The sequence below is a fragment of the Macaca mulatta genome, chromosome 13 (assembly GCF_049350105.2).
Source record: "Macaca mulatta isolate MMU2019108-1 chromosome 13, T2T-MMU8v2.0, whole genome shotgun sequence".
Classification (NCBI taxonomy): Eukaryota; Metazoa; Chordata; class Mammalia; order Primates; family Cercopithecidae; genus Macaca; species Macaca mulatta.
The window spans coordinates 17,731,216-17,803,304 of NC_133418.1; the positions used below are offsets into that span (position 1 = coordinate 17,731,216).

The 72,089-nt window shown below is 42.1% G+C and overlaps 2 protein-coding genes across 2 annotated transcripts; both read left to right on the forward strand.

The window, feature by feature from the left end:
• Nucleotides 1–14,220: 14,220 nt before the first annotated feature.
• Nucleotides 14,221–17,262, forward strand: LOC144333690 (protein FAM90A5-like). The gene is made up of 4 exons (XM_077958963.1): nt 14,221–14,398; nt 14,886–15,085; nt 15,545–15,653; nt 16,300–17,262. Exons 1-4 carry the CDS (start codon nt 14,279–14,281, stop codon nt 17,260–17,262), a joined length of 1,392 nt encoding a protein of 463 aa, XP_077815089.1. The 5' UTR covers nt 14,221–14,278.
• Nucleotides 17,263–29,854: 12,592 nt separating this feature from the next.
• On the forward strand, nt 29,855–35,100 carry LOC144333939 (beta-defensin 109-like). Its single transcript, XM_077960200.1, has 2 exons — nt 29,855–29,912; nt 34,895–35,100. Exons 1-2 carry the CDS (start codon nt 29,855–29,857, stop codon nt 35,098–35,100), a joined length of 264 nt encoding a protein of 87 aa, XP_077816326.1.
• Nucleotides 35,101–72,089: the final 36,989 nt, after the last annotated feature.

Consider the following 72,089-nt stretch of genomic DNA (forward strand, 5'->3'; position numbering starts at 1 on the left):
GATTAAAACTCTAATAGTTTAGAATCTGCAAGAATATTTTCAGTTTTCACATTTACTTGAAAAGTCATGTGAAAACTCCCATGGGAAAGAAGTTCTATAAGTGAAGCTTTTCTAATTTGGAAAGCCTGATGCAAATTAATTATCGTGCAGTGTTTGAAAAAAATGTATGAAATATTACACAAGTTACAAGTATACTGTTTTTATCAGTGGCTCATTCTTAAAGAGTCTTGAGAATGCATTTCACGTTGTTTTGCAGGGAAACCTTGAGGTGAGAGTTCTGTAAATTCTCTTTAAGCAGTAGTACTTGAGTTTCATAGATAATGATATTGTTTGTTGGTAGAATTCTTGTCTGTTGATTTGATAATGTTCTGGATTCATGGTTGAATTTTGATGTTTTTCTAATATGCAGGTAAGTTTAATTTTTTTATTTCATTATTATCTTTTTTTGAGACGGAGTCTCACTCTGTTGCCCAGGCTGGAGTGCAGTGGTGCGATCTGGGCTCACTGCAACCTCCACCTCCTGGGTTTAAGCGATTCTCCTGCCTCAGCCTCCCGAGTACCTGGGACTACAAGCGCCCACCACTACGTCCAGCTAATTCTTCGTATTTTTAGTAGAGACAGGGTTTCGCCATGTTGGCTAGGCTGGTCTTGAACTCCTGACCTCATGATTTGCCTGCCTCGGCCTCCCAACGTGCTGGGATTACAGGCATGAGCCACCACACCCGGCCAGGTAAGTTTCATTTGTATGTATTGCCTTGTGATAAATGGACCAGTGAATAATGATTGTGAATTGTCGGGATAGTCTTACTAGCCTCATTTGGCAAATTTTGATTATCCCTTGTCCATTATACACATTTCACCTTTCTTCATTAAAGGAAAAACTACTCTTGATGTAAAGATGTTTATTTTTTGCTAATACTGAGTTGGTATTAATTCCTAAGTACATAAACTTTACCATAGAGTATCATCTCGTGAGTTCTTTGCATCTGTTGCCCTTTATTCTTTATTATTTCTGTCTGTTATTTGGATCGTTCACTTTGAATGAAGGAGAGAGGACTGTGATAGGACGATACGTTGTAACCAATCTGAGGGAGGAAGCATTCAGTCTCTCTGTCACATATGATAACATTGGGCTTTTCATCGATGTCTTTGGTATTGTAGTAGATCGTATTACACCATTATGGTATGATAGTTTATATATTGTATTTTAGAATATTACAGTCTTACGAGTCAGTGTCTCATGATTCAGTTCCCTGCCAGCCAACAGACAAACCAATCACATTCTCCTGTGGGAACAAAGGAACATCTTCGGCCTGGCGCGGTGGCTCACGCCAGTAATCCCAGCACTTAGGGAGGCCGAGGCGGGTGAATCACGAGGTCAGGAGATCGAGACCATCCTGGCTAACACGGTGAAACCCCGTCTCTACTGAAAATACAAAAAATTAGCCGTGCGTGGTGGTGGGCGCCTGTAGTCCCAGCTTCTAGCGAGGCCGAGGCAGGAGAAGGACATGAACCCGGGAGACAGAGCTTGCAGTGAGCCGAGATCACACCACTGTGCTCCAGCAAGGGTGACAGAGCGAGATTCTGTCTCAAAAAAAAAAAAAAAAAAAGAACATCCTTACTTTTTTAATGCTATACCACTCTCTGCTCCCAAGTTAATCCCTGTTTGGGCCTGTGGGAACTTACACCTTTCTGCTATATGTAATTAATAACTGATGTTTGGTTTATCTGTTTAGTAATAGATGTTATGTTTAACGGTGTTTAATGGTGCCCGTAAACGTAGGGTGCGAATTCCTTCCTCACCAGTGGGGTGCATGAGACGCTATTGAAACAATTGACAACACAAATGGAATGGACCAGCCCTCATGCAGGACACCTGCTCAACTTGACCTACCTGCTGTCGGCTGATGGTTCCGTAACACATCAGCAGTCACCTGAGTCAGAACCCTGAGCTGACGATGGGCCTTCCCTTTGTTCTGCACAGTGTTTTGTGGTCTTCAGGTGTTGTCATCTTCTCCCACACTAAAATGCTCTCATCTCCTAGACATGAATGTTTAATTGCACCCCAGCATGACATTTGGCCTGTGCTTAGCAGGCAGTTTGGAGGCCCTGGCTTATGAATGCACAGAAGTGCAGCACATAAGCCGACACTTAAGTCCTAATTAGCAAGAATCAGGCTGTATCTCTGTAGTCCCTGCATCTACTCTGGTCACCATCTCTGTATGCTGAGGGCAGCCATTGAACATTATTAATTATTGTACACTCCAAGACAATAGTTATTATGTAGGCAGAAGTAGTGGCCTTGTTTGTTTCTTGTGCTACTGTTTCCCTTGCCACTGTCCCCTACACCCTCCTGATGAGGTGTACATCTATGGTGCCTCATGGTTCAGGCACTGATGAGTAAAGAAAATGGGAAGAAAGAGTTTGATATTAGCCCCTACCGAAGAATATGAAGAAGCGTCTCAGCTGCTTGCATTGAAAAATTCCTAGCCAGTGTGTGGGCTTTTCTTATCACTGCTGCTTATCAGCATGTCAAAAGTCTCATCTTCGGACTGCAAGTCTTGATGGCCTTAGACATAATGGCCTTACTGAATGTGGAGCTAACCCCAGGAAGATGGAGTGGCACTCTCTGGAGGATTAGGTGGTCTCCTGCAATGTGGGTTGATGGGCTCCTGAACTCTTTCTTGTAACCATGCAGAGAGTGTACACTGCCAGCGATCATGTGCCTCAACTCTGTAGATGTAGAAACTCAAAATATTCAAAATATTCTGAAACAGTTTCCATTGAAAGGAAAGAGAAAAGAGATCAGCTGCCATGCTCTGGTCAAGAGAACTAGTAGATGGCTCAGAAGAACACTCTGTCGCTACTGTCTGTGCCTCTGTCACAACAAATATCCTGATCCTTCAGTTTTAAGGGTGCAGGGCCATTTTCCTCCCTTTCTTACTGGTAATTCTCAAGATAACTGTATGATATGCTGGGAAGGCAATATCCTGATAATCAGGTGACATTAGTCAGAACAGCTCAGGCTCTGTTAGAGTCCCTGCTCGAAACAGAACGGCCTTTAACGCTTGTGTCCAGCAACCACATCGTGGGAGAAAACCCAAGGTGGGCTGCTTTCTGGGGTCCCTCAGTTGTAGTGCAAGTGAAGTGTTTACAGTCAAAACTCCATCCATCTGCTCTGGGTAGCCTTCCTGATCTTGTGGTAGCGGTTCATATTGAATCCTAGGCTTCTGTTGTCTTTTGTTTGCTATTTGTAAGTAATAAATTCACTTCATGGAATTTATGTATGAATGTGTTTGGTCTCATTGTACTCAGAAAAGTTGGTAGCCATTGCACAGTGAACCCGCTTCATAATTGGTGAAAACACCTATGCCCCCCTTGTGCCACAGGAAGAAGGTTCATTCAGCCAAACATAAACTTCATGTTCGAAAAACCCTGTAGCACAATTATTACCATGTGGGAGGCCTTTAACAATGGTGATGCTGATTTGAAGTACTCTGAAGGAAGAAATTTACACAAATGGGTTGGGTACACGGGAGTCCCTCCTAACTTAAAGCAACCCTTACTCCCCTCCGTTTAAAAAGAGTGGAGAGGCGAGGCACAGTGGCTCAGGCCTGTAATCTGATCACTCTGGGAGGCCGAGGTGGGCAGATCACAAGGTCAGGGGTTCAAGACCATCCTGACCAACATGGGGAAGCCACATCTCTACTAAAAATACAAAAATTAGGCGGGCGTGGTGGTGGGCACCTGTAATCCCAGCTACTTGGGAGGCTGAGGCAGGAGAATTGCTTGAACCTGGGAGGCGGAGATTTAAGTGAGTCAAGACCATGCCACTGCACTGCAGCCTGGGTGACAGGGCAAGACTCTGTCTCAGGAAAAAAAAAAAAAAAAAAAAAAAAAAAAAGGTGGATAAGAACTGAAACAGGTTTAAAATTTCACCTAATTGGAAATGCAAAGTTTACAAAAATAATATTTAAAGTAAAAGGTTGAGTGTTCACTGAATTTTATGCCTCCACAAAGTAGGTTGTGAATTAACTTCCACATCTGTTGAAAGCCACCAAATTTGGGAAGCCTCCGTGTCTGAAATTCACATGTGGCTCAAATAAGAATTATACCTGGGGATACCCCAAAGTTTAAATATGGTATCCCCTGTGATATTATGAGGAATTACTGTACATAAAACAGGTTGCCTTCCTTTAACTCTGTAAATCATATTATCTTGCCTAAATTCTCCAAAACGCATCGCTCTGCAGTATCCTATAGAAGACATAGGTTTCCTGACCAATGAGCAGTAAAAGTAAGTGTGTGCGACTCACCTATGTTCTTATCAAAATGGAAATCCCCGAATCCCACCAGTTAGAATAACATGACAGAATGTCAGATTTTTGGAATATATAGGTTTTCTGTAAGGTTATTAGGTATTGATTCCATTTTTAAAATAGATATCAATATATTCAGATTACCTATTTCTCCTATGTTTTAGTGTTAATAGATTGTGTCTTTTAATTCATCCAGTTGGTCTAAGTTACCAAGTTTGTGACTTATGGAGATTGTAATATTCTTTATTATTTTATCATCCATGGGCTCTCTAATGTAAAGGCCTCTTTTAGTTCTTCTATTATTAGGTTGGTGTCAAAGTAACTGTGGTTTTGGACCATGAATTTTAAATTTTTATAACTAGGCTACAACACATCTTTATTAATCAAAATAGAATCCATTACAATGGACTGGGCACAGTGGCTTACGCCTGTAATCCCAGCACTTTGGGAGGCTGTGGCAGGTGAATCAGGAAGTCAGGAGTTTGAGACCAGCCTGACCAACATGGTGAAATACCATCTCTACTAAAAATATAAAAAGTAGCCGGGTGTGGTGGCAAGTGCCTGTAATCCCAGCTACTCAAGAGGCTGAGGCAGGAGAATCTCTTGAACCCAGGAGGCAGAGGTTACAGTGAGCCGAGATTGCACCTTTGCACTCTGGCCTAGGCGACAGTGAGACTGTCTTTAAAAAAAAAAAAAAAAAAAAAAGAAACCATTACATTGAACACATTTTTGCCAATGAGAAATAAACTTGTTTATTCCATGCTTTCAGGGTTCGAAGAACTCTTGGAAAGCATTTTCCGCATCCTGCTGGATGTGTAAGTGTTTTCCCTGCAAAAAGTTGTCAAGATGCTTAAAGAAGTGGTAGTTGGTTGGCGAGAGGTCAGATGAATATGGCAGATGAGGCAAAACTTCATAGCCCAGTTTATTCAACTTTTGAATCCCTGGTTGTATGACATGTGGTCAGGCGTTGTGGAGAACTGGGCCCTTCCTGTTGACCAGTGCCAGCTCCAGGTGCTGCAGTGTTCCGTGCATCTCATCGAATGGCGTGGCATACTTCTCAGATGTAATGATTTCACCAGGATTCAAAAAGTGTAGTGGATCAGAAGACCGGCAGCTGACCACCAAACAGTGACCATGACCTTTTTTTGGTACAAGTTTGACTTTGGGAAGTGGTTTGGAACTTCTTCTCAGTGCAACCAGTGAGCTGGCTGTTGTATGAAATCCACTTTTTGTGGCATGTCACAATCTGATCAAGAAATGGTTCATTGCTGTTTCATAGAATAAGAGAAGATGACACTTCAAAAGGATGATTTTTAAAATATTTGGTCAGCTCATGAGGCACCCATTTATCAAGACTTTTCAGCTTTCCAATTGGCTTCAAATGCCAGATGGCCATAGAATGGTCTACATTCAGTTCTTCACCAACTTCTCGTGGAACTGTAAGAGGATCGAATTCAGTGGTTGCTCTCGGCCCAGAGCCTGGGGCTGAGGCTGCCATGACCACCCTGTTCTCTTCCTTCTGGCATCCCCAGGAAGCTCCAAGGACTGAATGATCCCCACAAAATACAGTGGCCAGGATGGGAGGGCTGGAGGTCAACTCCCCCCCGCCCCTACCACCATGACCAAGAGGCCCACATGGAGGTTGGCCCTGAGCTGTGGGTCCCTGTGGGACGCAGGCTCCCATGGAAACTTCAGGGGATGAGAATGGGTCCTCCTGGCTGACAGAGCCTAGTGGGCACTGGGTGTGTGGGGCCTGTGTAGGTAGGTTGGACAGCACTGGGCCTAGCCAGGGAACCGGGGACTGGTGTGGCCAAAGTGGGCAGCAATATGTTGCCAGAACCAAAACTACAGTGCAACCAGCCCAGCTGGTAGGGAGAAGGAGGCCTGCCTAGCAGGACCATCCACCCCTGTCCTGGCCCCAAGCCCAGACTGCCTGCCTGTACTGGACATTGCCTGATCCAGGAGGCCTGGGCATGATGGTCAGGTGGTGTGTCCCTGGGTTCCAGGTCTTGGTAGTCCCTTGGGAGCTGAGCATCCTCTCGGCAGGAGGAGGGCCCGAGGTCCACTGTTTGCATCTGCCCCTGGGGGTGTGCCCCCACCCCAGCTTCTCAGCGCACACGGGGACATGGCCAGGACTCCTCACCTGCTCTGTGGCTCCAGCTCTGAACAGCTCACTGGGTGACTCTGACAGCTTCCTCCCTAAAACTTGGGTCCTCATCTGTGGGAATGGGGTGTCCCAGGCCCCCTGCAGGCAGGAACCCACCCCCAGCTCCTCTGGTGGGCCCTCCTGGGCTTTTTTACCTACTGGCTTGTGAGACCCGGTTGGCCAAACTTGGTGTCCTATTTTTATTTTGGCCTTTTTCTTAGTGTGTGTTTTCTGTAACTACTGCTGTGTAGATCTTCTATATGAGTTTTAGGTAGAGAATCTTGCCCACCCAGAGGTTCCGCACCCCAGAGAGCCTCCACTTCGACCCCCCGGGCTGGTGCTTCCTGTGCTTCACTTGGTGTGAATGTTGAGTGTGATGGATCCACATGGCTGCTCGATCCTGCATCTCCTTCCTTCTTGTTGCCGAGGCCAGTTCTGTTCTTTCTTTCTCCACCTGAACTGCACTTGAAGCCAAGACGAAGGATGAGAAGTGGTTGCTAAGAAGGACCCTCCTGCAGTGAATCCGCTGTGAGGAGGCTGCGCTGGCCCAGCCGGTCATTTCCTTCTCTAAGTTCATTCCAGAGGTCGGCCAGGGACAGCCTGTCCCTGCCTGCTCTTGTGGCCCGTGAATCAAGAATGGATTTTACATTTCCAAAAGGTTGAACAAATAAAAAACTAACACTTCATGACACTGAGAAGCTTCTATGTCCATAAGTAAAGTTTGATGGGGGGTGCAGTCATGTCCATCTCTTCACAGGCCACCTGCAGAAGGCTGCTGTCGTGCACGTGCAGCCATGGCAGAGTTGCATCCTTGAGGCAAAGATCAGTTGGCAAAGCTGAAAATACTGACTCCTGGCTCTTTAGGGAAACAGTTTCCAGTCCCTGGTTTAAGGGCTGTGTGGCAGAACCTCAGGATCTTGGTCAGCTTGTTCCTCACTCAGCGCCTGCTGTGGCCTTCGCTAGTATGTCTGCAAAGTTTGCGTGCTATGGTGCCTGTCATGGGGCGTTGAGCTCTGTCGTGCTAGATTTCAGGGTATCTGACTCATGGTCATCTGTCTCACCAACAGAGACCCTGTGGCCAGATTCAAACTAGCAGGAACAGTTGGTCTTTGGCAGCATGGAAACCTTTGAGCTGAACTGCCACCCACCCTGAGGTAGTCCCATGACACCCACTGTCTCAGTCAAGGTTGGGACAGAACTGGTGTCCTGAAGTGCCCTGCGATGTGGATCATAATAGCCAGGGGGGAGAGGGGGTTGTTATTACTCCCCATATCGCGGGGAGTGTCTCACGCCCTGCGATGTGGATCGTAATAGCCAATAACTCCCCCCTGCAATGTGTGTCTATTATTAGCAGTGTCTTTTGTTCAGGATATTAGGAGCAATTTCCCATGTTGTGTGTAAACAGCCTGCGATCGGAGAACGAATACCATCCTCTGCAGCTCCGGATATTAGGAACCATATCACACAATGGGTGTACACTTTTTGGGACATTTGGGTTAATTTCATCCCGTGTTTCCCTGAATATTCGGAGAAATATCACAGGGTGGCTGTACACCCACTACTCTCTTGGCAGGAACATCATACTTTACCTACTGGAAATTAGGAGCAATATCACAGACTGGGTGCCAAGCCAGTGTCATATTGGAAGTAATATCATGCTTTCCCCCACAAGTTACAGGAACAATATCACAGGGGGGTGTGTACCTTCTCCAGTAGTGGGAGTAGTATCATCATCTCTTCCTTTAGATGACAAGAACAATATCACGGTGGATGTACAATCCGTGTGTTTTTGGGCAATGTCATTCTCTCTTCTTCTAGGTTTTATGACTCATATCACAGGTGGGGTGTACACCCCTTGTTATATTGGATGGAATCTCATCCTCTTTCCACATGTATCTTTAGAACAATATCCCATGGGGGCTGTCCATCCCTTCAATATTGGTACTAATACCATCTTCTCCTTTCCTGGATATGAGAAACAATATCACAGGAGGGGTGTACACCCCTTGCAATATTGGTAGTAATGTCACCAATCCTCTGTGGTTATTAAGGAAAAAATCCCAGGGTGGCTGTACGGTTCCTACTTTATTGGGAGTAATATCATCCTCTCACCCCCTGGATAAGAGGAACCATATCACTGAAGAGGTGTCCACCCCCTTCGATATTGTCAGCCATGTCATCTTCTTCCCGCCTGGATATTAGGAATGATACCCTGGGGTTGGGGGCGGTGTACACCCACTGCAATATCGAAAGTAAAATCAGCCTCTTTCCCGCTAGATATTAGGAACTACATCACAGGCGTGTGTGCACCTTCTGGGATATTGGGAGTACTATCAGCTTCCATGCCGCTGCGTATTAGGAGCAATATACAGGGAACAGGGTGGTTACACCCCCTGCGATATTGAGAGCAATATTCTTCTCTTTCCCCTGTACATTAGGAACTACATCACAGGGGTCTGTACGCCTTCTGTGATATTGGGATTAATGTTATCCTCTCCCCCACTGAACGTCAAAAACAGTATCACAGAAGGTTGTACACCCGCTGCGATATGGCCAGTAACATCATCGTCTCTATCTTTGGATACTAGGAACAACATCTAAGAGGGTGTGTACACTCCCCTGCGATATTGGGCATAATGTTATCCTCTCTTCCCCTGGATATTAGAAACGATATCCCTGGAGGACAGAGGTGGAGTACATTAAGAACAATATCACCGGGTGAATGTACACCCCCTGCGATATTGGGTGTAGTGTCATCCTCTCTTGCCTAGGATATTAAAAACAATTACACAGGAGGGGTGTACAGCCACAGCCCCTGCGTTATTGGGAGTAATAACATCTTCTCCCCCTCTCGATATAAGGAACAATATCCCAAGGTGGATGTACATCCCCTGCGATATTGGGTGTAATGTCATCGTCTCCCAAAGTGGATATTGAACATAGCGTCACAGGGGGTTATACATCTTCTTCGATATTGGGAGTAATATCATCCTCTCCCCTCAGGATCTTAGGCAAAATATCGAAGGGGTTTTACAACTCGTGCGATATGGGCAGTAATATCATCCTCTTCCCACCTAGATGTTAGGAACTATATTACAGGCGGTAGTACACTTCTTGTGATATTGGGAGTCATATCAACCTCTCCCACTCAGGATATAAGGAACGAAATGACCGAAGGGATGGACACCCACTGCGATAGTTTCAATAATGTCATCCTCTACCCCCTGACTATTAGAAATAATATCACAGAGGGATGTACACTTTCTTCGATATTGGGAGTAATATCATCCTCTCCCCGTCGGATATCAGGAACAAGTCTGTTAATTATTAATATTAATAAATACAATAAAAATTGATAGCAATCATCAATATTAATAATCACAATAAAGACAGTATAAATTAATACTGGTAAAAAATGTTAACGATTAGTATAACAATTAATCATAATATCACTATTAATAAAATAATGATATCAGCAATTAATGTTACTGAAATCAATACTAAGTGATGTTGGTAATAAAATAATTATTAATATTAAGAACTAATAATATTGTTAAATGACATTAATATTACTAATTATTCTCAAGAGTACATAATCATATATTTAAAATAATTATCCATAGCTAATAATGGTATCCTATTAATTGTGTCATTGATAATTATTAAAATCGACCAAAGATGTTTAATAATTAATCATATTATTACTCCTAATACCACAGGGGGTGTACACCTACCTGTGATGTTGTTCCTAATATCCAGGGACGGAGAGCATGATTTTAGTTTTAATATCGCAGTAGGTGTGCACTCACCCTGTGCAGTGATGCTAATATCTAGGGGGTAGAGTATGACATGACTTCCAACATAGCAATGAATGGACAGCCGCCCAGTGATATTGCTCCTAATATTCACGGAAGAAGCGTATAATATCTCTCCCAATATCGCAGGGAGGGTACAACTCATCTGTGATATGGTTCCTAGTATCCAGAGGGGGAGAGGATGATAATAATTCCAGTATCGCAGGCTGTGTTCACCTGCCCTGTGATATTGTTATTTATATCATAGAAGGGAGAGGATGATATTACTCCCCGTAGAGCAGGAGGCATACACCCAGTCTGGGATATTGTTCCTAATATCCATGGGGGGGAGAGGCTAATGTTACTTCCAATATGACAGGGGGTATACATCCACCCTGTGATACTCTTCTTAATATTCCTAGGCCGAGAGGTTGATATTACTCCCAGTATCACAGACACTGTACATCCCCGTGTGATATTCCTCCTGATATCCGGAACAGGAGAAGATGGTTTTAATCCCCATATCGAAGGAGGTGAACACCCACTCTGTGATATCTTTCCTAATATGCAGGGGGAGAGAGGATAATATTATTCCCAATATTGCAGAAGATGTACACATGCCCCCGTGATATTATCCTTAATAATCCAAGGCACAGAAGATAATGTTACTCCCAATATCGCAGAAAGTGTACACCCCCACAGTGATGTTGTTCCCATGATCCAGGAGGGAAGAGGATGATATTACTTTCAATATCGCAGGGTGTGTACACGCCCCCGGTGATACTGTTCCCAATTTCCACCCAAGAGAGGATGATACTACTCCGAATATCGCAGGGATTAAAAACACGGGGGTGTACAGTGTCTGTGATACTAGGAGTAATATCAACCTCTAGGCCTTGGAATATAAAGAATATCACAGGGTGGATGTACACCCCCTGCCACATTGGGAGTAATATCCTCTCCCTTTGAAGATATTAATAACAATGTCACAGGGTCGGTGAACACAGCCTACGACACTGGGATTATTATCATCCTCTCCTCCTCTGGATATTAGAAATCATAACACAGAAGACCTGTACCCTCCCTGCGATATTGGGACTAATATCATACTCATCTTCCGTGAATATAAGGAGCCATATCACCGGGTGGCTGTCTATTCATTGCTATGTTGGGAGTCATGTCATACTCTACCACACTGGATATTAGGATTTGTGTCACAGGGTGAGTGTGCGCTTATTGCGATATTAAAACTAAAACCATGCTCTCCCTCCCTGGATATTAGGAATGACATCACAGGTAGGTGTACACACCCTGCGGTATTAGGAGTAATAATATGATTAATTATTAAACACTAATGACCAATTTTAATAATTATCGATGACACTATTAATCTGGGAAGTAAACTCCCAGATTTGGGATGTACTTCAGAGGTAGAATATTCATCCCGTCTTCTTTCCAGATGCCTGAGCACAGGGCCTTTCCATGCTTCTCCCCCGATCCTAAGAGTAGCTGAGGTCGAGACTCACTGAAAGCTCTAGGTAAAGATATCCCACCATGCACAGGCTATCTCCGTTCTCTGACCTGGGAACAACTCTGACCAGGATTCCACATCTAGGAGGCCTGGGAACTGAGTGGGATTTTCTGAGCAACGCCAAATGGCTGCTCCCTTTCCGCCGCCGTTGAGGGTCGTACCCTGGTTATCCAGATCACCTAGAAACTATCAGTATCCAGAATCAACAAGATCAACTCTCTGCTCCTCTGACAGCAGAAGGAGCATGACCAAAATGAACCAAAGAGCATGGCAGGAAACGATGTGACCGGAAAGCTCAGAGAACAGCCACAGGGGGATGTAAGCAGGCGTTCCCACCTGAATCATGAATAATTAATGAAGCGCAAATCCAGGGGAAATCGAGTTTCAGCAGGTGCAACTCATCCAACAGGAGATCGCCAGAGGGCCAACAACATTCAGCAACTGAGAGTCGGGTGTAGTGTCAAGTGGGACGCGACTGGTTCCAAAGCTCTAGAAGACCATGGGGTCACTTGGACCAAGTGAGAAAATGCCCCCAGTGTGCTGGTTCACCATTCCGACTCCTGCCTGTCTCTTCCCGTCCAGGGAACTTGGACCCTAACTCGTGCAGGTGCAGATGACGAAGGGCAGAATGAGGGGACGTGGCACCCAAGTTCCCCGACAAGAGAGTTCCACAGAAAGTCCGCTGGATCTTCGCAAATCTAGAAAAATGGCAACGGGACCCAAGGAAATAGAGCCGCACCGGTGTCCTGGAGACTCTTCAGGCATAATGCCTGGAGCCGCAGGACGAGCTGAAAAAGGAGCCAGGCACCGAAGGACAAAGCGGTGTTGACTTTCTTCATCTGGGTTTCCCAGTACAGTCCAATTCACGGTGGTTTCCAAGGGCCTCCTGGAGGAGAAAACACGTGAGGGTGTGGTCAGGGTTTTCTGCTGACGCACTTACTGTGGGGAAGAAGGAGAAGCTCTGAAGATGGATAACGACCGAGATTGCATGTCAAGGTGTACCTTCTTGATGACACTGTGGCCTACGTTGAAATAGAGTAAATATGGTCCAATTACACTGTGTCTATTTTAGCACCTTGTTTAAAAAAAAAAAAAAAAAAGATGTAAAACCAGACAGGGGTACTTGCACCAGTGCTACATACCTGACGGGAAACATCTATTCTTCAAAGCTTGCAGCTGTACAGGTAGGTATTAGAATGTCTGTCCATAGTGAACATCATCTTAGAGTGGGCTGGGCAAATAGACCTTTCCAGGTCATGTAATTGGATTAAGTTGATTAGGTTAGGGTCCGTTTCGCGTCAGGGGTCCAGAGGCAGTATAAAAGGCAACCTGGAAAGCAAAGGTCCCTCTCTGCCCGTTCCTCCGGCTTCCTGAAGGCTGCACCGCTTCCAGCAGGGCTGCTCCAGCACCTGCCCATCTGAGCGCCAGCTCACCTGTCCATCTGAGCGCCAGCCGAGGAAAGAAAGTAGACCTGTAATTTCAGGTTAGTTTCCCTGAACGACTGGTTGTTTCACGCAATCCCTGAGGGGTTGGGGGAAAAGAGACAAAGGAGAGTGAAAGAAACAGATCACAATGGGGCTCGCTGATGCGGTAGGATGTGTTCTCCTTACCCGTAATTCTTGGAACAGAAAGCGAGAAAACATTTCCATCTCCGTGCCTGGGATAAGAGCCAGATGGAAATGCAAAAAGAAATTTATTCCAGCATGCTGAATTGGTGGGTAAATGGAAAAAGAACTTTGGAAAAGGGGTGGTTTGCCCTTTAGCCATGTAAGAAATTCATATGCCACTTGTTCAGCGTTTGTTTAGATGAATTCGTATGGCGTGTGTAAAATACCAGAAAAATAAATAAAGAGGGGCTGGAGCTAAAGCCAAAAAGACAGAGCAGGAAAGACCATCACCTGCTAGTGTGGTAGAGAGGGAGATAACTTCTCTCGATGAATTTGTGTTTGGAAGTTGCTTAATGAAACGGCAAGAGTAGTGATTTGAGTTCTGATAGGAAGCATCCCTTATCCCTGCCTTCAAGCAGACCTGCCAAGGGGTGACATCGGCCATGCCCTGTAGCTTCTATTCTTTTGTCCCTCAGGGGAGAGAGAATCATTGTGTCTTCTACTGGAGTGAATGGTGATAGACCTAAGTCCAGTCTCCAGAATCAGTTGTTTGGTTGGGATTGAAATCTCAACTCCAACTCCACATACCTAGGCCGTGGGCCATGTGGCAGGCAAAGTTTACTCTTGGACCAGGTAGTCACGGCAGAGGAACACACAATATCTGAGGATGCACACACCACATTGTGATCCACAGATTTGACCGACGGGTGGTGAGGTCTCCTCATGACCACACCGTCATGGAATTAGCTGAGGGTTTCTTGTGGGTGTGTGAATATCCAATGTGCCTAACCATCGCTTTGTGTGTGTTTGTGTGTGATTCAGGTGACCCAACCATCAACCCCTGAAAAAGGCGGCCATAAAACGCCCAGGAGACGAAGAAGATGGCACGTCGTGACCCCAAAAGTGGGGCAAACAGACTCGTGAGAGCCCAGACCCTCCAGAAGCAGCAGAGGGCCCCAGTTGGGCCAAGGGCTCCCCCACCCGATGAAGAAGATCCCAGGGTATGTCTAGCCTTGGAATCTTTTGGGTATGGAGGGGGGAGGAGGGGGCGAGTGTCACACGGTCCTCAGAGACTGGGTTGGATTCCAAAGAGTTCTGCCAGCACCACCCGGGTTGCTTTTCCCATCCAAGGTGGGCCTGGCTTGGGACCTCCTCCCCGGCCCGACAGGTCCCTGGAGAGACTCTTGGGAGCAACCTCCCTTTCCACTCAGAATCCTGTGTAGCCAGGTTGGGCTGTGTTGTGGACATCGGGTTCATGATCGTCCCCGCTAGAACCCTGAGTCCTTCCTTTGAGAGTTCCTCCCTCACATGGGCTTTGGGAGGGAACATCGTAACCGAACCCTCCCGCCACTTAAGGGCCCCCATGCCGGTGTCCCCGCTTTGGAATCCTCACTCAGTTCTGAATTCACAATCCGTCTCAATGTTGACATTGGATCACTGCCTGTGGCTTCAGCTCATTCACTGGCATCACTTCCTTTCCACCCACAGGTCAAGTGCAAAAACTGCGGGGCCTTTGGCCACACGGCCAGAAGTACCAGGTGCCCCATGAAGTGCTGGAACGGAGCCCTGGTTCCCCAGACCTTTGGGAGAAAGGAAGGGAAGGAAAACCGGAAACCATGGAAGCCCCAGGTTCGAAGGAACCCTGGGCCCTTGAACAAGGAAAAGGGAGAGAAGGAAGCGAGACCAAGGTGAGCAGTGGGAGGGGTTTTCACCACCCTTAGGGTACTGCCACCTAAGGACACAGTGTCTCTGCTCCCGCACACCGTGTGCCTTTCCGTCTCTGGGACAGGGAAGGAACGCTGCAGAGAAACAGACCAGAGCTCCGTGTCCTCCCGGGTTCCCCATCCGGGAGCTCCTTTGGCTCTGGGAGATTCAGGGACGGTGGAGAGGCGGGGGCGCTTCGTGCGGGTTCCCCATGACAGGGGGAAAAGCAACGGAATCCAAATGACAGTACTTACTTGGGAAGCCTAGAGGGCCACCAGCAGGATGGGAAGGTTGGCACATGAGGGAAAGTGCAGAGGCGGAAAGGGCGCAAAAGTTCCATTTATGTATCACAAAACACAGAACGGGACTGGGCCCCAGACAGGGTTCTCCCTGTCTCCTGGGGAGAACCAGGGGGCAGGGCCTGAACTTTTTCTCTTCTGCAGGCAACAAGACCTGCAGAGGAAGGCTCTCCTCCAGATCTTTTCCGGGACACCTCCGGAGAAGCTGCCGCCAAATCGAAAAGAATCCATGGAATCTTGTGATTATCTGAGGGTGAGTGTCACCCTGGGCCCCTGGTCTTTTTCTCCTCTAGGTCACCCTGGTTGATTTCCTTTCAGGTTCCCGTGTGTGTGAGGGGATCGGGGAACCCTTCTTCCTGCCTTCTTGGGGTCAGGGACTCCATGATCCTTCCAGGTCCATTTGATTCCAGATGAAGGCATCTGAAGATGCCGTATTTCCTGTTGCTTTCTCTCTGTGCAATGATGGCAAGCCTGCCAACAACGTCTTCCTAGCGGCGTGAGGAAATTAGTCCCCCAAACATGGAGGCGGCTCACCCCAGGAACATGCATGTTTTCAGAAAAGACGTCCTGGGAACCCTTGAGCCACCGACCTGCCTTCAGAAGGGCATTAGTCCGTCCCACTTCATGGAAGGCTGAGTGGAGGCGCTTTGATCCAGTGAATGCCCAAGACACAGTCTTTAGAAAAATGGTATTCTCAGATCATAGCTCGAGAGTGCATTTTTCATGGGTCTTGCCCCGATCAGCACTCACCTTGAGGATCTGTCCCTACTTCCAAGGACCGCCTGTCCTTACCTTATTAAGAATTTCCTGCTGTGTACACCTTGTCTTTGGATGTGGTTGATTTCCATGTTGGCTCGATGCCGAGGAACTTCTAACGTGTGTGGTCTCCTTTCTTTCAGGTTGCAAGCAGGCCAATGCCGGTCCAAGCAACTAATAAGAGGCCACGCGTGGACCGTGCCCTCACTGATGGCTCAGCTACGAAAATGTCTGACACGGTATCCATCTTGGCTTCACTGTCTCCCCTCAGAAAAGCCAGTCTGAGCTCCTCGTCAAGTCTCCGACCAAAGGAACGACAGACAGGGGCTGTGGCCGACATCCCTCAGCCTGGAGTCAGGCAGCAGGGCCCGGAGCCTCTCGTCGTGAGGAAGCCGACACACAGCAGGCCTCAGGGTGGCCGTCGAGAAGTTCCCCAGGCTGCCTCCAAGCCCCACGGCCTGATCCGGGTCATCAGCCCCCAGGCACAAGACAAACGTCCTGCGGTGACCTCACAGCCCTGCCCACCAGCCGACACACACAGCTTGGGCCTCGGCTCCAATCTCAGTTTCAGGCCAGGAGCCAAGAGACCTGCCCAGGCTCCGACTCAGGCTTGCCTGAACTTCCCCAAGAAACCGAGAATGGGTCCCTTCCAGATGCCCGAAAATGCCATCCAGGGAGGTGAGCTGGGGGCCCCGGAGACTCTCCAACCTCCGCCAGCTGCAACCGAACTCAGACCAAGTCCGTCGCCCCAGATGAGCAGGACGACACCCGCCCAGGTGCCCAGCAGCGACCGGCAGCCTCCGCACAGCAGACCTTGCCTGCCTACTGCCCAGGCCTGCACCATGTCCCATCACCCAGCGGCCAGCCACGATGGGGCCCAGCCTCTCAGAATGCTCTTCCGGAGACTGGAAAACGGATGGTGGAGCTCCAGCCTCCTGACAGCTCCCTTGTTTCCCTCTCCTGAGAAGCCGGGAGCCTTCCTCGCTCACAGCCGTCATGTCTCAGAGAAGTCTGAGGCTCCCTGTGTTCCTGTCCCCCTGAGTGTCCTCTATGAGGACCTTCAGGTTTCCTCCTCCTCAGAGGACAGCGATTCTGACCTGGAGTGAGACTACAGGTGGCCAGGGCTCCATTGCATCCAGCTCCCGTGATTTGGAGGGGTCTGTGGGACTCAGGAGCACAGAGCAGAGAGCAGACTGTGTGGTGACTCCCAAACTCCCCAGCTGTGGTGCTTCTGGGGATGTTGGAGCCCAGGCCAGGCAGGGACCACATGCAGAGACTGCCTCATTGAATTCTGGTGAGGGACATTGTAGTTCGCAGGGCGCTCCGGAAACCCGCCACCAGAAGCATCTGTGCCAATGATTCGTTGCCTCAGAAACTGGGTGACGGTGACGCGTGGGAGTCAGACTTCCGCTGTGATGTCAGTAGGAAACTGGGGAATGACTGTGCATTTGCTCTCTAGATGACTGAATCAGGGAACAGTTAGGGAACCCTGAGAGATGCAGGCCTTCAGCTGTGCCCCGCCCTGACAGCAGTGTTTTGGACGCTGTGAAGCGTTCTGCACAAAGCGTTCTTGGGGTGTTTCCTCAGCCTCGAAAATTGGGCTCTGGAATGCCATTGGAAATAGGTGTGTTTAATTTGTTTTGAAGTGAATAAAATTCTCAAAAAGATGACGTACTCTCTTTTGACTTTCATTCCGTGTTTGTGTGTAACTGATTTTCCAAGGGCTTGAAAATTTCTTGACTTGTCAGCAATCCAAGTCATTTTGTCTCCGAAACAGAGTTGATTGAGGGGACCGCAGGTCTTCGCAGGACCTGTGACTTCTTAAGCATCCACAGGGGCAAGAGAACCTCAGCCCCACTCTACCAACACGCACCTAGTCAAATTCCGCCAAGTGAATCTCACGCACACTAACACGTGAGGAGTGTTGCTTACACCACGAGTCCCCATTTGGCTCACGGCGATGCCACATGTGGGGTTTCACACGTATGTGTTGCACCGCAGTCCATTTCACAGTGGTAGAATAAATGTATTGGTTTTTTGTCGGTTTGTTGGAGGCAAAAGCCTGTGATGTTGTTGGTTTTTGGTGGGAGAGTTTCACTTTCGAAAAGAAAATACTCTGAAAATGGAGGTTGTCCTAGATTGTACTTCAAAGTGAGTCTACTTGATGCCAGTGAAGCATATTTTGGCATATAATACATATGGTTATATTATATTTTGTCTATATTACCTCATTTAAAAAAACTATTTTGTGAAAAATGTCAGAGTTAGATATACCAATGTTCAATTTCTGATCACGTGTCCAGAAGCACTGTAAAATGCAGCCTAGAATGCAAAAACTTCTTTGTTGAATTCTCTGCAGAGCGGCATTGCATTCAGGGGTTTTCAAGGTGCACTAGTGTGGTATGAGCTGGTCTTTGGCTTCCTGCTGAAGTTAGAATCCTGTAGATTGTTTAGGGGTGGTGTCTGCTTGTCCCATCTTTCCAGGTCATCATTAACCTTTCCTTGGCACCCACGTGGACTCAGAACTTACCTAGAGTCACAGGCAGGTCTGGGAAGCTGGCCTTGAGCCTTTGTGCAGTCCATGATGGTTCCATCCTCTGATCTGCTGGGGCACATTCTGCAGAGGGATGGGCTGGCATAAGCTGTCCCTGCCTTTCTGAAAATCACGGAGATTCCTGGTACCTGAGGCCACATAGAAATATCTGCGTAGTTTCAGACAGGACAAGGATGCCATTCACAGGCTCCTGTTCTTCCACTTAATGGCAGCAAGAGTGATTCCTGGGTTTCCTAATTGACTTCAAAACAATTTTGGTGACTTTGTTGTGTCAATGACCACTCCTGTTTCTGTGGCATCCAGTTCACCTGTAAGGTTTTTGGGGATTATGTGGAAACTCGTGCATTTTTCCAGAGCCTCACTTCATCCTGAATGCTCTCAGGCATGCACAAGCAGATCCCTGCCTTGGTGGCATCTTGGAGCATTGCAGGAGACCCCTTAGGTCTAGGAGGCACTAGGAGGTCCATCAGGAATTGGGAGGGCATGTGTCTGCCCATCTGTAGTGTGAACTTCTATTCACCTTCAGAATGCAAATTCTTCCTGAACTAATACATTATCTTCATCTTGGTGTAAGTAGCCACAAAAGAATAATTCATATTAACTCCATGAATAAAAATAACTGAAAACCAACAATGGAGTTAATAACGACAATGTTAATTATTATAATATTGATAGTAATAATAAAACAAAGGCATTAGAGATTAGAGATTCCCTTAGGTGAAGGACAATGTGAAGATATAGGGATACATGAGTTGTTTGGACTCAGAGTCCAATGAAACGTGTTCCTCAAAGGCAAAGACAAGAAGCACAAGGAAAATACAAAGTTCATGGATGATCACCTGGGCTACCTTGGAACTCATGTGGGAACACTGCAGGCAAAGTGTACCTCGTCCTGGGACTGCCCACCACCTAGCCCCCACTCACCTTCATGAGGTAGGACAGCAGGATAACGGGGAAGGAGTCCATGCAAGGGATGCAAGACTTGTGTCACACCTGATTCAAAGAAGCACTGCTTATGACAGATGTTTATCTCCTAACACTGTGGCACCTCTAACTACCTGGCTGCATGTCTGCCACTTGTTCTTCTTAGGTCACAGGAGGGACAGATATTACTGTCCACCCATCTGCATACAGCGCCATTGGAGGACTTTATCCTTGTTGCTTCCTCTTTGGAAAGGGGCAACATACATGGCAGATGCCATTCTCTGTCTCTTTGGAAAACTTTGCCAGCACATTTAAGGTTTTCTTCAGCCACAGAAAGCCACCTGCTTCAAAGTCTCACCCTCCACAAGTGGCAAGCACACAATTATTAATGGAGGCAAGGGATGCATAGACTTTGCCATTTGATTCAATTGGGACAAATAGGGGAGGCCTTCTTAGCTGAACAGCTCTGTCTGTGCGGCCAGTTGACAAAGTCAGGCTGCGTTGCCATTAGACTTGTCCCTTTGCACAGAAGGCTTCCCTCTAATCCTTTCTACAGATGTGGATCCTGACATTACTTCCTAATAAACATCCTGCACACTAAACTTCATCTATATCCAGCTGCCTGGGAACCAAACCTGTGACAAAAGTGAAAAGTTTCTAGGGAAAATATGGTTTCCTTATCAGACAGGGATCAAATTCTGCTGAGCTAGAACATAAGGTAAAGTCTGATGCCATCTCATGATTTTTTTTATTAGGACATTACCACTGCCAGCAAAAATTATGTGCATCAATTCATGGGGACAAAAATCATATTGGAGTGGGATGAAGTTGTTGTGAGTTGAGGAGAAATTTTGACGAATGAACTTTACCCTCAGTTGACTTCAGGAGAGGAGATGAAGATGAAAACAGCTGGAAATAAAAGATGTCCAAAAACATTTTTCTGGTTTTTTAAAAATCAAATTTCAGGTTGGGAGACACTATGTTTAAATTCTAAAAGGATGTAGCATACTGAGAGGAAATAACAATAGATAAATTGTCCTTTTTGTAAATAATACACTTTATGGTACGACAGGAGACCAAGGGACACAACACAAATTTGGAGTTAAAGAAACTAAGAGACATTGTCGATACTCAGCTGTTATGGCAGAGATGCCGGAATGATGGATGTCCATGTAGCAGTATTTTTTTTTTTAGACATAATCTTGATCTATAACCAGGCTGGGGTGCAATAGTGTGATCTCAGCTCACTGCAACCTCCGCCTCCTTGGTTCAAGAAATCGTCCTGCCTCAGCCTCCCAAGTAGCTGGGACTACTTGCGCACCACCACACTCAGCTAATTTTTGTATTTTTAGTAGAGATGTGGTTTCACCATGTTGGCTAGGATGGTCTCGATCTCCTGATCTTGTGATCTGCACCCCTTGGCCTCCCAAAGGGTTAGGATTAGAGGTATGAGCCACTATGCCCGGCCCATGTAGCAGTACTTTTGAACTTAATGGCTGAAAGCATCCACCTCCAAACTTATGTATTATATTCGCAAAAGAGTACAAACCATGTAATGAATTTTAAGGTGAAGACAAGCCTGTGGGAATTCAACAGCCATGGCAAGGTTTTGAACTTCTTTTTATTAAACATATAAGAAGTAAGTGAAGTTCAAGACCTAACAGAATTGCCAGGAATTATTTGAAGAATTACCAAGATGACTTAGACACTATGAAATCCTTACGATGCCCTCTGGTGGAGTTTCCTCCTGGAGCCAGTGATTTTAAGCCAGAGGCAAATGCCTCTGCAGGCATAAGAATTCGACCCAAATGTACTCTTCAATTTTAAATGAGATGACAATAAAATTGTCTCCTATATAGTAACAACTTTTTTTTTTCTTTCAGACAGAGTCTTTTTCTGTTGCCTAGGCTGGAGTGGAATGGGGCACTCTTGGCTCACTGCAATCTCTGCCTCCTGGGTTCAAGTGATTTTCCCACCTCATCCTCCTAAGTAGCTAGGATTATAAGCATGTGCCACCATGTCTGACTGATTTTTGTATCAGCAAAATTATTTCTGGGGTGGAGAGTTAGGGACCTTTATTCTCCCACATCCAAAAACGTGTTCTCCAAATGATCTGTCAATAGAAATAACTGATACGTATATTTGCTAACCTATCTTTTTCTGTCTTTAAATTCAGAACTAGAGTGTGGAAAAGTTATATTAAGAAGGTTTTCTCAATTTTCAACACAAGTGATGGGCTAGGCACTATTCTAGGTGCTACAGATACACATTCACATACCCACAATAGTTATGCACCAAAAGAAAAGTACAGATTAGCTTTTTGTTTTTTTGAGATGAAGGTTAATTCTATCACCCAGGATGGAATGCAGAGGCGCAATCTCAGCTCACTGCAACCTCTGCCTCCTGGGTTCAAGCGATTCTCCTGCCTCAGCCTCCTGAGTAGCTGGGATTACAGGCATGTGCCACCATGCCCAGAAAACTTTTGTATTTTTCAGAAAGACGGCTTTCATTATGTTGGCCAGGCTGGTCTCAAACCCCTGGTCTCAAGTGATCCCTGCACCTCGACCTTCCAAAGTGCTGGGATTATAAGCATGAGCCATAGTGCCCAGCCAAAGAGAATAGCTTTAAATAGAAAGCATGAAAACAAAAGAAACGTATGCCCATCAATTTTATACTGTATTTGGCCAAGTGCAGAAGACCGACTTGTAGTATTGTAAGGAATAAGGTCGGTTCACATCTAATTGTTTGGACAAGTCACCAGAAACCAAAAGTTGGAGGAGTTGTATCTTTTGAGGTGGGTTGCACAGGCAAGCAGCAAGTTGCTATCTCTCCAAAGTCCTAAACTGTTCTATGTCTCCTACTGTGGAAAAATGCATCTTCTACTTGATTTCAATTTATATAGGAAAATGCTTAATAAAACTAATAAGGGCTACATTCTTGGGACACAGCTAGACCACACATATACTGAATCTTGATTCTGGAAACACATCTTGTTCAATGTAATTGGATTTTCATGACAACAAAAATGTAACCCTGACACAATATTGGAGAGTCAAAAGGAAAGGACATTTTGGATTGAATTTTTTTATTTTAAAAAATGTCCTTGAGTTCTATTAACAATAGCTAAAATCTGGGAACAACTCAAATGTCTACCGAGAGGAAATCGATAAACAAATTATACGCATATTATAGAGTAATATTGGGCAATAAAGGGGGATGATCAACTCTATTAATCAACATCTTGGATCAATATAATCTTTCTCACCCTGAGTGGGGAAAGCTAAGCTAAAAAGTGTCCTATAATATAAATAAATGTGCACAAAATTCTAGAACAGACAAACCTAATATAAGCTAAAAAAAATTCAGAAAAGCCAGGTACAGTGGCTCATGCCTGTTATGCCAGCACTTTGTGAGGTGGGTGGATCACATGAGCTCAGGATTTTGAGACCAGACTGGCCAACATGCTGAAGCTACTCCGTCTTTACCAAAAATACAAAAATTAGCCCAGTGTGGTATTGTGTGCAGGAACAGAAAACCAAATACTACATATTCACCGTTATAAGTGAGAGCTAAACATTGGGTTATACATTGCTTAGCTCTCACTTATATGAAAACAATAGACACCGGAGATTCTTAGAGGGAGGAGGGAGGGTTGGGTACAAGGCCTTAAAAACTGTCTATTGGGTATTATGTTCACTATGTGTGTGATGAGATCATTCATACTCTAAACCTCAGCGTCACACAAGACATCCATGGAACAAACCTGCACATGTATCCTCTGTGTATAAAATTAAAATTAAAAAACTAAAATGAACTAACAGATATGAGTAGGAATTTCTCAAAAGAAGAGATACAAATGGACGATATATATATAAACAATTCTTACCCTCTCTAGTCATCACGGGAATGCAAATGAAAACTACCATGAAATATCACCTCACACCTGTTAGAATAACTATTATCAAAAAGATGGATGATAACAAGTGTTGGTAAGGATGTGGAGAAAAGGGAGCCTTTGTATACTGGTGGTGGGAATGTAAATTAGTATGGCCATCTTGGAAAATAGTATGGAGGTTTCTCAAAAAATTAACAATAAAAATACCATTTTGTTCCAGCAATCCCATTTATTTTATATATATATATATATAACATATAATATATATATGAAGTCATTGAAATCATTATGTGAAAGAGATATCTGCACTCATATGTTCCTTTCAGCTCTGTTCACAATAATCAAGATATATGAAGAAGACACACATGTTATCATTCATTCACGGACGGATGAATTAACGTTTTATATATATATGTACGCACAATGGAATATTATTCAGTATTATATAATAATGAAACCCTGTCATTTGTGACAGCATCGGTGGATCTGAAGGGCATGAAGTCATGTGAAATAAACCAAACACAGAATGACAAATATTGTATGACTTCACTTGTATTTGAAATCTCAAACTCAGAAGCAGAGAGTTGACTGGAGGTTGCCAGGAGCTCTGGTGCAGGTAAATGAGTAGGTGTGATTATAGTACAAAGTTTTAGATATACAAACATAAATAAGTTCAGGAGGTCTAATCTACAGCATAGTGCTTATAGTTATGAATGCTGTATTGCATACTTAAAATATAATAGGAGGGTGAATTTTATGTTAATTGTTCTTACTAATAGAAGTAATAATTAGAATGGGAGGGAGAACTTCAGGAGGTGATGATTATGTTTATAATCCTGATAGTAGTGATGCTTTCACAATGTATCCTTATCCTCAAACTCACTGAGATATACACATTAAATAGGTACAGCTTTTTGAATGTAATCATATCTCAACAAAGTGTTTTTAAGGGAGGTTGGTTAAAAAATTTAAAAAGGAAGGGTAGATGTTCCTTTGCCCTTCTCCCACACCTTTTTTCTTCCTGCTGTCTAGAATTCAGAAATAATAGGTGGGAATTTAGCAGCCAATCTGGGGTATTTTCTAAAGTATAGCAGAGCAGATACCTGGAAGGGACCTGCATCCCTAATGATATTAGAAAGTATCTGTACTAGCCCTGAATGGTGTAACTACAGGTTAATTTTAAGTGACAAAGAAACCAACTTCTGTCTTGTTTAAGCAACTTCATTCAGGCATTACTTTTATAAACATGTAGAGAATACATACTCGTTATGAGCAGAAACAATGTTTATAAATAAAACAATGGTGATAAATAAAAGAAAATAAAAAGCAGTGAAACAAAGTGGTTTAATAGCTATACATAGTTGTTTTGTTGAAAGATTCTGCTGCTAATATTATTCAATATTTTTGTATGCTGGTGCAAGTAAGGAAATTTACATTGTCTAATAAAAATTATTTATCAATTTATAAAACAGTAAACATTTCATAGAATGGGGCTAAGAATCTGCATTGCAAAATAACTTTCAGTTGATTTTATGCACAGTAATTATTGAGAATCCCAACAGATCTGGACCTACATAGATGCTATCAAGACTTAAGGAAGAAAATTTTCCTGACTCTATCCACACCTCCAGTTAGTAACAGATCTAGAGATTCAGAACTCAAATCCAGACCTCCTGCTTCCATGTGCAGTGGCCTTTCACTGTCCTGTTTTGCTTCACTTGTTGAAGAGGATTTGAGAATAAATGACCACATGATTCAACTCTCTCCTCAGCTCTGAGGAATATAGCCCTGTCCTGGCAAACAAGAAGCTCACACAGTAGTAGAGGAGGCAAATAGACATTCACTAATCTAGCATACAAGCAGTAGGCACTGTACCATAAACAAGGCACTGTGGGGGTTCAGACCAGGAGCAAAGCAGGGATTAGCAGGGCTAGTAAAGTCTGGGAAGTGTTCACTAACAAAATGTCTAATCATTAACTAAACCAAATGGTTTCTCAACATGGCCTAATTAATTGTAACTTAATATAAATGGTTGGTTGTTCATAAACCTTAACCTTTTGCCAAAATATTTGTAGCTTATGTTCCCATTTAACAAGGTTTTCTGGTCAAAACTGTGCACCCACATCTTTCTAATGAACTTAGTGTCCAATAAAACATGGACTTTCAGTCATCCCATGAAGGTGATTTTGCGTGCATAATACATCTCTGTCTGTGAATATGCCTAATGAGGTATGGAGGGACATTTATTATCCAAACAAAGACATTCCACTGGTGCTAGAGAGCTACAGACGGGTTTTTTCTGCCTACTGGAAATAAAGGCAAGCTTTCTTCTTCCTTCAGCAGTGAGGATTGCTGTCCTCCTCTTTATCATTCTCTCTCTCTCTTTTTTTTTGAATGGGCAAAACTCTACCAAATAACAAGATAAACTTTGTGTAAGCCTTGGTAAGAGCAGAGTGTCTGACACCTTATGGTGCTATAATACTCAAAGCAAAAGCAAAATCACCTATGACCAGAAAACGGAGTCGCAGGAAATCTAGAAGACTTATTGGCCGAGAGACCTGTAGCCTCATAGTTCATTAGCTCTCCATAAGAACTCTCACGTGAAATGAAGTCAGTGGTGGTTCAAGTACTTGAAACCCTCATTACTCTACCTCTTAATGTGAATTAATTAGGCAAGTTTACTAGCAGTTACTAGACCTCAAAAGCAAGAGAATCAGGCATTATTCTACTAAATATTGTTCTCCATAACTCCTCTATTTTCTTTAGGAAAAGCTAGTTAGCCTAAGACACTTGGCATAAGGGCTATGCCAAAGCTATGTTGGGGTCAGCCAGGAAGGATTCATGGGGGTCTCCTTGAAAATATTACAATAATCGAAGAAATCTTCAACCTATTGCCCCTCAGTACTGTTGGTCCCTTGTACTTGATTTTTCCCCTTAAGTTTTATTCCAATTTCTAATATTATCATTCCCTCTTCTTTCTCAGCAACTAGTCCTCCAAAGTAGAACTTAAACAATGACCAGACATGGCCCTGCAACAGAGCATATCCTTCTACATTTAGCATGCAATCATGAATCACAGGTATAAGACCCCTTGAACAGACATGATTTTGGTGACTACATGTAGGACTTACTGCTTTTACCCAAGAAGAGGATCAGACATCCTAAGTAGCTCAGAAATTTTTCTGGAGCTCTTGAATGTGTATAGGCAAGAAAGATTAAGCAACCTGTTGCCTTACATGAGGCATACTATTTTCTTATGTTTTCTTTTGAATTCAGGATTTCAAGGTTGGGGAAGGAGTGGGAAAGTAGCCATGGACATGTGAGAATGTGGATGATCCTTTTACATTGTCAGGAACGGTTAAATTCTATGCTTTATGTTGTTTGCTAAAAGACACTTTCCAAAGCTTTCAACAGAAAATATAATGGCACACATGCCTATTCTTGGTGAACCCAGACTTTTTATCTAGTCTGTGATAGTCAGTTTCGAAAGACTGCTTAGGGTAATGAATCCTTCAAGTTGTAAAGATGAAGGGAAGTTTTTGGACAATTCTCATTTTGCTGTAGGAAAACTAATCTGGAAGAAGTAAAAGGGAGAGATTGAAGTGGGAGAGAACGGAGGTGGAAAATGAGTTCAGTTGATCAAATATTTGTTAAGTATGTCGGGCCCTTACAAGGAAGCAAGCAAAGAACAAAAGCATGTGATGGCCTTGCTCCTAAGAAGCCAGAGGCCAGTAACCTGGATGGCTATAGACCAGAAAAACGTTCACAAGCCCCTACAATACAGCACTGGCATAGGATGAAGAAGAAGATTCTTTCTATGAGATAAATAGCATACAACCAAATAAGAAAGCCAAAAGTTACACAAAGTTCAAAAACCTAAGGCACCAACCTTTAAGAGATCTGATTGTCGGTGATGACTTTGGAAGGAAAGTTATTATTAGGATTATTTTAGTACTAAGAGTTTTGAGCTGTCTATCCAATATTTTCATCTGCACCTCTGCCTTAGTAATACTGTCTGTGTGTGTGCGTGCGTGCGTGTGTGTGTGTGTGTGCACATGCGCCTTTTCATGTATTTGAGATATATTATCTATACCACACTCCACATAGGTTTGGGGGTTAATTACAAACAGGCTGATCTGAATCTATACTCTTAGGGACGGGGTTAAGCTACTCTACCACATTGTGAAGGGTTGATATGTAAGAGACTCTGAACATCTTATAAATTATCTTTAAAATGTTTCCTTTCTTGGGAAGGGAAGAATAAGTATTTGTAAACAAATGCAGAAATATCTTTACCTAAACAAAAGAACAGTTAGTTAACCTTGTTGTGATTAGCAGAGAGGATAGCTGCAGACACTATAAATCACTCAGCAACAAGATTTGACAAAACGTTAAAGATGGCTCTATTTTCCCTGTTTTATACAGGAAAATATTAAGGCCCTGGGAATTGAAGTACTTTTCCCAACAGTGGAGTAAATGTCAGAGTCAAGGCTGTGTTTTACATCTCGGTTTTCCCACACATCCTACCCTATGGTTCTGTTGTGCTGTTCCTTTGTGTGACTCCTCAAAGCCTGGTTAAAGGTGATACCGTATCAAATTGTATTAACTCAGTAGCACAAAACACCAGGGAATTGATTTATAAGTGTATTAACCTTGTGGCATTACTGAAGACCTATCTGATTAGTAGTTATCAAGTAGTCACCCTGGCTAAATATATAGGTTTGATTTTTAATTTTGAAAATGAAAAATGTTTTAAAATATATGTCTTACATCCATATCTCCAGGAAATTTTAATCAAGTTTTAAAACTTTCAAATTTAGATAAACTCATGTTTTTTGTTGTTTTAATTTTCACTCAACGAAAATAGTAAAAAACTAATTGGATAGAACAGCACAGCAGAAGCATTACTTATCGCCAAAAATGGGATACAACAATACTGAAGAAGAAAATGCAGGACAGTGCTTAAAAAAGCAGTCTAATGAAAAGTGGGGTCTCCTCAGGATGTCCTTAGGTAGACATTGCAGCAGAACTGCAAAGTTTTCTTTAGAAGGCTGGGGAAGAGAGGAGGAAACAGAGAAGGGGCAAGAGTGGAAACTAGAATGAGGCTCAGAATACCAAGCGTTAGTGCTGTCCCTATCACCTTCCTCACTTGATCACTGGGTGATCTTGGGCAAGTTTCTTCCTTTCCCTCAGCTCATTTCCTCATCTGGAAGGTAAGTCACTAGACAAGATAGCCTTTGAGGTTCATTGTAACTCTAACTGATCTTCCCCAAGCAAATAGCTGGGAAAGACACTGTGCCCACAATATGCAAGACACAAGGTTTACAAGCAAAGACAAATCAAAACAAAAGATGTTTTAAAACCCCTAATGTCACTTGAATTCTTACAACTAAGCAATGGTACATCATACTTTTACAAAGCCCTTCTGTGATTTCATTTTTAAAATCATTTCAAGTTTTATTTTACTTCATATTAAGATAATGGGAGATAAAGTGTTACATGGGTTCATGCAGGAATATATGTAAGAGACACAAAAATCCAAAATAGGTAATTGTTATATTAGTTGTTCCCTTTACTGAGGGGGAGCAGACAAAAGAATGTTAGAAAAAGCTTCATAAAGTGGATTACATAGAATGTGCTTTTAAAAAGTTTGGTATTTTATTGAGTGGGAAAGAGCAATATGGGGAGTTATTGTTCAAGGGTTAAAGCTATGCAAAATTTGTCAATTACAAAGATAGGCTCTAAAACATAGTACCTATAGTTATTACTGAGGTATTTTGTATTTAACAATTTGTTAAAAGGGTCGATCTTAGGGGTTCTGACAACAACAACAACAATAAAGGGACGTAGGAAACACCTGGAGGTGATGGATATATTATTACCTGGATATTGGTTGTGGTAACAAGAGTAATATCTATGTGCAAATTTGCCAAACTATATCCATTAATTACGTACAGTTTTTGTATAACAATTTTACTTCAGTTCTTACTATATTGCCTGGCAAACAATACTTTATACTTAAAGTAAGAGCAATGACTATTGCATGTGTATGTTGAAAATAATAAAGAAAGCAGGTGACAATAAGACATCCTGAGTCTTTTGGAAATAAACAGCATTCACCTGCTTTCTCATCCATTGAGATATCACCACATTTATGTACTTGTGTGTCCCTGGAAGTTTCTTGTGGGAGATTTAGTTATTCTCTTTTCGTTAGGCTCTACTAACCAAGAACAAATCACAGACTCAGACAGCATCATAAAAAGGCCCAGACCCACGATGTCCAGAGACTCCAGGCTCAACCTACATAGATGCTGGCCCTTCAGCCATGAGACTCCATTTGCTTCTTCTTATTCTCCTTCTTTTTTCAATTCTTTTATCCTCAGGTAAGTTAGTAGCTGATTACTACAAGGTTCTGCAGATTAGAAGGCTATATCCCTGGACAGACAAGATCCTAGAATCAGTCCTGTGAGTTCAAGAACCTAATATTTACAGCTTCACTAGGATAATAATAGGGAAAAATAGAAAAGAGACTCATTTAGCAGTAGCTCCTGTTGATAAGATTCCATCCATGTTTTTTGATCTAGTGAGTGTATATAATAATGGATGCTGCTGAAATTCAATCCTGTCAGATCAAACTGCCTACATATAAATTTCCATGTCCCACCAAGGCATCTCAAGATACAAAGTAAGAATACAACAGAATGTGACCTCAATGAGATGTCTTTGTGGGACCTGGAAATTTATATGCAGGCAGTTAGATCTGACAGGATTGAATTTCAGCAGCATTTATTATTATATTTGCAGAGGTTGCAGTGAGACAAGATCGCGCCATTGCACTCCAGCCTAGGCGACAGAGTGAGACTCCAAAGAAAGAAAGAGAGAGAGAGAGAGAGAGAGAGAGAGAGAGAGAGAGAGACAGGAAGGAAGGGAGGGAGGGAGGAAGGAAGGAAAGAAGAAAGGAAGGAAGGAAGGAAGGAAGGAAGGAAGGAAGGAAGGAAGGAAGGAAGGAAGGAAGGAAGGAGAGAGAAAGAAAGAAAGAGAAAGAAAGAAAAGAAAGAAAGAGAAAGAAAGAAAAGAAAGAAAGAAGAAAGAAAGAAAGAAAGAAAGAAAGAAAGAAAGAAAGAAAGAAAGAAAGAAAGAAAGAAAGAAAGCAAGCAAGCAAGCAAGCAAGCATTAGTGAGGGAGAGTGAGTGAGAGTGAGTGTGTTTGGGCCCCTACTGATGATGCTAAACTATCACAAGCCCACACTCAGCCTTTCAACATTTGCTGGAGATTCACTTGTTTCCTTGTTATCTCCACCAAGGGCAGCTTCCTCCTGCTTCTGCTGCTGCAACTCAGCTAGGCACAAAGCATCTGTGGATCCGTTCTTTTTTCAGCAGGGCTTCATCGCTCTGAATTTAAGTTAATTAGCTTTTTTTGAGACCTCAGTTCTGTGTTTTAAAATGAAATCTATGATCTATAGTTTATCCAGCTTATTCTCTTTGTCAGGGCAAGAGCATTTTTCTATAACTTTCTAAATTCTAAACAAAAGTAAAAGTTCACTTCTTTTCAGAATCCCCACGTGTCAGAAAGTGTTACTATTATCATCAGTTCAGTGATATTTATGGAATTCCAAGTTGACTCTAATATCAGCTTTTGGGTTAAATTCTTTCTTTCTGATATGTAGCCTTTGAAATTTTATTTGCTGCGGATCTCTTGGTAGTGAACAATTTTCATTTTTCTCTGTCAATTTCATATTGTGATTTTTGATCTGGAAAGACGGCATTACTGAGTACCCAATTCTATATTAACAGTTATTTGCTCTCGACATTTGTTGATACTAGTTTACTCATTTTTAGTTTTTGCTTTACTATAATAATCAGATAAATATTATTTCATTATAAATTATCCTTTTTTCAATGTTTGTATGCTCTGGTGTTTGGTTTTAATGTTTTATAATTTAACTAAAGTGAGTTTATTTTTATATCATCTGTTAGAAATATATTGTTTGAATCAATGGATTTATACCTTTTCTTAATTTCTTTTTGAGAATCTCTTGAAATGGTGAATCCTTTTACACTTCTCTCCCCCCATATTTGAATTAAATAAATGTTAGACCTTGTGTTTCCATGCTACATTCTGGGTATATCATTTAAACATTTTTTTCTTCACTAGTTATCCTCTTACCTGTGTCTAATATATCATTAATAACTTGCATTTATTTTTAAATTATTTTTTGTTTCAGACCTGCCTTTTTTTTTTTTTTTTTTTTTTTTTTTTTTGGAGGTGGAGTCTCGCTCTGTTGCCCAGGCTGGAGTGCAGTGGTGCGATCTTGGCTCACTGCAACCTCCAACTCCCGGGTTCAAGCGATTCTTCTATCTCAGCCTCCTGAGTAGCTGGGACTACAGGCACCTGCCACCATGTTCGGCTAATTTTTATATATATATTTTTTAGTAGAGACAAGGTTTCACCATCTTGGGCATGCTGGTCTTGAACTCCTGACCTCGTGATCCACCCATCTTGGCCTCCCAAAATGCTGGGATTACAGGCATGAGCCACCACGCCCAGCCAGACCTGCCCGTTTTTTCTATCATCTATATTGTCTTACTATTGTTTTTACATCTTTGTAATAGTAGATTGTTTCTTTAAACAATTGATACATACCTGCTTAATTATTTCTCCACATTGACGATTTCAATACATCTAGTTTTAAAGGGTCTAGATATGCTATTCATTTCATTAACTTTTATTCATGGTGTCTTGCTTACCTGATCATTTTTAATACTGAACTCATTGTTCATCCTTAACCTGACATCATTTTATGGTCTGAAATGAGAATGCTATTATCCAGACTTCCTCTGTGAAGCCGACCCAATGCTTTAACTCAATATAGAAGTTTCAGCATTAACAAACTGGAACTTCTGATGGCCCCAGAGTCAGTAGTACCATCATTAGCATTACTGATCATAGCAGATCTTCCCAGAAGATCTGGGAAACCCTCACCCCCCTCCATCAGTTATCCAATACAAAGTGCCCACTGCTCAAGCTCCAGTTCACAGACTATTTTTGTGTTTGAAAGAGGAGATATTTTAAGAACTTGCCTAACCATTTTCAGGGATAGAAATGTTTCAAAGAGATCCTCTACTATATATATGTTCTATAGCAGCAGTCACTTGAGAGCAGCTCACTTGCAGTCATGGCCAAAAGCCTAAATCTTTCTTTCATTCTAGTCACACCTATTTTGTATCTTTTGGGGATATCTCAGATTCAGATGCATTCATAGTATTCTATGATTTGCGAAACTACTATAGATTCTTCAAAATGTTACAACATTCCAATGGTATGTTGGGAGGTATAGAAGGAGAGGAAAAACAATGGGCTCAAATCCCCTCTGACTTCTCTTCTTACAATATGTTTCATTGTTCAAAACTTTTAGAACTATATCAATACAGCATTGACAGTGGGAATTCTTTTCCTTCTGACTTAAATAGGATTAAAGGAAGTGTTTTGCTATGAAATTGCTATATGGGTTGTATTCAGATAAATTTTGACTTTATAAAGGCAATATTCTCCTCATTATTTTTAAATGCTTACCAGGATTCACAGTATTATTTTCAGTTCTCCCTGTTTAAAGGCATATTTAAATAACTTGATGACGTGGATATAGTATATATGTTACTCTGCTACAGAAACAGAAAAACCACCACCAAATTATATTCTAAGATACTTGGTACACCAATTGCACCATCTTTTTTTATCTAAGACATTCAATTCTTCCACAGGTGGGAGTACATGAATTAGCATCATTTACTACTCATAGCTTTCACTACAGACTTTCAGACTTATGGTGCCTAAAAGAAATAGAATACTTCTAGCTGGGTTTAAAAGCTACAAATAAACAGAGGAAATATACACTATTTTGAAAGTATCACTTGAGTGTTATGCATGTATTTCAACATTATATTGCTAATTTTAATTGTTCAAAGTTAAAGAGCTTAAACCTCCCCCTCATGCATTCCTGAATCACCCATTACTCCCACACATACATTGTTCGATACAGCATAAACCTAAGTAAATAAAGATGTGGCAAAATGAAAAAAATAAAATAACGTTATACCATTCTCATCGGTGAATGGCATCAGTAGACAGATGTGAATAAAAGTAATGTGATTATAATTTTAAAAATCATATTTAATAGGATCCATTTATTATTAAATGAACATTAGGCTACTTAATGAATAATAAATCTTTGACACAATGAAAACTCTTAATGCAGAGTGAGACCAAAATGAAAGTAATAACTGTTTTTCTCCTAACCCTTGCTTTAGTTGGTCTTTCCACCAGACTGTCACTTTAAGGATATTATAATAGCACAAAGCCACCAGCTTTACCATTAGAGAGATCTTCATTAAATTATCTTTGTTTTAATAAACGTTATCTGGAGGAAATACTGGTCTGGACACAATAATAAATGTCAAGTTTTCTAATATTTTCCAGTTTTAGACACAAATTGAAAGGATCATTTATAATGTCAAAAATATACTTTTTTCTAACTAATCTATCCTATGACTAAGACACTATTAGCAATTAAAGTAGAGAGAGCAAATCTAAATGTGGAGAGAAAAAGTAATTTCCACTTGTTTGAACAGATGAAAGCACGAATAAATTGAAAGCCTGAAATATTAGCTTGGGGGAATAAAATCACCCGGGGGAGCAAAAGCAGGACATACCAGCCTTTAACTCTACACTTCCCCCAAGAAAAAATTTATAGATAGTTATGTACAAACCAAAATAGCGCTGGGAGGGTTCAAGGGACCACTTAAGAAACTACAGCAACACAGTGAAGCCAAAAAAAAAAAAAAAAAAAGAGAGAGAGAGAGAGAAAGAGTGAAAGAAAAAAACAAAAAAAACAAAAAAACAAAAACGAATAGCCATATAGAAAAAACAGCTCCTGAAATCGGCATACCTGAGACAGCAGAAACATCTTTTCTGGCTAGGAACGAAAAAAGCAGAAAGGGACTATCAGTATCAGCCACAAGGTGGAACCACTATGGCCCTCAGTAACCCTCTCTGGCAGAAGACACTGGCATTTTTGCCCCGCAGTAAGCAACAGCCATTTCTGAGAGAAAACCCAGAGGAAAAGATGAAGATGTACCATCCCCTCCCACATCCCTTTTCCCCCACCAAAAATACCGTGACTGTTGTGCCAAACCAGGATCGGAACTACTACCTTTCTTAATCTGCATGTGTCTCTGACATATGAGCAGCAACCATTTCAAAAGCTCCCACATAGAAATGCTCATACTAAATGTATTCTGTTACTGAAGAGTGTTTATGGATTTACATTCCATTTGTGGACTAGCTCACTGGATCTTCTTTCCTGCAGTAAGAGGTGGTTTGGGTGCTGCTGAAGGTCATTGTCTCAATTGGTCTGGTGTTTGCAGAAGAGATGTCTGCAAAGTAGTAGAAGATCAAATTGGTGCCTGCCGAAGAAGGATGAAGTGCTGTAGAGCATGGTGGATTTTAATGCCAATTCCAACACCACTTATCATGTCAGATTATCAAGAACCCCTTAAACCTAAGTTGAAATGAAACTGATGTAAAATAAAAATACATCAAAAGTGAAGTTATTTGCATCTAAGAATATTGAAATATACATATTAAGTACTTCCATCTTGATAACCATCTTGTGTTTTCACTTATCAACATAAATGAATAAATACTAATTTCAAATATACCCAATACTATTTCTTTGTGAGTCATTAACAGATCTTAACAAAACCTTTAAAAATGAGAAAACTGTTACTTTTGTTTTCCAAGATGGTGGATTGAAGGCATTGTTAGCCTGCCTCTTGCACTTGGAAAGACAAAATGGTGTGTAGAGATTCACACTGAACTTTCTTTCAAGAAGCAACACAGGAACTTAACAGGAAAATTGAAATAAGCCACAGACCATTTGAAAGAAGCAGCAGGATGCAGCTTACACCATAAGCTAGGCAGAAAATTTTGAGTTTCCAGGGTGTGAGATGGGGATAAACTGACTGTAAGATATACACTTCCATTGGGAAACCTATCAATCTAGGCCATGGGGGAAGGCCTTAATCGTACTCAGGGCTGGAGTTGATTCAGTGAAGAGTGATGAGTATATGAGGAGTGGCATTGGGATGTGCTTTGAGTCTCCAGCACGTTCCCAGTTTCTGGCAGGATGGAGGGAAGCCATTTCTGATTCTACCTCAGAGAGGACCTCCCAGAAGTCTGCCAGCTAACTCAAATGGTGGTCACAGGTTGAGAGAACCTCCCAACTGAAATGTTTGATATAATTTTCTGTGGGGACAAACTCCCCAGGCCAGAACTGAGAGGCGAGTGGGACGTGTGATGCAGCAGCAAGCACGGGAGCTGGATGCCCCTGCTCTGCAGGTGGATCAGGAGGGGTTTGGCCTGAAGGTTGCAGTTACTGTCTCAATAGGAGAGGCTTATGGTACGGGTCAGTTTTGAGCTCTGAGTTTAGACTTCTTGAAACTTAGCTAACTACTCCCAGTGGAACACTGTGGGTGTGAGACCTGCCTCGCCAAGGGTGTGGGAGCTGGATGGGGCTTACTGCCAAGCTGCTACTCCCCATTCTTCATATGGACTCTCCTTGTACAGAGGCAGAGGCAGCTTCACTTCTCTCTGGAAAATTACCCCAGTGGCCTAAGAACTGCCTTCCAATTCCCACTGGAGCCACTGCTTGTCCCACACATAGAGAGCCAGAGCATCACTTTACCTGACCTAGTTCCCACTTGGTTTTGCTCAACCACCTACCCTGGTAGATTAACACAAATAACAGAAGAAACTTTTAGAAGCCCTTTGGCTCTACCCGTTCCCTGAGACACCAGAGTACCTCCCATGGGTAACATAAGGCAAGTCCAAATCTCACCACTACCACCACAGCTGGCGGTCTTTTGCAAGCACCACCTCCTGGCTGAAGGCCAACTGACACAGTCCATTAGAGCATCTTGAATTCAGAACATTCAATGTCATGACAGGCTGGGGAGCCTCCTCTGCCCTAATTTGGCTCTCTATCACACATTCACACACACACACACACACACACACACACACACACACACATCACACACACACATCAACCTACTGGCAAACCGAGGTAAAAGCACACACACACACACACCTGCTCAATTCAGGCCATTATCCCTGATGAACATCAATGCAAAAATTCTCAATAAAATACTGGCAAACCGAATCCAGCAGCACATCAAAAACCTTATCCACCACGATCAAGTGGGCTGCATCTTTGGGGTGAAAGGCTGATTCAACATACACAAATCAATAAATGTAATTGATCACATAAACAGAACCAAAGGCAAACACCAGACAATTATTTTGATACACGCAAAAATGCCTCTGATAAAATTCAACATCCCTTCCTGTTAAAAACTCTCAATAAACTACGTATTGATGGAACATACCTTAAAATAATAAGAGCTATTTCATACAGCCAATATCATAAAGAATAGGCAAAAGCTGGAAGCATTCCATTTGAAAACCGGTACAAGACAAGGAAGCCCTTTGTAACCACTTCTATTCAACATAGTATTGGAAGTTCTCGCCAGGGCAATCAGGCAATAGAAAGAAATAAAGGGTATTCCAATAGGAAGAGAGAAAGTCAACTTGTCTCTGTTTGCAGATGACATGACTTCCTATTTAGAAAACCCCATCATCTCAACTGAAAAACTTCTTGAACTGATAAGCAACTTCACCAAGGTCTCAAGATACAAAATCATTGTGCAAAAATCACAAGCATTCCATTACACCAACAATAGTCAAGCAGAGAGCCAAATCAAGAATGAACTCCCATTCACAATTGCTACAAAGAGAGTAAAATACCTAGGAATACAACTAGGAGTACAACGGATGTGAAGGACCTCTTCAAGGACAACGGCAAACCACTGCTCAAGGTAATAAGAGAGGATACAGACGAATGGAAAAACATTCCATCCTCATGAATAGGAAGAATCAATATTGTGAAAATGGCCATACTGCCCAAACATTATAGATTCAATGCTATACCCATCAAAATACCGTTGACATTTTTCACAGAATTAGAAAGAACTATTTGAAATGTCATATGGAATCAAAGAATACCCCATATAGCCAAGACAATCATAAACAAAAATAACAAAGCTGGAGGCATTACGCTAACTTCAAACTGTACTAGAAGGCTATGGTACCAAAACAGCAGGCTACTGCTGCCAAAACAGACATATAGACCAATGGAGCAGAGCAAAGACCTCAGAAATAACACCACACATCTATGACCACCTGATCTTTGACAAACCTGACAAAAACAAGCAAGGGAGAAAGGATCTCCTATTCAGTAAATGATGTTGGGAAAACTAGCTTGCCATATACAGAAAACCAAAACTTGACCCCTTCCTTACACCTTATACAATAATTAACTCAAGCTGGATTAAAGATTTAAATGTAAAATCCAAAACCATAAAAACCCTAGAAGAAAACCTAGGCAATATCATTCAGAACACAGGCAAGGACAAAGATTTCATGACAAAAATGTCAAAAGCAATTGCAACAAAAGCCAAAATTGACAAATCGGATCTAATTAAACTAAAGACCTTCTGCACAGCAAAGAAACTATCATCAGCATGAGCAATCAACCTACAGGATGGGAGAAAGTTATTGCAATCTACCCATCTGACAAAGGTCTAATAACAAAAATTGACAAGGAACTTAAACATATTTACAAGCAAAAAAAACAAACAACCCCATCAAAAGTGAGCAAAGGATATGAACAGAAACTTATCAAAAGAAGACATTTATCTAACCAACAAATATATTTTTAAAAGCTCAACAATACTGATCATCAGAGAAGTGAAAATCAAAACTACAATGAGATACCATCTCACACCCATCAGAATGGTGATTATTAAAAAGTTAAGAAACAATAGATGCTGGTGAGGCTGAGAAGAAAGAGGAATGCTTTTACACTGTTGGGGAAACTGTAAATTAGTTCAACCATTGTGGAAGACAGTATGGTGATTCCTCAAGGATCTAGAACCAGAAACACCATTTGACCCAGTAATCCCATTAGTGGCTATATACCCAAAGGAATATAAATCATTCCACTCTAAAGACACATGCACATGTAAGTTTATTGCAGCACTATATACAATACCAAAGACATGAAACCAACCCAAATGCGCTTCAGTGCTAGACTGGATAAAGAAAACGTGGTACCTATACACCATAAAATACTATGTAGTCATAAAAAGGAATGAGATCATGTATTTTGCAGGCACATGGATGAAGCCATCATACTGAGCAAACTAACACAGTAACAAAAAAATCAAACACTGCATTTTCTCACTAATAAGTGAAAGTTGAACATTGAGAAAACAAGGACACAGTGAGGGGAACAACACACGACACGGCCCGCTGAGGACTGGGGATGAGGGAAGAGAACTTAGAGGATGAGTCAATAGGTGCAACAAACCATCATGGCAAAGGATACCTACATAACAAACCTGTACGTTCTGCACATGTATCCTGCATTTTTTAAATTTAAAAACAGGAAATACTTATGGACATACATACATACATACACACACACATTCTTCCCAGATCTTCATTCCTGGTAAGCCAAGGAACCTGGAGAAACACCAGAATTCTGTACCTCTGAAAATGCAGGACAGGTCTACCTTCATCAGCATAAAATTTTGGACCAAATGTGGTAACTGCAGGTCCACCCCACAATGAGTAACTGAAAATTGAGGCAGTATTTCAGATCCTAAAAAACTGATGAAGCAATTCGTGACACATTTGGGTTGTTTTTGCCTTTTCCTACTATGAAGAGTGCTAGTAGGAAGAAGGAAGAACGGTGTACAAATATCTGTTTGATTCTCTGCTTTCAGAATCCTTTGCTTGTTTGTGTGTTTGTTTGTTCTTTCTTGAGACAGGACATCACTCCAGTCAGCCAGGCTTTTCCAGTCTGTAATTTTTGTTGTTTCCTTTTGTCAAGTTTTAGAAGATTTTATTTAATTTCTATTGAATTTTAAGGCATTTTTAGATATGTATTAAAACATTATCTCACACGCCGTGTGTTACATTTCATTTATTTTCATCGTCCCTTTTTTATTTTATTATTTTATTTTATTATAGTTTATATTCTAGGGAATATATGCACAAAGTGCAGGTTTGTTACATATGTATACATGTGCCATGTTGGTGTGCTGCACCCATTAACTCGTCATATACATTAGGTGTATCTCCTAATGCTATCCTTCCCTCCTCCCCCCACCCCACAACAGGCCCTGGTGTGTGATATTCCCCTTCCTGTGTCCAGGTGTTCTCATTGTTCAATTCCCATCCATGAGTGAGAACATGTGGTGTTTGGTTTTCTGTTCTTGCAGTAGTTTGCTGAGAATGATGGTTTTCAGCTGCATCCATGTCCCTACAAAGGACATGAACTCATCCTCTTTTATGGCTGCATAGTATTCCATGGTGTATATGTGCCCACATTTTCTTAATCCAGTCTATCATTGATGAACATTTGGGTTGGTTCCAAGTCTTTACTGTTGTGAATAGTGACGCAATAAACATATGTGTGCATGTGTCTTTATAGCAGCATGATTTATAATCCTTTGGGGATATAGCCAGTAATGGGATGTCTGGGTCAAATGGTATTTCTAGTTCTAGATCCTTAAGGAATTGCCATGCTGTTTTCCACAATGGTTGAACTAGTTGACAGTTCCACCAACAGTGTAAAAGTGTTCCTATTTCTCCACATCCTCTCCAGCACCTGTTGTTTCCTGACTTTTTAATGATCACCATTCTAAAGGGTGTGAGACGGTATCTCATTGTGGTCTTGATTTGCATTTCTTTGATGGCTAGTGATGATGAGCATTTTTTCGTGTGTCTGTTGACTGCATAAATGTCTTCTTTTGAGAAGTGTCTGTTCATATCCTTTGCCCACTTTTTGATGGGATTGTTTTTGTTTTTGTTTTTTTCTTGTAAATTTCTTTGAGTTCTTTGTAGGTTCCGGATATTAGCCCTTTGTCAGATGAGTAGATTGCAAAATTTTTCTCCCATTCTGTAGGTTGCCTGTTTATTCTGATGGTAGTTTCTTCTGCTGTGCAGAAGCTCTTTAGTTTAATTAGATCCCATTTGTCAATTTTGGCTTTTGTTGCCGTTGCTTTTGTTATTTTAGACATGAAGTCCTTGCCCACGCTTGTGTCCTGAATGGTATCGCCTAGGTTTTCTTCTAGGGTTTTTATGGTTTTAGGTCTAACATTTAAGTCTCTAATCCATCTTGAATTAATTTTTGTATAAGGTGTAAGGAAAGGATACAGTTTCAGCTTTCTACTTATGGCTAGCCAGTTTTCCCAGCAGTATTTATTAAATAAGGAATCCTTTCTCCATTTCTTGTTTTTGTCAGGTTTGTCAAAGATCAGATAGTTGTAGAAGTGTGGTATTATTTCTGAGGGCTCTGTTCTGTTCCGTTGGTCTATAGCTCTGTTTTGGTACCAGTACCATGCTGTTTTGGTTACCATAGCCTTGTAGTATAGTTTGAAGTCAGGTAGTGTGATGACTCCAGCTTTGTTCTTTTGACTTAGGATTGTCTTGGCAATGCGGGCTCTTTTTTGGTTCCATATGAACTTTAAAGTAGTTTTTTCCAATTCTGTGAAGAAAGTCACTGGTAGCTTAATGGGGATGGCATTGAATCTATAAATTACCTTGCACAGTATGGCCACTTTCACTATATTGATTCTTCCTATCCATGAGCATGGCATGTATGGAATGTTCTCCCATTTGTTTCTGTCCTCTTTTATTTCATTGAGCAGTGGTTTGTAGTTCTCCTTGAAGAGGTCCTTCACATCCCTTGTAAGTTGGATTCCTAGATATTTTATTCTCTTTGAAGCAATTGTGAATGGGAGTTCACTTATGATTTGGTTCTCTGTTTGTCTGTCATTGGTGTATAAGAATGCTTGTGATTTTTGCAAATTGATTTTGTATCCTGAGACTTTGCTGAAGTTGCTGATCAGCTTAAGGAGATTTTGGGCTGAGAGGATGAGGTTTTCTAAATATACAATCATGTCATCTGCAAACAGGGACAATTTGACTTCCTCTTTTCCTAATTGAATACCCTTTATTTCTTTCTCTTGCCTGGTTGCCCTGGCCAGAAGTTCAACACTATGTTGAATAGGAGTGGTGAAAGAGGGCATCCCTGTCTTGTGCTAGCTTTCAAGGGGAATGCTTCCAGTTTTTGCCTATTCAATATGATATAGACTGTGGGTTTGTCATAAATAGCTCTTATTATTTTGAGATAGGTTCCATCAATTCTGGATTTATTAAGTTTTTAGCATGAAGAGCTGTTGAATTTTGTCAAAGGCCTTTTCTGCATCTATTGAGATAATCATGTGGTTTTTGTCTTTGGTTCTGTTTATATGCTGGATTACGTTTATTGATTTGTGTATGTTCAACCAGTCTTGCATCCCAGGGATGAAGCCCACTTGATCATGGTGGATAAGCTTTTTGAAGTGCTGTGGATTTGGTTTACCAGTATTTTATTGAGGATTTTTGCATGGATGTTCATCAGGGATATTGGTCTAAAATTCTCTCTTTTTTTGTTGTGTCTCTGCCAGGCTTTGGTATCAGGATGATGTTGGTCTTATAAAATGAGTTAGGGAGGATTCCCTCTTTTTCTATTGATTAGAATACTTTCAGAAGAAATGGTACCAGCTCCTCCTTGTACCTCTGGTAGAATTCGGCTATGAATCTTTCTGGTCCTGGACTTTTTTGGTTGGTAGGCTATTAATTATTGCCTCAATTTCAGAGCCTGTTATTGGTCTCTTCAGGGATTCAACTTCTTCCTGGTTTAGTCTTGGGAGAATGTATGTGTCCAGGAATTTATCCATTTACTCTAGGTTTTCTAGCTTATTTATGTAGAGGTGTTTTTAGTATTCTCTGATGGTACTTTGTATTTCTGTGGGGTCAGTGGTGACATCCCCTTTATCATTTTTTATTGCATCTATTTGATTCTTCTCTCTTTTCTTCTTTATTAGTCTTGCTAGCTGTCTATCAATTTTGTTAATCTTTTCAGAAAACCAGCTTCTGGATTCATTGACTTTTTGGAGGGTTTTTTGTGTCTCTGTCTCCTTCAGTTCTGCTCTGATCTTAGTTATTTCTTACCTTCTGCTAGCTTTTGAATGTGTTTGCTCTTGCTTCTCTAGTTCTTTTAGTTGTGATATTAGGATGTCAATTTTAGATCTTTCCTGCTTTCTCTTGTGGGCATTTATTGGTATAAATTTTGCTCTACACACTGCTTTAAATGTGTCCAGAGATTCTGGTATGATGTATCTTTGTTCTCATTGGTTTCAAAGAACATCTTTATTTCCGCCTTCATTTCGTTATGTAACCAGTAGTCATTCAGGAGCAGGTTGTTTAGTTTCCATTTAGTTGAGCAGTTTTGATTGAGTTTCTTAATCCTGAGTTCTTGTTTGATTGCACTGTGGTCTGAGAGACAGTTTGTTACAGTTTCTGTTCTTTTATATTTCCTGAGGAGTGCTTTACTTCCAACTATGTGGTCAATTTTGGAATAAGTGCGATGTGGTGTTGAGAAGAATGTATATTCTGTTGGTTTGGAGTGGAGAGTTCTGTAGATGTCTATTAGGTCTGCTTGGTGCAGAGTTGGGTTCAATTTCTGTATATCCTTAACTTTCTGTCTCGTTGATCTGTCTAATGTTGACAGTGGGGTATTAAAGTCTCCCATTATCATTGTGTGGGAGTCTAAGTCTCTTTGTAAGTCTCTAAGGACTTCCTTTATGAATCTGGGTGCTCCTGAATTGGGTGCATATATATTTAGGATAGTTAGCTCTTCTTGTTGAATTGATCCCTTTACGATTGTGTAATGGCCTTCTTTGTCTCTTTTGATCTTTCTTGGTTTAAACTCTGTTTTATCAGCGACTAGGATTGCACCCCCTGCCATTTTTTGTTTTCCATTTGCTTGGTAGATCTTCCTCCATCCCTTTATTTTGAGCCTATGTGTGTCTCTGCACGTGAGATGGGTCTCCTGAATACAGCAAACTGATGGGTCTTGTCACCACCAGGCCTGCCCTACAAGAGCTCCTGACTCTTTATCCAACTTGCCAGTCTGTGTCTTTTAATTGGAACATTTAGCCCATTTACATTTAGGTTAATATTGTTACACGTGAACTTGATCCTGTCATTATGACGTTGGCTGGTTATTTTGCTCATTAGATGATGCAGTTTCTTCCTAGCATCGATGGTCTTTACATTTTGGCATGTTTTTGCAGTGGCTGGTACCTGTTGTTCATTTCCATGTTTAGTGCTTCCTTCAGGAGCTCTTGTAGGGCAGGCCTGGTGGTGACAAAATCTCTCCGCCTTTGCTTGTCTGTAAGGATTTTACTTCTCCCTCACTTATGAAACTTAATTTGGTTGGATGTGAAATTCTGGGTTGAAAATTCTTTTCTTTAAGAATGTTGAATATTGCCCCACCCCTCCCTTCTGGCTTGTAGAGTTTCTGCCGAGAGATCCACTGTTAGTCTAATGGGCTTCCCTTTGTGGGTAACCCGACCTTTCTTTCTGGCTGCCCTTACCATTTTTTCCTTCATTTCAACTTTGGTGAATCTGACAATTATGTGTCTTGGAGTTGCTCTTCTAGAGGAGTATATTTGTGGCGTTCTCTGTATTTCCTGAATTTGAATGTCAGCCTGCCTTGCTAGATTGGGAGAGTTCTCCTGGATGATATCCTGCAGAATGTTTTCCAACTTGGTTCCATTCTCCCCCTCACTTTCAGGTTCACAAATCAGACGTAGATTTTGCCTTTTCCCATATTCCCATATTTCTTGGAGGCTTTGTTCATTTCTTTTTACTCTTTTTTCTCTAAACTTCTCTTCTCACTTCATTTTATTCATTTGGTCTTCAATCACTGACGCCCTTTCTTCCAGTTGACCGAGTCGGTTACTGAAGCTTGCACATTTGTCATGTAGTTCGCATGTCATGGTTTTCAGCTCTCTCAGGTCATTTAAGGACTTCTTTACATTGGTTATTCTAGTTAGCCATTCAGGAAATCTTTTTTCAAGGTTTTTAGCTTCTTTGCTATGGGTTCGAACTTCCTCCTTTAGCTCGGAGAAGTTTGATCGTCTGAAGCCTTCTTCTCTCAACTCATCAAAGTCATTGTCTGTTCAGCTTTGTTCCATTGCTGGAGAGGAGCTGCATTCCTTTGGAGGGGGAGTGGTGCTCAGATTTTTAGAATTTTCAGTTTTTCTGCACTTCTTTTTCCCCATCTTTGTGGTTTTATCTACCTTTGGTCTTTGATGATGTTGATGTACAGATGGGGTTTTGGTGTGGATGTCCTTTCTGTTTGTTTGTTAGCTTTCTTTCTAATAGTCATGACCCTCAACTGCAGGTCTGTTGGAGTTTGCTCAAGGTCCACTTCAGACCCTGTTTGCCTGGGTGGCAGCAGCGGAGGCTGCAGAAGAGTGAATATTGCTGAACAGCAAATGTTTCTGCCTGATTAATCCTCTGGAAGCTTCGTCTCAGATGGGTACCCGGTTGTGTGAGGTGTGAGGTGTCAATCTGACCCTAGTGGGGGTGTCTCCCAGTTAGGCTACTCCAGGGTCAGGGACCCACTTGAGCAGGCAGTCTGTCTGTTCTCAGATCTCAAACTCCATGCTGGGAGAACCACTACTCTCTTCAAAGCTGTCAGACAGGGACATTTAAATCTGCAGAGGTTTCTGCTGCCTTTTGTTTGGCTATGCCCTCTCCCCAGAGGTGGAGTCTACAGAGGCAGGCAGGCCTCTTTGAGCTGTGGTGGGCTCCACCCAGTTCGAGCTTCCCCACCACTTCGTTTACCTACTCAAGCCTCAGCAATGGCGAGCGCCCCTCCCCCAGCCTTGCAGCCTCCTTGCAGTTAGATCTTGGACTACTGTGCTAGCAATGAGGGAGGCTCTGTGGGTGTGGGACTCTCCAAGCCAGATGTGGGATATAATCTCCTAGTGTGACGTTAGCTGAGACCCTTGATAAAGGACAGTGTTAGGGTGAGAGTAACCCAATTTTCCAGTTGCTATGTATCACGGTTTCCCTTGGCTAGGAAAGAGAATTCCGTTCCCCCTTGCACTTCCTGGGTGGGGTGATGGCTCGCCCTGCTTCGGTTGTTGCTCTGTGTGCTGCATTCACTGTCCTGCCCACACTGTCCAACAAGCCCCAGTGAGATGAACCCGGTACCTCAGTTGGAAATGCAGAAATCACCTGTCTCCTATGTTGCTCACGCTGGGAGCTGGAGGCTGGATTGGTTCCTATTCGGCCATCTTGGAACTGCCTCTCATCGCTCCTTTAATGAACAAAAGGTTTTAGCTTAGATATCTTCCTGTTTGTCAAGTTTTTCTGATTTTGACTTTTCAAAATATGCTGTCATATACAAGAAACCCTTGGATATAAAATTCCATGAATATTTCTCTTTTCTTGCACTCATAACTTCGGTGGATGTCATCAATTAATCTCTGGGTTATAGCATGTTTTCTTGAAAGTGTTCTGCAGTCTATTTTGGGCATTGAGAATTTCATCAAACTTAAGTGAATATTTCTGCAAATTGAAGGCATAGTCCCTTTTGATGTTTTATTATTTGCATATATTGCTTCCACAAGACCATTTCACGCAAAGACTTGTCTTGTCCCCACAGCCAGATCATTGCAACATGATATAGAATCAATCGGTCAAAAATGGGAAGGTTATCTCTGGAATGTCAATTTGACTCCATTGATCTCTCCATTTTAATTAAGACAGAATATGCTGCGTTAATTACATAACATCGCTGCACATTCTCAAATCAGAAAGTGTAGTCCCAACTTCTTGTCGTTCTATCACGGAAAGAATGATCTTATCTCCCAGATGCACATGCTTGGAAGTACTTCTCAACACACACACACACACACTCACATCCAGACACAAAGATACAAATACACACACAGACACAAACTGTTTAATATGTACACAATTGTTAACTGGCATTGTTTTACATGAAGTAAGGCAAATGTGTAGCCACTGTCCTAACCCAGTTCCACTCCTATCATATTTGCCCATAACACTGATTAGTAAATCTGATTCAGTTGTTCTATAATCACAATTTAAGCTGTTTCCATTAAATTCCCTGAGGAATGCAAAAGGATACAACCTAAGACACAAAACTTAATTGACTGCTGACATTTCATTGGTAAATTGGGTAATTGATGGGTAAATGTAGTGGAACCAGTGGGTGGGCATTAGTTATATAAGGGGTGAAGCAGCAAGGTACTTCATTATTAAAAGGTGTTTGAAAGAAATTGAAACACAGGAATGTGTATATTCAGCTGAAATAAAATTAGAATACCCAGAAATAAATCTCACTTGGGGTGTAAAAAAATGGCATTAGGGGAGATTCTGGGTCATTCGTCCAACTGTGCAAACTGGATCTTGGAAGCAGGATCCCTTTCCTGCAATGAGACTTGTTTATTGGTGGTGGTGTTTCAGTGGAAACGATTTTGGAGAATGGCCCCTTCCTTTTGTGTATCTGCTGATTAGATTTCATGGCTGATTAGATTTCATGGGAAATCTGGGGTTTTAAACTCTATTTAAATGTTAACATAATTCATTCAAATGACAAAAAATCAACAGGTTCTTTGATGTGGAATCATCACAGATCCATTTCTTCTTAGGTACAGTTATTAAAGTTGACCAACCAGAGTGAAACAATTGTGGAGAATGGCCCCTTCCTTTAGTGTATTTGCTGATTAGATTTAATGGTACGTTTATAATTAGGTACAGTGATCAAAGTTGACCTACCCAAGAGTAGAGATGTCCAGGACAGAACTCAGGACTCTGTAGAATCACAGAATCTTGGGCGCAACACTGTTCAAGCACATAAATATGCTCATTCAGAGTGCTTCGGTGTGACGTGTGTGTGAATTGCAGTGTAATGAGCATGACACGCAGACAGGTTATCAAGTGGACTCACCTCAAAATCAGCTATGGGCATTACAGAACACCGATGCCAAGTTCCCGGATCCAGAGGAAAGAAACTCCAGCATCCTGTGTAAAGCCACGGCATCTGGATTTCTCATGCTTCTGGGGATCATGCTCCTGAAAATAGTGACTCCTTCCTCCTTGTGGAGCATCTTTCTCAGCAGCGCTCATTTCTTCTTCCAGGACTCTGTCCAACAGAAAGGGGAAGCCTTCTGATAGAGCACACCTGACCCATGAAAAGAAAAGGGAAAGAAAGGAGGCCAAAGGTCACACTCTCCTCATTCCACCATCCTCCCTAAAATCATCCTGATTTCATGGGCCCTGAGACCAGGGATGCTTCTGTACACCTCGAGGCCTTGGCGCCTGGCCTAAATTCTATTCTCTTTCTCATTATCTGAAAAATTTTAAGAAAATCCCTAGAGCCAGGATCTTTATTCCTAGTAAGCCAAAAGTCCCAAAGAAACACCCAAATTCTGTCCCTCTTAGTTTGGGAAACAAGTCTACCTTCATCAGCATGACATTTTCCACCAAATGTGGTAACTGCAAGTCCACCACACAATGCTTAACTGGAATTGGAAGCAACATCTCAGACGATGAAAAATACATACAAGAAACCCTAAGACAAATGGTTTATTTTTCCCTTTCTTACTAAAACAACTGCCAGTATTAACAATGGTATGCAAATCTCCTTTAGACGCCCTGCTTTTAAATCTCTATGTTTCTTCCTGAGACAGGGACTCACTCCCATCACCCAGGCATTTACAGTGTTTAATTCTGGTTATATGCTATTCTCAAATTTACAACTATTTATTTCATCTCTCTCAAATGTTGATCCATTATCACATACGTATTAAAATATTATCTCCCATGCTGTGTGATATGTTATTTTTATATTCATCCTTTCTTAAATGAACCAAAGGTTTTAGTTGGATTAGATTGTGATTAGTTAAGTTTTCTGATTTCATGATTTCTTAAATTGTGGTCATATGACCTCAATCACTGGAAATAGAATGTCACGAGTATTTCTCTTTACTTGCAATCATAAATACAGGGAATGTCATCAATTGGTATGTCGGTGATTGCATGATTTCCTGAAAGTCTTTCACAGTCTAATTTGGGCACTGAGTATTTCGTCTAAGTTCAGTGCATGTTTCCAACACTTGATGCTTTATGATTTGGGTATATAGCTTCCACAAGAACATTTCCTGCAAAGACATATCTTGGTTCCCACTGGTAAGTCATTTCACTCGAACACAGAATCAATAGGCTGAACATGGAAAGGTTATCGCTAGAATACTTATTAGACTGCACAGATCTCTTCTTTGATATTAAGGAAACAAATACACTGTGTTATTAACTGTACTTCATTGATGATTCTCAAGTCAGAAAGTACAGGTCTGACTTCCTGTCCTTCAATGCCTGAAAGGATGATCGTATCGGCCAAAAGCACATAGTTAGAAGCACATTGCAGCTTAAACACACACACACCCAGACATATAAACAAACACAAAGAAACACTCACATGGGCATAATTCCGCACGCCCACAAGCTCACGCAAGCAAACACATACACGCAAACACACACATTGTTTCGTGAGGACAGAATTATTCCCTAGCACTGTTTTAAGTAAACTAACGGATTCCCCAGGAGTTTTAAGTGAACTCCCTGGGGAATAAAAGGGGACACACCCTATGACTCATTCTTTAACTGAGTGCTGATATTGGATTGGTGGACCGCGTACCTGATGGGTGGGTGGGGTGTTCGCGGTAGGCGGGGGTTAGTTATATAGGGTGATGCAGTCAAATGGCGCGTCATTTGAAGACTCTTTCGGAAGAGATAGCGTCTTTCTGCAACGTGCGGTCCCAGCAGAAAAAGCTTGTGATCCTTGCTCCTGGCGACATGGATACCGATTCACTCCACTTGGGAGGTGAGTGGCAGTTCAATCACTTTTCAAAACTCACATCTTCTCGGCCAGATGCAGCTTTTGCTGAAATCCAGCGGACTTCTCTACCTGAGAAGTCACCACTGTCATCTGAGACCCATGTCAACCTCTGTGATGGTTTGGCTCCTGTGGCAAGACAGCCTGCCCCCGGAAAGAAGCTTCCTCTCAGTAGCAGGAGACCTGTTGCGGTGGGGGCTGGGCTCCAGAATATGGGAAATACTTGCTACGTGAATGCTTCCCTGTAGTGCCTGACATACACACCACCCCTTGCCAACTACATGCTGTCCCAGGAGCACTCTCAACTTTGTCATCGTCACAAGTGCTGCATGCTGTGTACGATGGAAGCTCACATCACACGGGCCCTCCACTGTCCTGGCCACATCATCCAGCCCTCACAGGCATTGGCTACTGGCTTCCATCGAGGCAAGCAGGAAGATGCCCATGAATTTCTGATGTTCATTGTGGATGCCATGAAAAAGGCATGTCTTCCCGGGCACAAGCAAGTAGATCATGACTCTGAGGACACCACCCTCATCCACCAGATATTTGGAGGCTGCTGGAGATCTCAAATCAAGTGTCTCCACTGCCAGGGCGTTTCGGACACCTTTGACCCTTACCTGGACATCGCCCTGGATATCCAGGCAGTTCAGGGTGTGAAGCAAGCTTTGGAACAGGTGGTGAAGCCCAAAGAACTCAATGGAGAGAATGCCTATCATTGTGGTCTTTGTCTCCAGAAGGCGCCTGCCTCCAAGACATTCACTCTACACACTTCTGCCAAGGTCCTCATCCTTTTATTGAAGAGATTCTCCAATGTCACAGGCAACAAACTTGCCAAGAATGTGCAATACCCTGAGTGCCTTGACATGCAGCCATACATGTCTCAGCAGAACACAGGACCTCTTGTCTATGTCCTCTATGCTGTGCTGGTCCACGCTGGGTGGTGTTGTCACAACGGACATCACCTCTCTTATGTCAAAGCTCCAGGAAGCCAGTGGAATAAAATGGATGACGCCGAGGTCACTGCCTGTAGCATCGCTTCTGTCCTGAGTCAACAGGCCTATGTCCTCTTTTACATCCAGAAGAGTGAACTGGAAAGATGCAGTGAGAGTGTGTCAATAGGCAGGGAACCAGGAGCCCTTGGCGCTGAACAAAGACAGGCGAGCAACGCAAGGAGAGCTCCAGAGAGAACCCTGCCTCCAGGTACCTGACTTGGAGGAGCACTTGGTGGAAAGAGCCACTCAGGAAAGCACCTTAGACCACTGGAAGTTCCTCCAAGACCAAAACAAAACCAAGCCTGACTTCAACGTCAGAAAAGTCGAATGTACCCTGCCTCCCAACGTGCTTGTGATTCATCCATCAAAATACAAGAGTGGGATGAACAACTGTCATCCTGAACAGCAAAGCTCCCTGCTGAACCTCTCTTCAAGGAACCTGACATCTCAGGAGTCCATGAACACTGACACACTCACTTCTCTGCAAGGGAGGACCAGGAGATCCAAAGGGAGGAACAAACACAGCAAGAGGGCTCTGTTTGTGTGCCAGTGATCTCAGGAAAAGTCTCCACCCAAACGCAGGAGTGCATGCGCACACACACTGACACACACACACATACACGTACACACACACACACCCACGAGGGGGTTCGTGCGCGCACACACATACACCATCACATCACATACACAGTCAATCAGACATAAAGTAATGAGGAGCCCAGGTTTCTGTCTACACAAGAGGGACAACTGGATAGTGATGGCTGCGTTTCAGGATGAGCCCAGACATGGGAAACATCGAGTTTTGCAGTCGTCAGTCTTCTGAACCTGTGGAGGCAGTGTCTGTGTGTTTGTGTTCATGGTAGATGACATTCAGTGTGAATTTCTGAATAGGACATATTGCAGTGTAGGGTTGCGCGTGAGGTTATTGCAGGGGACGGGGTTGACTATTTTCTCTTGGGGTGTGTTTCATTCGTCAGTTGTTGGTGAGCACCAGAAGTTGAAATTTGGCGAATGTGGGACTTCTGTGGCTCCTTCTTGCTACCTTGAGTAGTGGAAACTGGGACGCATTTGAAGAGAGGAAGGATGTTCTTCTTTTGAACCTGCCTCGCCGTTTTTACATTGCTTGTTCAATGGACCTCAGGGGCCCTAGGACTTGTGCCCTTGGTGGAACCCACAGAATGCTGGAGACAGACAGACAGACACACTTGCCTATTGAATGCTGCCCATTTCCAATGAATTGAAGCAGAAAATCATCCCACTGGTATGTGAGTCATTTGGAAGTAAATCGTATTGATAATCAAGGAAATCAAACACAGGAGCGTGTGTGTATTCAACTAAAATAAAAGCAGTAAGCACTGAAATAAAACTCATTTGGTGTGCATCAAAATGGCATTTGGGAGATTCCGGGTCAATCATCCAGCTGCGAAAGGTGCATCTCTGAAGCATAGCCCCTGACCTGCAATGAGACTTGTTCATCCGAGGTGGTGTTGCAGTGGAAATGATTGTGGGAAATGGCCCCTTCCTTTTGTGTATTCGCCGATTGGATTTCAGGCTCCATTTCTCGTTCGGTACAGTGATCCAAGTTGACCAACCCGAGAGTAAAGATGTCCAGGGCATAACTCAGGGCTCCGTACAACCACAGAATCTTGGGTGCAACCCTGCTCAAGCACACAAATGTGCGTATTAACAATGTCTCTGTGTGACGTGTGTGTAAAGTACAGTGTGATGAGCATGACTGGCAGACAGGTGATCCATTGGGCTCACCTGAAAATCAGTTATGAGCATGAAAGAACACCGATGCCCAGGTCCCGGCTTCACACCTAACACCCTCCAGCGTCTTGTGTGAAGCCACGGCATCTGGACTGCTCATGCTTCTGGGGATCATTCTCCTGAAAATGGTGGCTCCTTTCTCCCTGTGGAGCAACTCTCTAAGCAGTGCTTCTTTCCTCCCCCAGGACTCTTTTCATCGGGCACGGGAAGCCTTCTGATTGAACACACCTGCCCCATGAAAGACAATGGAAAGAAACGGGGCCAAAGGTCACAGTCCTCTCATTCCACCATCCTCCCTAAAATCATCCTGAGTTCATGGGCCCTGAGGCCAGCATGTTTCTTTACACCTCGAGGCCTTGGCGCCGGGCCTAAATTCTGCCCCGTTTCTCACTCTCTAAGACATTTTGACAAAATCCCTGGAGCCAGGATCTTCATTCCTGGTAAGCCAAAGGACCTGAAGACACACCCAAATTCTGCCCCTCCTAGTTTGGGGAGCATGTCTACGTTCATCAGCTTTAAATTTTGCACCAAATGTGGGAACTGCCAGTCCACCACACAATGCCTAACTGGAAACGGAGGCAACATCCCAGATCCTGAGCAATCCATGCAAGAATCCATGAGATAAATGCCTTCTTTTCGCCTTTTCCTACTGAAACACGGGCCAGTAGTAACAATGGTGTACAAATCTCTGTTTCACTCCCTGCTTTTAAATCTCTCTGTTTCTTTCTTCTTGAGACAGGGCGCTCCACTCCCGTCACCCAGGCTTTTCCAGTGTTTAATTCTGGTTGTTTGCTTTTGTCAAATTTACAACTTTTTATTGCATCTCTCTCAAATGTTGATCCATTATCACATACATATGAAAATGTCATCTCCCATGCTGTGTGATATGTGGTTTTTGTTTTCATCCTTTGTTAAAGGAATCGAAGGTTTTAGTTGGCATACCTTCCGATTACTCAAGTTTCTTGATTTCATGATTTCTTAAATTGCCATCGTATGTCCCCAACCACCGGAAACAGAATGTCATGAATATTTGTCTCTTCTTGCAATCATAAATTCGGGGAATGTCATCAATCAGCCTCTCGGTGACTGCATGATTACCCAAAAGTCTTTCACCGTCTAAATTGTGCGTGGAGTATTTCGTCTAACTTCAGTGCATGTTTCCAACACTCGATGCTTTATGATTTGGGTATCTAGCTCCCACCAGAGCACTTCCTGCAAAGACTTATCTTGTTCCCCACTGGCAAGTCATTTCACTCGGATATAGAATCAAGAGGCTGAACATGAAAAGGTTATCACTGGAATGTCTATTGGATTCCCCGGATCCCTACACACACACACACGCACACAAGTGTACAGTCATTCCTACATAACATAATGTGGTCCTCAGGTTTTTGTCTATGTAAAAGGGACAACTGGTTAGTCATGGCCGCATTTCAAGATGATCCTATATCTAATATATTCTTGTGGAGTTGTGAGTATTCTGATCATGTGAAGGGACTGTCTCTGTGCACGTGTTTTCACAGTAGATGACATCCTGTGTGAATATCTGTATACTACATTTTGAGGTGTAGGTTTTCCCCTCAGTGTACTGGATGAATATGAATTTATTATTCTGTCTTGGTTTGTTTTGATTAGTCAATTGGTAGTCGAGAGTAGGTGAAATTTTGCTAAAGTGGGATATAGGTGAATCATTCTCGTGAATGTGAATAATTGAGACTGGGATGCATTTGTAACATTGGAAGGGTGTTCTTACTTTTTATTCCAACTTTTTTTGCTTTTGTTTTCAACTGACCTCAGGTGCCCTGGGTAGAACCTATTTAATTCTTGGAACAGACAAACAGATGCTGCTAATTTTATGGTGTGAGTTTAAGTTTAATTTAAAGGGAAAATTTCCTCACCAGTATGTAATTCATTTCCAAATAAGTTATTCTTATCATCAATGGAATAATACACAACACACTGAAGTGTGTGAGTATGAAACTACAGTCAAATTAGAAAGTTCTTAAATAAACTGCATTTCATGAGTAATGGATGGAATTTTCGGAAATTCTAGATCAACCATCCAGCTGTGAAATCTGTGTCTTTGAAGCAGTATCCCTGTCCTGAGAGTTGTTTTTCTCTGGTGGTATTTCAGTGGAAACTACTTTGGGGAATAGCCCCTTCACTTTTTATATTTGCTTCTTACTTTTCATTGTAAAGCTGTGTTTTTAAACTGTATTTAAATGTTAATAGAATCCATCCCAATAAAACATAACCAACAGATCTTCTCATTTCTAATCATCACAGATCAATCTCTTGTTAGTTATGTGATCAGTTTACTTACCTGAGAGTAAATTACACCTGGGCAGAACACAGGGCTCCATAGAAGTACAGAATCTTGGGTCCAACCCTGTCCAAGCATCAAAATGTGTATATTAACAATGTGTGTGAATTGTGTGTCGAGTAAAGTGAGTTTAGTAAAACTTGCAGTAGATTATTAATTTGGCTCACTTTGTAATCAGTGAATGAGCTTTAAAGAGTATCAGTGACCAGTGCCTACCCCCCAGAGATAAGAACTTCCAGTGTCTTGTGTGAAACCATGGCATCTGGATTGCTCATGATTCTGAAGATAATTCTGTCCCCCATGGTTTCAGAATCACTGCAGGAGGTGGAAACAGATAACACATCAGTCCCTTGCTCTCTCTGCTCTCTTCACTCAGAAAAAGTCTCACTGGGACCAAAGAAAAGCCTATGGTTTCCTAGGGAGAAGGATTTTTCTCAGGAGAGAAAATGGTGGCTCCTTCCTCCCTGTTGAGCCTCTTCCTCAGGATTGCCCCTTTGTCTCTCCAGGACTCTGTTCATCAGACCTGAGATGCCCCCTAGTTGAGCACATCTGGCCTATGAACAAATAAGGGGAAGGAATGGTTCCAAAGACTGTACTATGCTCACTCCACCATCATCTCTGAAACTAACCTAACTTCATGAGCCCTGGGTCAGAAGCTGTTTCTTTATATCTCTAGGCTTTGCCTCACAACCTAAACCCTGCCCCATTTCCTACATATTGTATATTTTGACAAAACCTGTAGAGTCTAGATCTTTATTCCTGACAGGGCAAAGGGAGACACACCAGAATACTGTCCCTCTGAGACTGCAGGACATCTCAGCTTCCATCAACATGAAATTTTGCATCAAATATAGTTACTGTAGGTCCACCTCACAATGAGTAATGGAAGTTGAGACAACATCTCAGACCCTGTACAGTCTTTGGCCAAGCTCATTTAGTTTGGCAATGCTTTTACTCTATAAATCAGTTGTGAAAACACTTAGGATTCATATTATTTAGTCTTTTAATCAGTCTGTTATTATTTTCAATGTATTTACTACACTTTAGCTTAATATTTCTGATAAACGTTGTTGCAAAATTCTCAATATAATAGTGGCAAACCAAATCCAGCAATACATCAAAAAGCTTATCCACCAAGATCAAATCGGCCTCATCCCTTGGGTGCAAGGCTGGTTCAACATATGTAAATCAATAAATGTAATTCACCACATAAACAGAACTAAAGACAAAAACCCCATGATTATTTCAGTTGACTCAGAAAAGGTCTTTGATAAAATTCAACATTCCTTTATGCTAAAAACTCTCATGAAACTAGGTATTGATGGAGCTTGCCTCAAAATAATAAGAGCCATTTATGACAAACCCACAGTCATTATCATATTGAACAGGCAAAAGCTGGAAGTATTCCATTTGAAATTTGGCACAAGGCAAGGATGCCCTCTCACCACTCCTATTCAATATAGTGTTGGAAGTTCTGGCCAAGGCAATCAGGCAAGAGAAAGAATAAAGCATATTCAAACAGGAAAAGAGGAAGTCGGACTTTCTTTTCTTGCAGATGACATGATCCTATATCTATAAGATCTCATCACCTCAGCCCAAAAGATTCTTAAGCTACAAGCAACTTCAGCAAAGTCTCAAGATACAAAATCAGTGTGCAAAAGTCTCAAGCACTCTTATACACCAACAATAGACAAGAAGAGAGCCAAATCACAAATTAATTCACATTTACAATTGCTACAAAGAGTATAAAATACCTACCTAGGAATACAGCTAACAAGGCAAGTGAAGGACCTCTTCAAGGAGAACTACAAACCACTACTCAAGGAAATAAGAGAGGACACAAACAGATGGAAAAACATTCCATGCTCATGGGTAAGAAGAATCAATATCATGAAAATGGCCATACTTCCCAAAGTAATTCATAGATTCAATGCTATTCCCATAAACTACCATGGACATTCTTTACAAAATTAGAAAAAACTACTTCAGAATTCATATGAAACGAAAAAAGAGTCCATATACCCGGGACAATCCTAAGTAAAAATAACAAAGCTGGAGGCATCCTGTTACCTGACTTCAAACCATATTACAAGGCTACAGTAACCCAAACAGCATGGTAGTGGTACAAAACAGACACATAGACCAATGGAATGGAATAGAGATATCAGAAATAAGACTGCACATCTACAACCATTTTATTTTGGATGAAAACAAACAATGGGGAAAGGATTCCCTATTTAATAATAAATGGTGCTGGAAAAACTATCTAGACATATGCAGAAAACTGAAACTGGACCCCTTCCTTATACCTTATACAAAAGTGAACTGAAAATGGATTAAAGATTTAAATGTAAAACCCAAAACTATAAAAATCCAACCCCATATAAAAGTGGGCAAAAACTGGGTGCAGTAGCTCATACCTGTAATCCCAGAAGTCTGGGAAGGTGAGGTGGGCAGATAACTTGAGGCCAGGAGTTCAAGATCAGCCTGGCCAACCTGGTGAAACTCAGTCTCTACTCAAAATACAATAAATTAGCCAGATGTGGTGGCAGGTGCCTGTAATCCCAACTACTCAGGAGGCTGAGACAGAAGAACCACCTGAATCTGGGAGGTAGAGGTTGCAGTGACCCGAGATTGTGCCACTGAACTCCACCCTGGGTGACACAGCAAGACTCTGTCTTAAAAAGTGAAAATAAAAATATTTTAAAAAGTGGGCAAAGGATATGAACAGACACTTATGCAGCCAACAAACATATGAAAAAAAAAAAAAGCCCAACGTTACTGATCATTAGAGAAATACAAATCAAAACCACAGTGAGATGTCATCTCATGCCAGTCAGAATGGTGATTATTAAAAAGTCAAGAAACAACAGATGCTGGTGAGACTGTGGGGAAACAGGAACACTTTTACACTGTTAGAGTGAATGTAAATTCAAACGCTGTGGAAGACAGTGTGGTGATTTTTCAAAGACCTAGAATCAGAAATACCATTTGATCCAGCAATGCCATTACTGGGTATATACCCAAAGGAATATAAATTCTTGTTTTATAAAGATACTTGTATGCATATGTTCATTGCCACACTCTTCACAATAGCAAAGACATGGAATCAACCCAAATGCCCATCAGTGACAGACTGGATACAGAAAATGTGATACATATACACCATGGAATACTATACAGCCATAAAAAGGAATGAGATCATGTCCTTTGCAAGGACATGGATGAAGCTGGGAGCCATTATTCTCAGCAAACTAATGCAGGAACAGAAAACCAAATACACATGTTCTCACTTATAAGTGGCAGATGAACAATGAGAAAACATAGACACAGGGAGGGGAACAACATACACTGGAGCCTGTCTGGGGGTGAGTGAGGAGGGAGTGTGTCAGAATAAATAGCTAATCCATGTGGGGCTGAATACCTAGGTTACGGGTTGATAGGTACAGCAAACCACCATCGCACACACTTACCTATGTAGCAAACCTGCACGTCCTGCACATGTATCCTGGAACTTAAAATGAAATAAAATAAAATTTTTTAAAACTTTATTTTTTCTATGTCGTGTTTGCAATTTTCAACGTGAATTTTCTAGTAGACATTTATCATATATAGAATTATATAGTTGATTTTTGAACAACTATGGTTCTGCCATTCTTTAAAATGCAAATTCTTTATGAGTGTGTGTGTATATGTACACATATGTGTGTATATATATTTGTGTGTGTATATATATGTGTACGTGTGTGTGTGTGCATAGATAGATAGATAGATAGATAGATAGATAGATAGATAGATAATGCTCCTGGTCTTCTGTTTGAGTAGGCTGAGAAGGAGGAGGGGGAGGAGTGATTGTTCTTGCAGTCTCAGAGGTAGCTAGGTGGAAGAGAATCTGTACAAATGAACACATGAAGTTCTCATTTGTAAGTGTGAGTTAAATAATTGTACACTTGGACATAGAAGTGGAATGATAGACACTAGAGATCTGGGAGGGTGAGAGGGTGGGAGGGGCAAATAATAAACAATGGTTCAGATATCTGGATTCGTTGATCCCAAATGGTGTACAATTATTTCTCTTTAATTTGTGTCTATTTACCAGCAAGTTTGAGAGGAGTGAGCCAAGCTCAGAAAGGCATTCAGCTCTAAAATCAGATGTGCATGGCAATGGGCAGAAGTACCCTCTCCCCTTCTCAGAACAAATCCAAGCTTCCTTTGTACCCCTTACCACAGGAAAGTTATGTTTTATATTTTATGAAAAAAAAACTTGTAACTTGGTAAAACTTAGAAATTAATATTGGAAAAACAGTAGGGCACTCTCTTTGGGACATAATCTTTGAGACACTTCAGCAGCATATACAGCTTGTAATTCATCCTGAGAAAATCCAGATAGCATAAACTTGAGAATGTTCATGAGGAACGGAAAAGTACACATTTACTCACATATTTTATACTAAAGTTTATCAAGGGTAGAAATTAAAAATCTGTTTTACTATGAATGTTCATATGAAAGTACAGACATTCACCTAAATTTTCCTGAAATTATTTAAAAATTAATTTGTCATTGGTAATAGAAACTTCCAAACATCTCCATCTTACAAGTCTCATTATCCATTTTTTCTCTAAAATATTCAGAAGTAGAAAACAAAAATATAGATTAAAATAGCTCATATTTTTCCAATTTAAAATAATTGTTCAGTAGCTGGGAAGAAAGGTTTACACAAATTGGAAATTCTGTATGTATATAGAAATTAATAAGATGAGAAAATTATGGCAAATAATAGGGGGCTTCAATAAGTTCATGCAAAATAACAATTATGAAAAAACTATGCGTGAACTTTTAGCTTTTGCATCAAAACACACATATACTAGTTTATTTTAACTTTTTCTTATTTTTGAGACAGGGTTTCACTCCTCTCACCGAGGTTGCAGTGCAGTGGAGCAATCTTGGCTCAAAGTAACCTCTGCTTCCAGGCTGAAGCGATTCTCCTGCCTCAGCCTTCCAAGTAGCTGGGACCTTGTCTGGTTAATTTTTGTATTTTTTGTAGAGGCTAATTTTTGTATTTTCTGTCGAGGCAGGGTTTTGCCATGTTGCCCAACCTCCCAAAGTGCAGGGATTACAGGCGTGAGCCACCATGCCCGGCCGTGTTTTAACATATGTGAATAGGATTTAAAACATCAGTCTGAAAAGAACCACATGAATTCTGCCAAGCTTGAATTCTGCCAAACCTGAAACAAGAACAAACATCAAATTTATGGTGAAGCTGGGGTACAAAAAACGGTGAAATAAATTATTCTTTAAGAAAAGTCTATGGGAAAAATGACCTGAAGGATCAGTCGTTTACAAAGGGATACCTGATTCTAAGAAGAGATAAGACAATGTTGAAGATGAAGCCCACAGAGGAGGGGCATCCATTCCAATTTTTGAGAGAAAAAAAATTGTTTCTATGCCCTAATTGAGGAGGACTGACAATTAACGAGAGATATTATAGCCAACACCACAGACATCTCAATTGGTTCAGCTTACACAATACTGACTATAACGTGAAAGTTGAGAAACTTTACATTTGATGAGTCCCAAATACCCTTGTGCCTAGATCAGCTATGGACAAAAGTATAGCTATTAGTGACTATTTTGAACAAGCAGAATCAAGATCCTGAAGCATTATTTTGAAGAATTATAACAGGGAGTGAAACTGACTTTATCAATAGGATCCTGAAGGCAAAGCACAATTAAAACAATGGCTACCAAGAAGTAGAAGTGGTCCAGTCAAAGCAAAAGCAAACTTCTCAAAAGCAAAAGCCATAGAGGTTTTGGGGATGCTCAAGGCATTTTGCTTGTTGACATTCTGTAGGATCAAAGCACCATAATATTTGCTTAGTAGGAGAGTTCTTAGAGAAAATTAGCAAATACTTTTGCAGAAAAGTGCCCTGTAAAGCTTCACTAGAGAGTCCCTCTGCACCACAACAACACTTCTGTTCCTTCCTCTCGTCAAACACCGGTAATTTTGAAAGAGTTTTCATGGGAAATTATTAGGCATCAACATTACAGTCCTGATTTGGTTTCTTCTGACCTTATTTTTCCTAATCTTAAAATAACTGTAAAGGGCACCCATTTTTCTTCAGTTAATAGTAGAAGATTGCATTGACATGGTTAAATTCCCATGACCCTCAGTTCTTTAGCAATGGACTGAATGGTTGGGATCATCCCTTAATGCAGTGTCTTGACCTCAGTAGAGATTATATTGAGAAATAAAGTTGATACTTATATTTTTATTTTTAATTCCATTTTTCACTGACATTTTTAAATCCCTTCACAATTCATGTTTGTCTCAAAGGCATTTAAATTTAGAAATCATATCAAGTGAGGTTGGTGCCACAATGGCCAAATAGGAACAGCTCCAGCCTCCAGCTGCCAGCGTGAGCAACACCGAAGATGGGTGATTTCTGCATTTCCAATTGAGGTACCAGGTTCATCTCACTGGGGCATGTTGGACAGTTGGTGCAGGACAGTGGGCGCAGCCCAACGAGTGAGAGCCGAAGCAGGGCAAGTCATCGCCTCACCTAGGAAGTGCAAGGGGGAAGGGAATTCCTTTTCTTAGCGAAGGGAAACTGTGACACAGAACACTGGAAAATTGGGTCACTCCCATCCAATACTGTGCTTTACCAAGGGTCTTAGCAAACAGCACACCAGGAGATTATATCCCACACCTGGCTCGGAGGGTCCTAAGCCCACAGAGCCTCTCTCATTGCTAGCACAGCAGTCTGAGATCTAACTGCAAGGCGGCAGTGAGGCTGGGGGAGGGGTGCCCACCATTGCTGAGGCTTAAGTAGGTAAACAAAGCAGCCAGGAAGCTCGAACTGGGTGGAGCCCACTGCAGCTCAAGGAGGCCTGCCTGCCTCTGTAGACTCCACCTCTGGGGACAGGGCATAGCTAAACAAAAAGCAGCAGAAACCTCTGCAGATGTAAATGTCCCTGTGTGACAGCTTCGAAGAGAGTAGTGATTCTCCCAGCATGGAGGTTGGGATCTGAGAACTGACAGACTGCCTGCTCAAGTGGGTCCCTGACCCCCGAGTAGCCTAACTGGAGAGCCTAACTGGGAGGAGCCTACCTGGAGTGAACCTCAAGCAAACTCCAACAGACCTGAAGCTGAGGGTCCCGACTGTTAGAAGGAAAACTAACAAGCAGAAAGGACATCCACACCAAAACCTCACCCATACATCACCATCATCAAAGACCAAAGGTAGATAAAACCACAAACAGGGGGAAAAAGCAGTGCAGAAAAGCTCAAAATTCAAAAAATCAGAGCACCTCTCCCCCTCCAAAGGAACGCAGCTCCTCACCAGCAACAGAACAAAGATGGATGGAGAATGACTTTGACAAGTTGAGAGAGGAAGGCTTCAGTTGATCAAACTTCTCAGAGCTAAAGGAGGAACTACAAACCCAGCACAAAGAAACTAAAAACCTTGAAAAAAGATTTGACGAATGGATAACTAGAATAACCAATGCAGAGAAGTCCATAAACGACCTGATAGAGATGAAAACCATGACGCAAGAACTACATGACAAATGCACAAGCTTCAGTAACCGACCTGATCAATTGGAAGAAAGAGTATCAGAGATTGAAGATCAAATGAATCAAATGAAGCAAGAAGAGAAATTTAGAGAAGAAAGAGTAAAAAGAAATGAACAAAGCCTCCAAGAAATATGGGATTATGTGAAAAGACCAAATCTACATCTGATTGGTGTACCTGAAAGTGATGGGGAGAATGGAACCAAGTTGGAAAATACTCTGCAGGATATCATCCAGGAGAACTTCCCTAACCCAGCAAGGCAGGCCAACATTCAAATTCGGGAAATACAGAGGACGCCACAAAGATACTCCTCAAGAAGAGCAACTTCAAAACACATAATTGTCAGATTCACCAAAGTTGAAAAGAAGGAAAAAATGTTACGGGCAGTCAGAGAGAAAGGTTACATTACCCACAAAGGGAAGCCCATCAGACTAACAGCAGATATCTTGGCAGAAACTCTACAAGCCAGAAGAGTGTGGGGGCCGATAGTCAACATTCTTAAAGAATTTTCAAACCAGAATTTCATATCCAGTCAACTAAGTTTCATAAGTGAAGGAGAAATAAAATCTTTTATAGACAAGCAAATGCTGAGAGATTCTGTCACCACCAGGCCTGCCCTACAAGAGTTCCTGAAGGAAGTACTAAACATGGAAAGGAACAAACAGTACTAACCATTGCAAAAACATGCCAACATGTAAAGACCATCGATGCTAGGAAGAAACTGCATCAACTAACGAGCAAAATAACCAGCTAACATCATAACAACAGGATCAAGTTCACACATAACAATATTAACCTTAAATGTAAATGGGTTAAATGTTCCAATTAAAAGACACAGACTGGCAAATTGAATAAAGAGTCAAGACCCATCAGTTTGCTGTATTCAGGAGACTCATCTCACGTGCAGAGACACACATAGGCTCAAAATAAAGGGATGGAACAAGATCTACCAAGCAAATGGAAAACAAAAAAAATGTCAGGGGTTACAATCCTAGTCTCTGATAACACAGACATTAAACCACAAAGATCAAAAGAGACAAATAAGGTCATTACATAATGATAAAGGGATCAATTCAACAAGAAGAGTTAACTACCCTAAATATATATGCACCCAATACAGGAGCACCCAGATTCATAAAACAAGGCCTTAGAGACTTACAAAGAGAGTTAGACTCCCACACAATAATAGTGGGAGAATTTAACCCCCCACTGTCAACATTGGACAGATCAACGAGACAGAAAGTCAATAAGGATATCCAGGAATTGAACTCAACTCTGCACCAAGCGGACCTAATAGACTTCTACAGAACTCTCCACCCCAAATCAACAGAATACACATTCTTCTCAGCACCACATTGTACTTATTCCAAAATTGACCACATAGTTTGAAGTAAAGCACCCCTCAGTAAGTGTAAAAGAACAGAAATTATAACAAACTGTCTCTCAGACCACAGTGCAATCAAACAAGAACTCAGGATTAAGAAACTCAATCAAAACCACTCAACTACATGGAAACTGAACAACTTGCTCTTGAATGACTACTGGGTACATAACGAAATGAAGGCAGAAATAAAGATGTTCTTTGAAACCAATGAGAACAAAGATACAACATACCAGAATCTCTGGGACACATTTAAAGCAGAGTGTAGAGGGAAATTTATAGCACTAAATTCTCACAAGAGAAAGCAGGAAAGATCTAAAATTGACACCCTAACATCACAATTAAAAGAACTAGAGAAGCAAGAGCAAACACATTCAAAAGCTAGCAGAAGGCAAGAAATAACTAAGATCAGAGCAGAACTGAAGGAGACAGAGACACAAAAAACCCTTCAAAAAATCATTGAATCCAGAAGCTAGTTTTTTGAAAAGATCAACAAAATTGATAGACCACTAGCAAGAGCAATAAAGAAGAAAAGAGAGAAGAATCAAATAGATGCAATAAAAAATGATAAAGGGATATCACCACCGACCCCACAGAAATACAAACTACCATCAGAGAATACTATAAAAACCTCTACGCAAATAAACTAGAAAACTTAGAAGAAATGGATACATTCCTGGACACATACACTCTCCCAAGACTAAACCAGGAAGAAGTTGAATCCCTGAAGAGACCAATAGCAGGCTCTGAAATTGAGGTAATAATTAATAGCCTACTAACCAAAAAAAGTCCAGGACCAGACAGATTCACAGCTGAATTCTACCAGAGGTACAAAGAGGAGCTGGTACTATTCCTTCTGAAACGATTCCAATCAATAGAAAAACAGGGAATCCTCTCTAACTCATTTTATGAGGCCAGTATCATCCTGATACCAAAGCCTGGCAGAGACACACCAAAACAAGAGAATTTTAGACCAATATCCCTGATGAACATTGACAGAAAAATCCTCAATAAAATACTGGCTAACCGAATCCAGAAGCACATCAAAAAGCTTATCCACCATGATCAAGTGGGCTTCATCCCTGGGATGCAAGGCTGGTTCAACATACTCAAATCAATAAACGTAATCCAACATATAAACAGAACCAAAGACAAAAACCACATGATTATCTCAATAGATGCAGAAAAGGCCTTTGACAAAATTCAACAACCCTTCATGCTAAAAACTCTCAATAAATTCAGTATTGATGGAACGTATCTCAAAATAATAAGAGCTATTCATGACAAACCCACAGCCAGTATCATACCGAATGGGCAAAAACTGGAAGCATTCCCCTTAAAAACTGGCACAAGACAGGGATGCCCTCTCACACCACTCCTATTCAACATAGTGTTGGAAGTTCTGGCTAGGGCAATCAGGCAAGAGAAATAAATAAAGAGTATTTCATTAGGAAAAGAAGAAGTCAAATTGTCCCTGTTTGCAGATAACATGCTTGTCTACTTAGAAAACCCCATCGTCTCAGCCCAAAATCTCCTCAAACTGATAAGTAACTTTAGCAAAGTCTCAGGATACAAAATTAATGTGCAACAATCACAAGCATTCTTATACACCAATAACAGACAAACAGAGAGCCAAATCATGAATGAACTCCCATTCACAATTGCTTCAAAGAGAATAAAATACCTAGGAATCCAACTTACAACAGATGTGAAGGACCTCTTCAGGAGAACTACAAACCACTGCTCAATGAAATAAAGGAGGACACAAACAAATGGAAGAACATTCCATGCTCATGAACAGGAAGAATCAATATCGTGAAAATGGTCATACTGTCCAAGGTAATTTATAGATTCAATGCCATCCCCATTAAGCTACCAATGACTTCCTTTACAGAATTGGAAAAAAACTACTTTAAAGTTCATATGGAACCAAAAAAGAGCCCGCATTGTCAAGACAATCCTAGTCAAAAGAACAAAGCTGGAGGCATCACGCTACCTGACTTCAAACTATACAGCAAGGCTACAGTAACCAAAACAGCATGATACTGCTATGAAAACAGAGCTATAGACCAATGGAACAGAATAGAGCCCTCAGAAATAATACCACACTTCTACAACCATCTGATCTTTGACAAACCTGACAAAAATAAGAAATGGGGAAAGGATTCCCTATTTAATAAATGCTGCTGGGAAAACTGGCTAGCCATAAATAAAAAGCTGAAACTGGATCCCTTCCGTACTCCTTACACAAAAATTAATTCAAGAGGGATTAGAGACTTAAATATTAGACCTAAAACCATAAAACCCCTAGAAGAAAACCTAGGCAATACCATTCAGGACATAGGCATGGGCAAGGACTTCATATCCACAACACCAAAAGCAATGGCAACAAAAGCCAAAATAGACAAATGGGATCTAATTAAACTAAAGAGCTTCTGCACAGCAAAAGAAACTACCATCAGAGTGAACAGACAACCTACAGAATGGGAGAAAATTGTGGCAATCTACTCATCTGACAAAGGGCTAATATCCAGAACCTACAAAGAACTCAAACAAATTTACAAGAAAAAAACAAACAACCCCATCCAAAAGTGGGCAAAGGATAAGAACAGACACTTCTCAAAAGAAGACATTTATGCAGCCAACAGACACATGAAAAAATACTCATCATCACTAGCCATCAGAGAAATGCAAATCAAAACCACAATAAGATGCCATCTCACACCAGTTAGAATGGCAATTATTAAAAAGTCAGGAAACAACAGGTGCTGGAGAGGATGTGGAGAAATAGGAACACTTTTACACTGTTGGTGGGACTGTAAACTAGTTCAACCACTGTGAAAGACAGTGTGGCGATTCCTCAAGGATGTAGAACTTGAAATACCATTTGACCCAGCCATCCTATTACTGGGTATATCCCCAAAGGATTATAAATCATGCTGCTATAAAGACACATGCTCATGTATGTTTACTGCAGCACTATTCACAATAGCAGAGACTTGGAACCAACCCAAATGCCTATAATGACAGAATGGATTAAGAAAATGTGCCACATATACACCATGGAATACCATGCAGCCATAAAAAAGGATGAGTTTGCATCCTTTGTAGGGACATGGATGTAGCCGGAAACCATCATTCTCAGCAAACTACTGCAAGAACAGAAAACCAAACACCGCATGTCCTCACTCATAGGTGGTAACTGAACAATGAGATCACTTGGACACAGTAAGGGGAACGTCACACACTGGGGCCTGATGTAGGGTGGGGGGAGGGGGGAGGGATAGCATTAGGAGATATACCTAATGTAAATGATGAGTTAATGGGTGCAGCACACCAACATGGCACATGTATATATATGTAACAAACCTATACATTGTGCACATGTACCCTAGAACACAAAGTATAATAAAAAAAATCATATCAAGTGTGAAATAAAGAAAATTATATAGAGAGAGGAAGAACAGAATCTATAAATATGCATATTTGTGTACATACATCCATATACATACATATGTGTGTGCATGCAGTAATTTTATTCTCCTAAAGCAATGCCTCTGCCTTCCACCCTCACTGTACATGTCCTAGTCCTGTGATGTCCCTAGAACTGAGCACCTGATTTCCTTTTCTGCCTCCCACATGAACAGGGAATAGAAATGGAAACTACACTCTGTGGTTACTGTTGTGAAAATCCATGTCCCCCACAGGCTAGTTTGGCATCTTACATTCCAGTTCCCATTGTAAAAAAAAGCAAGCAACAAACACAAACTACAAAAGAAAAAATGAAATATTTGAAAGTCTAGAGCCACAGAGGTTCCGGCTTCACCCACCACCCACAGTGACCTCCGCCGCCCTCCAGACCTGAGGGCAGTTGCGCCTGAACAGCCTGCCTCTTCACCATCCATGAAAAGAGGTGACCTTAAACTTCAATAGATTTTACTCTGTTCAAAAGGAACCAGGTCAACATTCAAAGTCAGTGGTCTGACAACTCTAAACTTTGGCCAGAAAGTATTGGAAACATTGAACGTGCAGTGGATGAAGCAGCCTGGCCCCACTGCACACAACACACTCGTGGGGACTCAAAGGAGGATACTCAAGATCCGCTGGGTGGAAGTGAGGACAGACCCAGAAACACGGGGGGTAGGGAGGGTCAAAGCAGGAAGGCTCAGGCCCTGACCTCCTCCTAGGCCCTGCCCCTCCAGAACTTGCAGTTTTTTCTGACTCGGAAGTGGATTTCACTGATGGAAAAGAAGTTCAGTATTTCTGGTCCAGCCCTGTAAGCTGCTCCCGTCGCCCAGCCTTCCACACCCCTGCAGACGTCACAATGCCTACTCCCACTAACCCCACAAGGGAGCTATGCATCGCCTAGAGACGGTCCTTGGCCTGCAACCCCGCGATGGGGTCCAGGGTCTGTGTCCATTTCTGGTTAAAATCGCTCTAAGGCTGGTCGCTGTCTTGGCCTTCCCTGCTTCCTCTCTGTTTACTTCTCCCCTCCTCACCCCATATGAAGCTTTTACTCAGGAGATGGATTATCACCCCTCTTGGAACATCAAGGACACCACCAGGACACCGCACTGTCTCCTTGACCCTGGGATTCTGCAGACCTCAGTCTTCCTCTGAGGTCCCCTCACTCCCCACCTCATTTTTTCCATCCTTCTGGGGCCTGAGTCTGCTATACCTCAGGCTTCCTCTTCACAGTCACAGACAGAAGGAGCCCCCTTCATCCTTGGGCTCTGGCCACAGTTCACCTACTGCAGGACACTCAGTGGCTTTCAGTAGTTCATCCAGACATCCAGATGGAAGTGGGATTTCCTGGAAGAAAAGCAGGACCCCAGAATTACATTGAATTCTAACACAAGAGCCCAGAGTCCCCTTCTGCATGGGACATTAAGCTGCAAACACTACATAGGCACTTAATGCTCAGCTGCCCTTTTAACATCTGGTCCAGTTGTGTCCCTCCTCCTTGGAATATCTCAGAAAATATATCTCCACCTAGAGTTGTTTGAACGCATCATCCTATGTGATTCCAGACCATCGGGGGTACAAAGGGTCCTCACCAGAACTTCCACTCTGCTTGGAAGACTTAGAAAATTCTGAGGCTGCTCAGAGGGTCAGATTCCCATTTCTGTGTTCCAGAAACACTTCAGTCTTTTCCGGACAAGTGAGGAAACAGAAAATGTCTAGTCTCTGGCACATCTTTTGCAAGCAATGGCGGCTCCCAGGAACCAAAACTATCAATGAATATATTTTTGAGACTCTGGTCAAAAGAAAAGTCATTCTGCAATTTCAGGTAGGATGGAGTGGTTCTATGGCTTCTGAGGTGATTTTGAAAAGATCTGGACCCTCACAAGAACCACGGAGGACATTTCTGGCATTTCCAGACCAGGAGGAGTGACTGATGGACCTCCAGTGTTACTAGGAAAACTTTTTGTTGGACAGCTTTGCTTTGGCTTTCAGGCCTTCACATAGGTTGCTTAGATCATGGAAGTGCTTCTGCATTTCTGCATAGGCTCAGGATGCCTTCTCAAGTCGTCCCTGCAATTATGAGACAGTTTCTGTCTCCAGAGGTCACTTAGAATAACACAAGAGGCTTCACCTTCAAAGGGACACCAGACAATATAGCCACAGTTCAGCCAAGATTATCTGTGTTTACATACCTGTAAAGTAACACTCCTAGTTACCTCCATTAACGTGGACATCTTTCATGAATAGAGAAACTCTAGTGATTGTTATATAACAGCTGCCACAAAAAATTAACCAATAAAAATAAATGATAAATGAAAAATATTTAATAATTATGATAGTGAACGCAATGACCTAAATAGTAAGAATTTTAATACTGGTGACAATATGAACATAAGGATACAAAAATCAATGTGGAGATTCTCCTAAATATATGAAAAGTTGACAAATTGGGTCCTCCTTGTGTAATTTGGAGTCAGAGTCAAAGAATTTCACTATGAAATGTGTTCCATGATGGCAAACATGAGAAACAGGTGAAAGCAAAGCAAGCCACAGGAGAGCATGGGCTAATAGGACCACTTGTGTGCAAACCTCTCTAGTCAAGGACTACCAGCCAGAGGTGAAGAGAGTTTGGCTTGTGTCTTACCTACCACTGGGCACACAAAAGCTTTCAGTAGTGCAACCAGATGGCTGGTTTGGCCTGGCTCCCTGCAAAGAAGACATGTATCTCATCCCCACCAGCCCATCAGTCCTGGAACTCAGAATCCTACATGCATTAAACATGAAGCTCCACCTCCATAGCTGACTTCACCTCCTTACTGTCCTTCTGCCATCTGGTGTTTCAGGTGCTCTCCAGATCTGGACTTCTTGGCTCCCCTACCTTTATCAAGTGAAGTCAGGATGTATCATTCTCAGAGTTCTCCTGCCAGTCCAAGGTGAAACTCACCAATACAGGCATACCCTGGATGGACTTCCTTGGAATATTTAGAAAACAATGAGCTTGCTCAGGGGTGGTGTGAGCTCTAGGAGTAGAGATACGGTTTCCCATGGAAGTCTGAGAGGACTTAGAATAGTCCCAGAGGCCCAAGCAGTCCAATCTGCCCTGGAAACATCAGGAATGATATACTTGGTCTTCCTGAGGCTCCAAACATTTTCTAAATAAACTCAGAGGTTACAGAACCATTTTTCTCTCAAGAACTGAAGTGGAGTTATTTGCCTTCTGCCAGCATCTCACTTTTTTATTATCTAATGTTGGGGTCCGTGTCGGGGGTGGTGGAGAATGAGAGAACACACAAAAGACAAAGACACACAGAGAACATGGCGGCCGCGCTCAGAGCCTCCGCCTCACTTTATTTATACTCCATAAACCCCACGTCAGCAGAAAGAATGCAATGTAAAACAAACTTTCTTTTCCCAGATGTAACCTTCTACTCAGTTCCTTGTTTCTATGCTCTTCCTTATCTGCCCGCCTTCTTGGCGCCTACGGGAGTTCATTAAAAGTTCAATTGGAGATACTGTCCTTGAGCCCTATCTATTCTCAGCATACTGTTTTTAAAGGCCCCTGCAATCTAAGTTAGCTTTTGAGCCCAGAAGTAGATATTCCTTGTATTTGATTTACACAGGGAGCTTCCTAGAATGCCCATGCGTCTGGATACTTTCTGCATTCACTCAGGTATTCACAAAATGCTGCAGTTCTGCTGAAAATCTATGAGATGACCATTTGATCACCCGAGCAACTTTAGAATGTGTCTTCTATGGAAGCCCTGGAGCCTCCCTTCTGGTATTTCATCCATTGCTGGTACTGAGTACCCAGGGTGAAACCCTCCATCAGACATTGTCAGCAATTGCAGGATGGAGATGGCACTTACGTGATGGGGCTCAAGAATCAGATGGTAGAAGACCAGCCAGGAGGTGAAGTCTCAGTAGGCTTGGGGGCTTAATGTTCGATGCACACCAGACTTCTGAGACTCAGGAAGCGGGTGTGGATCTGTCTGCCCAGTGCTTCTCATCTACAGCCTGGACAGCCATTTCTTGGGGCGAACTACTGAAAGCTTTTGTATGACCTGTGTCAGGCAGGACTCTGGCCAGACCCTTTTCCATAGTCCATTTGTAATGTATTTCCACGTGGCACAGGCATCTCCACTTTTGCCCAAGCCCTCGTGTGGCTCAGAATTATTCTCCCTACTGCCACTCTTCTTTGCCATCACAGAAGATATTTCAAGATGCAGCCCCAAGCCTCTCCCTGTAATCAATAACACGAGGGCTCATATGGGAACAATGTCACAGGCTTACAGGAATATGCTCTTAAATATCTGCTCTTTTATTATTCTCTTCTTTAAAATGACATTTATATCACACCATTATGATTGCTATTAATGTTATTATTATGTGGGTACAGTTCTTTATCATGGATAGATTTGTGGTAGTTATTACGCAATGTTGAATAATTTTTTTTATGTTCTGAAGACTGTTGAGTTTGCTGAAGATGATTAAAAGACAACCTTAAAACATACATACCACAGCAACCCCAAGACTCCTACTGTACCACCTGGTGTCCTGTAGAAGAATGGGCTTCCTGAGTTATTCTTTTCTTTTTCGGGCAAGTATCTATTCATACCAGCATAGTAGATGGATGAAGTGCACCCTGGTCTTGCCATGGGCTCAGAAAGAATTCATACATATGCTTTATGTGCTAGCAACTCTATGTGTAGGTCTGTGAGCCCTAGAATGCACTTTCTTTCACCAACTAGTCCACCTAAAAGTTTTCTAAGTCAAATTCCCCCTCCATGCTTGGATAGGTCATGAATGGCTTTCTGTTACCCACCTAAGATGAAGGGATACTGCTAAATCAGGTTTGTGGCCAAGAAACTTTTACCTGGAGTGGCAGGAGAGGGACTACCTGTTCACCAGAGTCTCTGCAACATTTTCTTTTTCTTCTTCTTCTTCTTCTTTTTTTTTTTTTTTGTGATAGAGTCTCGCACTGTCGCCCAGGCTGGAGTCCAGTGGCACAATCTTGGCTCACTGCAACCTCCGACTCCCAGGTTCAAGCGATTCTCCCGCCTCAGCCTCCTGAGTAGCTGGGTTACAGGTGCATGCCACCACGCC

Coding starts and splice junctions, on each gene's coding strand:
- LOC144333690 (XM_077958963.1), top strand. CDS start 14,279: ATGGCACGTCGTGACCCCAAAAGTGGGGCAAACAGACTCGTGAGAGCC. Junction 15,086..15,544: donor GAGAAGGAAGCGAGACCAAG/GTGAGCAGTGGG, acceptor TCTCTTCTGCAG/GCAACAAGACCTGCAGAGGA. Junction 15,654..16,299: donor AATCTTGTGATTATCTGAGG/GTGAGTGTCACC, acceptor CCTTTCTTTCAG/GTTGCAAGCAGGCCAATGCC.
- LOC144333939 (XM_077960200.1), top strand. CDS start 29,855: ATGAGACTCCATTTGCTTCTTCTTATTCTCCTTCTTTTTTCAATTCTT. Junction 29,913..34,894: donor TTCAATTCTTTTATCCTCAG/GTAAGTTAGTAG, acceptor TCTTTCCTGCAG/TAAGAGGTGGTTTGGGTGCT.